Here is a 70304-nt window from a genome sequence, read left to right on the forward strand (position 1 = left end):
AAATGGGTTCTTATTAACAACACCCATTGAAACTACTAAAATGTTATTTAGTCTATCAAATTTGTTTATCCTCTAGTTTGATGGAAGTTTAAAAATGTTTTGGTTGATTGATCATCTAGATATTTTGTGTAAAGATGATTACTGTTATTATTGGCTACAAAAAATATGTGCTCACACATCATAATTTTGAATTTGTTGGAAAAAACAGAACCGATGTGTAAACATCATAGCTCGACTGTTCAATGCGCCACTCAATGAAACAGAGACCGCGGTGGGAGTAGGGACGGTTGGGTCTTCGGAAGCCATCATGTTAGCCGGATTGGCCTTCAAAAGGAATTGGCAGAACAAACGCAAAGCCGAGGGTAAACCCTATGACAAACCCAACATTGTCACTGGAGCCAATGTTCAAGTGAGTATATATCTTCTTCATCTCACTATATTAACCATTATAAGAAATAAATGGTGATCAACAGAATATTTATTAAAAAGTTAAAATAATACTTAAAATATTGAAAAAAAAATACTTAAAATATTGCAGAACACACTTTTTGTTAGGTACTACCGAGATTGTCATTTAATAAAAATCAGTTGTTTTACTTTGATTTTTATTCACTCATAGATTTGCATACATTTTTCGTTTAACCTGTTTATATTACTTAAAGATTTTACTATCTTTTTTTTTCTTTCTTCCTTATCTATATGATAAATTGATGAAATAAGGACACAAAAAGGTTTAGGAAGAATTATTACTAGAGTCTCATGGGAACTAAGTCATAAAATACAGAGCTATATAGAAACTGAAACATCTTAAGCAATGTTTTCAGACCCGGACCGGACCAGACGGTTCGACCGGTTAAATCACAACCCGGTAAGATTTCTGGTTTGGTTTTTGTTGAAAACCCAGAACGTTATTAAACCGCTTAAATCCAGAAAAACCCGCTTAAATCCGGTGAACCGGTAAAACCCGACCCGGATGGGTTTCTGGTTTGGAAAAAAAAAATAGTTTTATAACTTAATTTATGAATATATATGATATTTTTTAAAAAATATATATATATATATATATATAGTTTTGAAAAACAAAATTAGAACAAGATGCAGAGCACTTAGAGTAACAGAAGATGAAGAAAACGAGGCGATAGCAAAATTAAAAAATATTGCTAGAACTTTCTACATTACTTTTGGATTTTATGAGATAATTAATATACTTTTATTTTAATGTTTTTAGTAGTAATAACAGTTTGTTTTTCTATATTTTATTGAATGGTTTGTTACTTTCTCACCATTATACAATTGTAAGTTTTATAATATCAATTTTTTTAGTAAAAAATAAACAGTTTAAAAAAGAAAATAAATAGAAGGAAAAAGAATATATAATAAAATATATAATTATAAATGTTCAAAAATATAGTAAATATGATCACTATATTTAGTGTATATTTTATTTAAATTTTATTGAAAAAAATTATACAAAAAAGATATATGATAATTAATGCGATTTAGTGACAAAACTTTTTACCAAAATTTGTATTTTTTTACACAACAGAAAAAATGTAACAAAAGTGATAAAATTTATTAAAAAACATAACAAATATATATACTTAATAGATCCGCAGTTGACCCGGATTGATCCAGGTTAATCCAGTGACCCGGCAACCCGAAGAACACTTCGGATCGTTGTCCGGGTCGGGTTTAAAAACATTGATCTTAAGTTTCCTAATTAAATAAAAATAATACATTCATAAATAGATAACTGTTAATACTTTCAGGTGTGCTGGGAGAAATTTGCTCGGTACTTCGAGGTGGAGCTAAAAGAAGTGAAGCTAAGTGAAGGTTACTATGTGATGGATCCGGATAAAGCAGCAGAAATGGTAGACGAGAACACAATCTGTGTTGCTGCCATACTTGGGTCCACACTTAACGGTGAGTTCGAAGACGTCAAGCGTCTTAACGACTTGCTGGTTAAGAAGAATGAAGAGACTGGTTGGAACACACCGATCCACGTGGATGCAGCAAGTGGTGGCTTTATAGCTCCGTTTATCTATCCTGAATTGGAATGGGACTTTAGGCTTCCATTGGTGAAGAGTATCAATGTGAGTGGTCATAAGTATGGATTGGTCTATGCCGGTATTGGTTGGGTGGTGTGGAGGACATCAGAGGATCTGCCTGAGGAGCTCATCTTTCATATTAACTATCTTGGTGCTGACCAACCCACATTCACTCTCAATTTCTCCAAGGGTATGCATGTTAATTTCATTTTCTTGATTTAGAAATCTTTGAAGATATGATGTTATTTATGGATGGTTATGTACTGTGATGATTTTTTTTGGGTTTTTGTAGGATCGAGCCAAATTATTGCTCAATACTATCAGCTTATTCGTCTTGGGTTCGAGGTGAGTCTATTGAAACAAAAATATTGATTTTAGTGTTACTGTTATAGTGAACATATGTAGTCTTCGTTTCCCGATAAATATCGTTTCAATTTTTATCTAATCTTTTTAAGAAAATATATCGATTTACATTTTCAGTGTTGAATATATGCAATGTCTTAATTAGGAGTCTCCAATTAAAAAAAAAAAAAATATATATATATATATATATAAATATATCGATTTTTGTTTTGTGAAAGAAATGTTACTCATTCTTTGTTACACATATAGGCTTGATGTGTAATCGGATGTGTTTCATATGAATAGGGCTACAAGAATGTGATGGAGAATTGCATAGAGAACATGGTGGTTCTAAAAGAAGGGATTGACAAAACAGAGCGTTTCAACATAGTCTCAAAGGACGTAGGAGTGCCAGTCGTAGCCTTTTCTCTCAAGGACCATAGTTTCCACAACGAGTTCGAGATCTCTGAGATGCTACGACGCTTTGGCTGGATTGTCCCGGCTTACACTATGCCTGCAGATGCGCAACATATCACTGTTCTGCGTGTTGTCATTAGGGAAGATTTCTCAAGAACACTTGCGGAGAGACTTGTTTCAGATATTGTGAAGGTGCTTCATGAGCTAGATACCTTGCCTTCAAAGATATCTAGTAAGATGGGAGATGGGAAAGAGAAGAAAATGGAGAAGGAGAAGCTGATGGAAGTTATTGGTGGGTGGAGGAAGTTTGTGAAGGACAAGAAGAAGATTAATGGTGTATGTTAATGGAGGTGTGTTGTGTTATGTGTCTGGATGTGTTCTTGTCTATTAAAGATTTATGTGAGGGACTTGGGGTTTGATGAAAGAGTTGTGTCTTGGTATCTATTTGAGAGAGTAATTATGGATCCTATATATAAGCTTGAAACTCATTTTGAGCTTTTGGTTTCTGTGAATAAGTCTTAAATGCCTTTCTTTGATTTCAATAATAAGAATTATTTTTTTTTTCTTTTTTTTCAATTATTTTTTATAATAGTTGTGCTTATTCTTTGTTCAAAAGGCTTCTCCTCAATTTAAAGAGACCTTCTTTTGAGATATAAAAGTGTTGAATGGCTGTAGTTTATGTAGATTTTCTTAGAGTATATATATTTTTGTCTTAATTTTTTGTTTTTAGTTTCCAGTTTTTGGTGTCTTAGTTTGGTCTATATATATCATCTTCTATATGAAAAAAAATCTTGCGAATATTTGACAAATGAATGATACTAAAAAATCAAATGATTATTATTTGAATCTTACGAACATATAAATTTGTCTACTGCTAAGTGTTATGTATTTGTTAACTCCAATTCTACTAGTAATGACTTGACTGATCATATCAATTATGTATTGCATCTTATTATAAAAGTGTGATTTCTATTTTCTACATTTAGAAAATAATAAATTTTTTTTTTTTGGTTTTTGAAAGTAATTAAAAAGAAATACATCTAAAGTAATTATAGCAAAATTTATATATCCTAAAGTATACTCAATAAATTTATAAAATGAAAAAGTAGTAAATTATTATATATGTTCCGGTTAATGTTTCAATCAATGAATATCTATGTTAATTAACTTTATAAAATGATGAAAATATCTATTTTAATTAACTTTCTTCTGGGCTTTACGTAGGGTAGACTTTAGTTTCTTTAACACCTAAAAATGATACCCATTTTCCACTCTTTGTTTCCAAAATCAGTGTAGTTACTTGATGACCTTTTTATACTTGATGACCTTTCTACACTTTAAAAATAACATATGTCTTATGTGTTATTAACAAGTTTGTCATGCTGAAGTGTTAACTCCATAAAGTTTCTCAAAAAAGTTTTGAAAAAAAAAATATATTACTAGAATCATTACAATCAATGTCGCTCATATTAATTTGATTAGAGAATCAAATATATATTATTAAACTAATTATTAAAATAATTGTTTTAAAAAAATATTTATTTCTTTAATTTGACACGAAAATTAGTAAATAACTTCAAAATATATTTATTAGCCAATCAAATATGATAAAAAAAGATTTGAGATTTAATTATATCATATTAATTAGTTTCTTATATTCAATTTTAATTCAATTATATAATATAAATTATTTTTAAATCATTATATCACATCAAACATATAATAAATTTTTATTTTTATGCATATACATATGCAATAATTTGAATTTTGAAAAATAAAAAAACTAAATCACTAAATTATTTATTTAATAAGATATATCTAGTTTCAGTTAAACTATCAACTATACAATTAAATTCATGTTAAAAAAAAACAAGATGAAAATCAATAATAAAATCTTATAATCATATAATATATTTGTCACTGAAATACTAATACAAAATCATATTATTACTCATCATAATACTATTAACATACAATAAAATCAATTAAATTATTTATATTTTAAATAAATTAAATCATGTTTAGTAAAATATTTTATAAATCCTTCACGTGGCGCATGACAAAAAAAATATTTTCTTATAATAGAAAAATATTCAACTAAAACTGTACATTCAATATTTTTATCAATTATTTTCTGATTTTTATACTTTCGGAAATTTTTTTGTAGTTTAATCATTTAAAAAAACATTCAAGACAAAAACAAAAATCCTATTTTTTGCAAAAATATCAGTTAAAAAATTGTAAATATAATGAGATGGAACTTGGTTGTTACCTAATATAGTTATCAAACATATTTTGCATTTATTCTGTTTATTACTGATTATTTAAAAAAAAATCAAAATTTCAAAAATCTATATAACATAATTTGGAATCCCTATGATTAGCCTCTATATAAGAATAAATGTCTTCCATAATTTTTTTAAAAGTAGCATTTTTGACCTAGTTATAATATTTGATTCCCATAATTCCTTTTTTTTTCAATTCAATCTCTGATTTAAAACTTTTGAAGAATATTTGAAAAATAAAGGTGAATATCATAAGACTTTGCAAAAAAATACCAAGTTGTTGTTAGTCCAATAATCGAGAGTGTTGTAATCGACTTAAACGTTAGTTCTTTGTTTCATTTAGTTTTATCATTCCTATTATTTATGCTAAGGGTTATTCATGCATATTTTTTTTTTATCACTGTTAGAGTCAAATTAATTATTCAAATAGTAAAACATACTATATATAACATTATATATTACAATTTTATCTTTATATTGTTATCAAAATTGTTTTATTTCTATATAACAATATAGTTTATACCAATATAATATAACAATTTCAGAATTTTAAGTTTTTACTGTCTATATTTATATTTTAAACTTGGATATTATAAAAAATATAGATATCTCACTCCGCGCAAGGCGCAAGTTATTACCTAGTGTTTGAGAGTAATTATGGATCCTATATCTAAGGTTGAAACTCATTTTGAGCTTTTGATTTCTGTGAAATAGTATTAAATGATTTTCCTTGATTTCAATAATAATTTTTTTTCAGTTATCCTTATTTAATAATAGTTGTTCTTATTCTTTGTTCAAAATGCTTCTCCTTAATTTAAAGAGACCTTCTTTTGAGATATAAAAGTGTTGAATGGATGTAGTCATGTAGATTTTCTTAGAGTACATATATTTTTGTCTTAATTTTTTGTTGTTGGTTTCAACTTTTTGGTGTCTTAATTTGGTCTCTATATATATATATAATAGTTGTTCTTATTCTTTGTTCAAAAACTCAAGAATAAGTTTTAATATATATATATATATATATATATATATATATCATCTTCTATATGAAAAACAATCTTGCAGATATTTGAGAAATAAGTGACACTAAAAAATCAAATGCTTATTATTTGAATCTTATGAACATATAAATTCGTCTACTGTTAAGTGTTATGTATTTTTTTTAACTCAAATTCTACTAGTAATGACTGGACTGATGATATCATCTATGTATTGCATCTATGTTAATTAACTTTATAAAATGATGAAAATATCTATGTTAATTAACTTTCTTCTTGGCCTTACGTCGGGTAGACTCCAGTTTCTTAGAGCATGTTCATCAATGAACCTCTCATTTGAGTTTTTAGCAATTTTATAATGATAAATTTTGGATTTTTGAACAGTTAAGAACCCAATAATACTTTGATTCTCCAATGGTGAACTCCTTTATGGGGTTCTAAAAAAAATTGAATCATATATTGCTTACAGTTTTTACATTGTTTTTTTGAATCATAGAAGAGTATAAGATTGTATAACTGTACTAAGTGTTTCTCGATATTGCTTAATCAACTGATCCATGGCTGGAAGTATAACTGTACTAAGTGCTTCTCGAAGCATCAAAGCATGAGAAAGATTGTTGATGTCCTCAGACGTGAAAGCAAAATGGACAAACTCAAGAATATGTTTTGATCAAAAGAAGAGAAATTTAGTTACAGGGCATCAATGCAGAAGTATCTGAACAATAATAACTTGGAGCAAAAGAGAGATTCCTAATCTGAACAATAATAACATTAGCTGTGTTTTAGCCACCGATGTGTATGATTGGTCTATTAGCTGTCTTGGCAATATCAAGCATTCCAGCGTGTGTGGCTTTCTTCCTCTTTACCTGAAACCCCACTGTGAAAGCTTATGACTCAAACACAAACCAATCTTTGACGAAAACAAAGAAAACATTGTCGTGAATGTGAATGTATGTAAAAACAGATGAAGCAACTAAATACATATAGCTGTGCCTATAAATTCTGCATAAGGAACAAGTTTCTTTACATTCCAAACATTTCCATCAAAGGGCATAAACAGTTGCAAGAAGAGAAAACACATTGCTCACAAAGCAGAGTCTGATTATAGAAAGCAAGAAGAAGTACGATATGCCCTGAAGAAGAAGTCACAGAAGAAGCAAGAAACCATTACGGGTCAGTAACTTACGCTATGATCACAATGTCGTCTTCAGCCGATTGAGGGGCAGAGTCTGTTCCTTCACTTGAACCGCATGAAATCAGCGATTGAATTGGATTCCAAAAAGAGTGCAGCGTCGGAGGAATCATCATCTGCCGATTGATTCAGTGAGTAGGAGAAAAGCAGGTGAGGACAACGGGGATTTGATTGTTTCGATTTGGGTAGGTGTTAGACCCAAATTATTACAAAGCCCAAAGACTTTAAAATTTGGTCAAGTGTGAATAAAAATAAAGCCTTTCAAGGCAACTTAAAATGTAAGGAACATCATTTTATCTTACATTGGAGGATTGAAATTTTTTTGAGTCATATAAATATAGATACACACATGACATAGTTCAAAGTGTGTGAAGGAGAACCAAAGATCCCTCGCGCGCCGCCGCCGTGCCGAGCCGGGCCCGGACTCGGTCTTGGGTAATGTGGGCCTTCGGTCCACAAAAGATGTTCTTTTTGGGCCACGTTTTGGTCAACATTTCTGGCCCAAATTGCTAAAGTTTTCGGTTCAAATTCCTACAGAATCACGACATTAAACTGCAGTCAAATGTCTATCCCGAAAATCACGCCAAGATTAATGCCCAAGTCGCGTCATTAGCGCACAATTAATCACGTCATTAACACGCTGATTAAGTACGACGCTTTTCTCTCCTTCGCTATATATATTGACTTTTCCTCTTCTATTTTTAATCGCTTTCTACAAAAATTTTACAGAGAAAAATCGTTCACACTTTTCTTCAATCTCTCGCGTCTCTTTTCTTTTTTCAAGAGTAAGTGTCCGAGAGTATATCGTAGAATATTAGTTCGTCACATTCTATAATCGGGTGCTGCGATTATACGAATACTAGTGGTTGTATCCTGTGATTCATTATCTCATCCAACCGCCACACTGCGGGAGATATTTTGAATTAAGAAAAGAGATCATCTCGCATCCCCTTCTCGTTTTTCCTTAATCCACTTTTATAAAGCGTTTTTCTGTATCTCAAATCGTTTTGTTACATTGCAATATTTGTCTCCTCTAAATTTACTTCCTACAGTAGGTTCCAGAAGCGGACGAGCTTCGAAGATAAGTACGAAGAAGAAGATCTATCAATTAGTGAAACTATAATTAAGCAAAGGAGTGACGAAGAATGAGCTGGCCCCATGGTTTCTCTCTCCGACGAAACCAAACAGAAGCTGGATCAGAACTTGGAGCGACTTGGCGTGGCGGAGATGACGAAGGAAATTCGATCAAAAGAAGGAATTTGATCAGAGAAGGAAGACGATAGAGAGAGACATTAGATGGAGCAGTTGGATAAAAATATTTGTCCAACCCCAAGCCGCCACGTCGCCTTTAGAGACAGACTTATAATCCCCTTCGCTAAGGAGCGGTTCATCACTTATTTTCTCTTTCTGATTTATTTTTTAAACAATCCGCATAAGAAATGGGCCATGAACCTGGGCTAAACCCTTAATGTACATGGTCTTAACACCTAAGAATGGTACCCATTCCCACTCTTTCTTTCCAAAATCAGTGTAGCTATTTGATGACCTTTCTGCACTAGTAGTCACCAATATGATAAAACAACATAATCTTGGATTTCTGCAAGAGTGCCTTGGAATTCTCCATCTCTAGAGATGACCATAACATTTTAGGGGAAGATGATTATACTCTTTCTATTTTTTAATTCGCTCAAGAATTCAATTATCTCTAGCGCGGAGTACCTTTTCCTCTGAGAAAAAAAAGGAATGCTGAATATTCTAACGAAACATAAAACAACAAGTATTTACAGAAATAGGGATGTAAAAACTTACGTCCTAGAATACAATGATAATTGATGCTTGTGAGTACCGACCTATCAATGCCTTTCCCACCTGGCCCATAAACATTATGAGCAGACACAACATAGATGGTGAGAAGACTTGTGAAACTTTGATGGTTCAGAGCTGATTTTATTAATGCATAGATGTCACGAGCATCATTGCCGCGTGGAATCTTGACATTCTCCAAGTCCCACCAGACAATGATTGCAACCTCTGTCTCTGTACTCAGAAAAAGGACAAGAATACAGGTTTCTGGAAGGTAGCTCCTGTAAGTTCATCCTCCATATTCACTATCTATCCATCATTAAAAAAAAAATTGTAAAGAAAAAGGGCAATTTAGGACATTTTCTAACTTTTCATGGTGTCAACTTGCAAAAGTAGGCTTTAAAATGAAAAGATCAATGGGAGGGAGAAGGAAGCATTGGCAAACAAGTGTTGATACGACTCATGGTGCTACAATAACAATATTCAAGTGATTTTTTTTTTAATTTGTTTTTATCATTACAAAGTATTTCTAAAACCAAGAACCGCTTGAATGAGGGAATTGATATAACAAATGCCTCCATAATTCTTCAAGCCAACAAAAGTGTTGGTTTAAAGAAAGCTTGGATCACAGCAAAATGTCCAGAAACATGCCATCCAGAGATGATGACATGCTAAGACTCTTACAACCAACTTGGTTAAGTGTAATAAGGCCTTATTATTTTAAGCTCCAATGTAGCTACTCATCCATGAGCGCTTGGATTTCCTTTTACATAAAGAACCAAGGTAAAGAGTGACCAATCTTTTAACAAGGTCACTGCGTGTATTTGAATCCATGGCTATTTGGTGAATATACGGAGAAAGGAGATCGATTAGGGTAAAGAAGAGGAACTCAATTTTAGGGTTTTGGAGGTGGAGAAGCACCATACTTTTGTATTTTGGCTTTTCTCGGGTCGGTTCTGCCTCCCTAGATAATGTATAATTCAGATAAACCCAGATGTAACTTATTAACTTTTGTATACAGACCCGTTTTTATATTTTACTACCGCTTAGCTCTTGGGAGAGTGATGGGAACAGAAGGAATGATGGGAGATGGGAAAGGGAAGAAAATGGAGAAGGAGAAGCTGATGGAAGTTATTGGTGGGTGGAGGAAGTTTGTGAAGGACAGGAAGAAGATAAATGGTGTATGTTAATGGAGGTTTGTTGTGTTATGTGTGTGGATGTGTTGTTGTCTATACGTTAAGTGGATTTTTATTTTTTCAAATCATAGAACAGGAAATGTTAGGAAATATTAGATCTCAACTACTCACTTAAAAACTACTATCATTTTTCAGTGAGATTTTATTCCTGAAAAGACAACCAAACCTGGTGCAGAGCATAGACAAAGGAAGCTACAGCTTCGAGCCTCAGAATGAGAAACCGTCAAGACTCAGATTGGGTAGAAATATATTACGTACGTAAAATTTGTACTACAAATAAAGAAGTTTGGGTGATGCATGAACCAAATTTCTTTATTTATAATATAAATCTTACAAAAACTTATTTCAAATATTTATACCTTTACAATTTTTTCAACATATGAATATCTAACTTATTCAACATGGATAAGTATTGTTTTATTATGAATTCTCTTTATTATGATCTTTAAAATATTTCTTAAAAATTAGAAGCACAAAGGGTAAAGATTAATGTAAAATATTCTTCGACTATTTGACAAAATTAGCAAAAGAAAGAAGAAGTAAATATGCAATCAATTATATAGAAACGTATACGAAAAGGAAAGAAATATGGTAACTGAAGACAATGTTATATCAAAAAGAAAATATAAGAAAAGCAAAGGGAATTCGAAAACTCGACGCGCTGGGATACCACAGGAACACATACCAACTGATACAACAGGTACATGCCACTGAAAAAAAATTAAAAAGAAAGACTAACATTTATTGGTTAAAGTAATAGAGACTTGAACTCATGCTCTCAGGTCTTATATTTTTCTTAAAGAAAGACTAAGCACATTTTGCTAAAGCAGTATTAACTTTTAAGCAAGGCTAAATAAATATTGTATGCCCACGTAGGCACACTGGTCTTATTTTTTTTTAATTTGTTTAATTTTTTCTCTCCATTTTCTAACGCATAGTCATTTGTTTTCTCGTCGGCAGTCATTTTTTATATAAACGGCAACGTGTACGCGGATATTTCAGGTCACATCAACAGAATATTCCGATGAGAAAAACAAAATGGGTAGAAAGTATCGAGGGTGAAAGGACAATAATAATGAGTGGCTCTCTATACAAAATTAGATTTATTAATTATTGTTTAATTTGTTTTTATTAAATTTTAAATCAATTTGTTAACCTCTATATAACTACATATCATGTGTGCTTAAGCTTTCCACAACTACTAAAAATGGCTGAACAACAACAGAATTTAGGTTACAGCAGTGGTGGAAACATTATTCCCACTCCTGAAGAAGCTGCTAAGTTCCAGCCCCAAGTCGTTGCAGAAGGTTATTCATTTTTAAAATTAATGGAACTTTAGGTTTTAATATGGTCTATATATATGTTATATATCTCATGTTTTTTTTTATAGTAAAAGTTATATATCTCATGTTCTATATGAAAAATAAATCATTTCGAATATTTGACGAATGAATGACACTTAAAAAAACTAAATATTTATTATTTGAATCTTACGGACATATAAATTCGTTTATTGTTAAATGTTATGTATTTTTTAACTCAAATTTATTAGTAATGACTGGGCTGATCATATCATTTATGTATTGCATCTTATTGTAAAGGTGCGATTTCTATCTTTTACATTTAGAAAATAAATAATTTATTTTTGTTTTTAGGTTTTTGAAAATAACTAAAAAGAAATACATCTAAAATAATTATAGCAAAATTTCTATATCCTAATAATATACTCAATATATTAATAATTGAAGAATTAATAAATTATTATATATATATATATATTCCAGTTAATGAATATTTATGTTAATTAATTTTATAAAATGAAGAAAATATTATAATTCTGATTATTAAAATTATAAAAAATTACTGCAATATATATAAACGAATAGGTGGATGGGAAAAATGCTGGGAAGACGGTGTAACACCATGGGACCAAGGAAGAGCCACACCTCTCATTCGTCATCTTCTCGACTCTTCATCTCTCCCTCTTGGCCGTACTCTTGTCCCCGGCTGCGGTGGAGTTAGTCATCTCTCTATTTTCATTTGGTTTGGTTTAAATTTGAGTAGACCGAAGATAATCATGCATGTTCGCTTGTTATGAATTTCTCGACTTGATTTAGATGGAATCTACTTACTTTATGTTTAGTCGCTTAAAAATTATATGCGTGTTGATTTACTTTGTAAATATTTTGTTAGGGACACGATGTCATTGCGATGGCAAACCCTGAACGTTTCGTTGTTGGATTAGATATATCCGAAAAGGCCCTCAAGAAAGCTAATGAGGTACTTGATCATGCATGATCATTTTCTTTCTTTTTTTAGAACTATTCCTACGTTCGTCTTTAAATACTAAAAATTAGTACTATATATAGACTTATGGCTCCTCACCGAAGGCAGCGTACTTTAAGTTCGTGAAGGAAGATGTTTTCACTTGGCGTCCTAATGAACTATTCGACCTCATCTTCGATTATGTGTGAGTTAATTAGCTATGAAAACATAATTAATGTTAGAATAGGTAATTAAAATCAAATTAATTAACTAATATAATTACAGGTTCTTCTGTGCCATTGAACCGGAGATGAGAGCTGCATGGGCTAAATCCATGCATGAACTCTTAAAACCTGATGGTGAACTCATAACTCTCATGTATCCGGTAATTATTTTCATTTATTTTTCCTTGTGTATTTCATTGTTTAAGGATATAATCACATAGCATATGATTTATTTATTTTTTGCATTTTTAAATTTATTAGATTACCGATCATGATGGTGGACCTCCCTACAAAGTAGCTGTCTCTTCGTACGTAATTAACCCTTCAATTTGTCTTCTATTAGTTATACACATATAATTATGACTAATAACTAATTATAATCCATAATTTCCCTATATTTAATTAAGAGCTTCATTAGCTAAAATGTTAATTGTGCGTGTGTGTGCTTTTGAGGTTTAGCTACGAAGATGTGTTGATTCCCGTAGGATTTAAGGCAGTGTCCATTGAGGAGAACCCAGACTCCATTCCCACTCGTAAGGTATGGATACATTAAAATTGTGTGAGTTTACAACTTTACATATATGTTATATCAAAGTATAAATTGTTTTTTTTTATTAAAGTGGTGTATATACAGTGCATGTGATTAATATAAAATTTGACTTTTTCCGTTATGTAAGATAAATATATAAATTAATTCATTGCAGTATAGATCACATAGCTGAACATTCCTTCGATCTATCATGTATTAAAACAGGGCAAAGAGATGCTTGGAAGGTGGAAGAAGATCAACTGATCCAAGAGAGAGGATCTTACTGTGTTATATGTGTAATATTATAATCTATTAAGAATAAATTGAGTATCCTATTACTCCATATGTAAAATATGTGTGTTTGAATAATTGAATGTCATGATTATCAAACGGCGACCAGTGTGAAGACGATGTTCCTCACTTTCGTCCGTTGTTTTATATTGTGTTTCGATCTAATAAAGTTTTTCCTTTCCACTAAGAGGTTTTTAATATTTTGATTTGTGTGGAGTTTTGTTTCTTTATTAATTGGATAAGTGAAGCTCGGCAATGGCAATACATATTTGAAGAAACAAGGTTCAATTGGGCCAGAAGAATATGCAACAAACCAGCTAACACCAGATTTATCTTTTGGGATAAAAATTCCAAATCCGGGATAATAGACACTACAAAAAAATGCACATTAATAACATATCGTAATAGCACGAATTGCGAAACTGCTATTGAAGATACGTTTGTAAGTTCTGAAACTTATAATAGCACTTAAACAGTGCTGAAATAAAATTATAATAAGCGGGAACCAAATTTTGATAATCTGCCAACACTTAGGCAAAAAAAAAAACACTTATGCGCCATTTTCCCCTTTATCGAAAACTCTTAGACAGTTTCCCCCTTTTATCGGAATTTCCCTAAAACCTAACCATCGCTGGCGAAATCTTTGTCGACCCTCAAAATTCGAGAAATCCTTCGCTGCCGCAACCACTACTTCTTCGCCGACCCTAATTCATCCGTTTGGAGTGAACAGTGATCTGAAATCGAGCGAAGGCATGTATTTCTTATCCTGATTTCTTTCCTCCTCACTCTAATTTTCTAATTTCGCGCTTAAGTAGATTACTTTTGACCAATTTCTCTGTTTATTAGAATCGATAATCTGTCTTTTGTTTCTGGAAGTTTCGATTATAGCTAGGGTTTATTAGAATCGATAATATGTCTTTTGTACTTGTTCTATCGCTCTGCATGCCTCTGTTCCTCGAGTTGGTGGACAATGTACCATCTAATTTTGATGAAACTGGAGATTAAGAACGAAAATTTTGGTTTATAGATGTAACTCATAACTCTGAACCTGCGCTGTTAGTTGCAATTGATATATTACACTTTATAAAGCATGGAATTTTCAAATAACTCATCACTTTAGTTTCTGTGTAACTGCAGTTTAAGGAAGTTTCGATCTTACATAGGTTTTTCAGAATTGACAGTAAAAGATCTCTCTTTTATCTGCTTTGTTTGGTGTATCACCGTCTAGGAGTTTAGTCGTAGCTGTTTACGTTTAATTATCTCTATATCTCATAGCTGTTTCTGTTAAACTGCATGCATATTCTCTTTACTTATACAAATCATGTTATTCTTTTGCAAGTGCTGATCAATGCAAGATTTCTGGAATTTCAGCTTTATCTTTACCATAATCACAGGGTCACAGGTTAGCGCCGTATATCCAATTTGAAGTGTTATATGAGTTTAGTTATCTGGCTGTGTGCTTTTTTTTTGGTGTTTATGGTATTATTATGATAGATGTAAATGCGTTTGCGAGCTTTATATATTTGCTGTAAACGATCATTGCTGTCAAATATTGGATATACAGATAATTCACTATATTTTTTATTAATTGGTAATTGGTAATTGGTTAATTTTTCTGCAATTGAGTTACTTGTTTGATATTTTCCTGTTTGTTCATTGTTATGGTACTGAGTTACTGGTTATTGGTTACTGGTTTGATATTGATTAATATCTGTTATTGTTCTGTTTCTCGATTGTTTTGATAATGAGTTTTAAATTGGTGTATCACACTAAAGGTTTTACGTAACTTAGTACATATAATGGTGGAGAAAGCATGGGTACATCTTAGCAGGTATTAAAATTGATCAATATAAGTTAGGTTCTAAGGGAGTTTGTAGATTTTAAGTTTTTTCCCATTTATTTCTGTGTTTGAAGAGCGGATCCTGCTTATGAAAGTGGGGCTCGACATTTTGTACAATCTGTGGCTGCTGCATTAGGAGACTGCAGTGATCTGATGATATGTCCGTGTATTGATTGTCGAAATATAGTTCGTCAATCAGGTAGAGTTGTAGTAGAGCATCTTGTCACAAGGGGAATGGATGAGGCTTATAAGATTTCTAGGGATTGGTATCATCATGGGGAAGTTATTTCAGAGTCTGAAAGTGAAACCAACTTCAATCATCAATGGAATGATGAGATTTTTGGATTGTATAGAGCTGTTGAGTATTTCGAAGAAGAGAATGATATTAAGGATTACTTCTGTGAGGATGACGATGGTGAAGATAAGAGGGAAGATGAATTCTATGCAAAGCTAGCAGATGCTGCAACTCCTTTATACCCAAACTGTGTAGCCGATAGCAAGCTGTCAGCCATTGTCAAACTGTTTAGATTGAAGACCCAAAATGGCTGGTCCGACAAGAGCTTTAATGATCTGCTAGAGACATTAAAGGAGATGTTGCCCAAGGATAATGTGCTTCACACGTCATTGTATGATGTGAAAAAGTTTTTCAAATCTTTTGATATGGGTTATCAAAAGATACATGCTTGCGTAAATGATTGTTGTCTGTATAAAAAGAAGTACAAGACCTTAGATAGTTGTCCAAAATGCAAGGCTTCAAGGTGGAAGACTAATACCCAAACTGGTGAGGTCAAGATAGGTATTCCAGAAAAAGTACTACGGTATTTTCCGATAATTCCCCGGTTGAAAAGGATGTTCAGGTCTGAGGAGATGGCTAAAGAATTAAGATGGCATTTCACTAACAAGAGCAGTGATGGAAAACTGCGTCACCCGGTAGATTCTGCGACTTGGGATCAAATGAACCACAAATACCCATCCTTTGCAGCAGAAGAGAGGAATCTGAGGCTTGGACTTTCCACTGATGGATTCAATCTGTTTGACGTGAACAATAGTACTTATAGTTGCTGGCCTGTGCTGTTGGTAAATTATAATTTGCCTCCTAACCTATGCATGAAGGAGGATAATATCTTACTCACGTTGCTTATCCCTGGTCCACATCAGCCTGGTAATAGTATTGATGTTTATTTAGAGCCCCTCATAGAGGATCTAAACCATCTGTGGAACAATGGAGAGTTAGCATATGATGCTTACAGTAAAACTAGTTTTACTCTTAAGGCGATGCTTCTCTGGACTATTAGTGACTTTCCTGCCTTTGGAAATCTAGCAGGCTGCAAAGTAAAGGGCAAAATGGGCTGTCCTTTATGTGGGAAAAATACTGATAGTATGTGGTTAAATTTTAGCAAAAAACATGTGTATATGTGCCATAGAAAGGGTTTGCCACCAACTCACAGTTACCGGGGAAAAAAAGCTTGGTTTGATGGAAAGGTTGAATATGGGAAAAATGGAAGAATCTTAAGTGGTCGTGAGATTTATAAAATCCTTAAGAATTTCAAAAATGATTTTGGAAATCTGAAGGAATCTGCAAAAAAAAAAAAAAAGGAGATTACACGCTTAGAATCTGATGATGAAGATATCTCCAGTGAATCCGAGGAAGAGGAAGAAGTAGAAGTAGATCAAGATGAGTTATTGAGATGGAAGAAAAGGTCCATATTTTTCAAACTTTCTTACTGGGAGGTTCGTTTTTCTGTTTTTAATTGTTTCTTTTTATCAGATTTTATCATTTAATTAGTTCGACTTTGGTTTAGACTCAATTTTTTTTTTTTTTGATTAGGACCTCCCGGTAAGGCATAATTTGGATGTAATGCATGTAGAGAGAAATGTGGCAGCAAGCATTGTCTCCACATTATTGCATTGTGGGAAATCTAAAGATGGTCTTCAAGCTCGCAAGGACCTACAGGATCTTGGTATTAGGAAAGATTTGCACCCGACTATCTAAGAAAAAGAACTTACCTTCCAGCAGCACCATGGTCTTTGTCCAAGTTAGAGAAGAAAGTCTTTTGTAAGCGACTCTTTGATTTTAGAGGTCCAGATGGATATTGTTCAAATATATCAAGGGCAGTATCTTTAGAGGACTGTAAAGTAAGAGGACTTAAACCACACGACTACCACGTGTTGATGCAACAACTTCTGCCAGTTGCACTTAGAGGATTATTGCCTAAAGGTCCTAGGATAGCCATCATACGCTTGTGCGCATTCTTCAATCAACTGTGTCAGCGAGTTGTTTATGTATCTCAGATATCAGGAATGGAAGCTCAGTTAGTTGAAACTTTATGCATGTTTGAAAGATTTTTTCCACCGAGCTTCTTTGATATAATGGTCCACTTGACAGTACATCTAGGAAGGGAAGCCCGATTAGGTGGTCCTGTCCATTTTCGATAGATGTACCCATTTGAGAGGTAAACAATTTATTGAACATTGTTTATTGTCGTTTTCTTACTTTTCCTTCGTTTTTATTGCTACTGATTATTCTTATTTATCGTTCAGGTATATGAAAGTATTGAAAGATTATGTCAGAAACCCTGCAAGACCAGAGGGATGTATAGCCGAGTCTTATCTTGCAGAAGAATGTATCCAATTCTGTAATGAGTTCTTGAAAAAGACAACAAATGTGGAGGAAAAATTAGATAGGAATACTGATTATGAGAATAGTTCTACCTTGGAGGACCGTCCGATATCAGCAGGGAAGTCATTTATTCTCACCGAGACAGAGAAGAAATAGCTCACCTTGTTGTGATCCAAAATATGGCTGTCGTAGACCCATTTGTGGAGTAAGTTCCATCATAAATCCATTCATTTGTCATTTCCTCTATGTATAACTGACATAATTCTTTTTTTTTCGTCTTTTTGTTGTACAAGCGAGCACCTGCAGCATCTACAAAGCACAAATGTAAGATGCAACCGTGATGCATCAGTGTTATGGAGTATGCATACTCAGAACTTTGCTGGTTGGCTAAAAGAACAGGCAAGTTAAATTTGATTATGAGATTGAATTTTTCATCTTTTCGGTATCTGATTTTTTTTTTCTCTAAACTTGGTGGATACCTATGGATTCAGACAAATATGGAGAAACACTTAAGTGGTTAGCATATGGTCCTCGTAATAGCTCAAGGTCCTACACAGGTTATATAGTAAATGGGCAACGATTTCACACGACTTCAGTGCATAGGCAAAGTCAGAACAGTGGGGTTTATTATGAGGCAACTGCAATCTGTAGATCTAGATCAAAAGACATGTCACAAGTGACTGCAGTGGTGGAATACTATGGGCGAGTCACTGAGATTATATTGCTAGACTATAATGTCTTCTATGTTCCTTTATTCAAGTGTCAATGGGTAGTAAAGGGAAATGGGGTAAAGGTAGAATATGGATTCACTCTAGTTAATCTTAATCAGAGTCAAGTGTCTTTTATGAGGGATCCGTACATTTTAGCTTCTCAAGCTAATCAATTGTTTTACTCAAGGGAAGATGATTCATCAAATTGGTATGTTGTGATGAGAGGACCTTAAAGAAGATACAGTAAAGAAGATTTTGCGGATTCTAATGCAGACATTGGGCCACTGCCTTCGAATGTTGACATGGAAGTCGACATGGATGAGGCTGGAAATGCACGAATTGATTGTGAAGGAATTTATGTTTGAAATGTAGCTTCTTAAGTCTATTGATCTCTGTGCTGTGAGTAAAATTTGATTGCATATTGGGTGTTTATTGGTTGGTAGCTTCTTGTCGGTTTATTGATCTGTGTGATGTGAAACACTTAAGTTCTCTATGTCTTATAACTAAGTGTTCTGTCTTTTGTTGCAGGTGAATTAAGATGGGAAAGAAGAAAGTTACTGCAGTTATCGATGACGAGCCCGAATATGTAGGTCATGTGGAACCCAATCACGTCGAGTTAGAGCAACCTGGAGAAGAGGAGCATGTTTCACAGCATTTGGAAGACTCAACGCATTTGGAAGATACACAACCTGGAGAAGAGGAGCATGTTTCACATCATTTGGAAGACTCAACGCATTTGGAAGATACACAACCTGGACAAGATGAGCCCGGAAGGACATCTGCTGCAGATGGAGTGTTCAACGAGGAGCCTGAAGGTGAGATTGAAATTTCTGGAGATGATGTTCTTCCGAATGGATCAAAGCTGAAGAGAAAAAGAGGCCCAACTTTGATGAGAGACATCGCAAAGGATCCAAATGTCAGAGAATATGTTGACTTCACAGCCACAGGTGAACCTTGTGGTCCTGGTTCAGTCAAGCTATCATCATATTTAGGGCCCTTGGTACGAGAACACGTCCCTGTTACAGTTGAGAGTTGGTTGAAAATCAGCGAGGAAGTGAAAACTATCCTGTGGAGGTCTATCCAGGTACCTTACCCTATTCATTTACATCTTCGTGACTTATATATATGGTATATGTATTTTTTCCACCGAATTGTATATTTATTGAATTTTGGTAACTGATTGCAGGCGAGATTTGCACTTGATCAACCGTATCAGAAGAAAGTTGTTTTCAAGCAGATGGGATGTCTTTGGAGGTCATCCAAATCCCGATTAGTAACTAAGGTTAATAAAGCAACGACTAATCAACAAAGGATGTATTTGCGACCAATCAATGTCTCTCCCACAGATTGGAAAAAATTTGTCAAAGTCAAAACTAGCACAGCCTTTAAGGTATGTAAATTGGAACTAATTACTATGTGATTGATATATGTATATTTGATTATGTAGTACAATTCATCTGTCAGGTTGTGAGTGATTCATACAAAAAAAGAAGGGCCAGTCAGGTTCCACACACTTGTAGCCGCAAAGGAATGGTCAGATTGACAGAAGATCTGGTAAGTATATGTTGATATATTCTTATGCATCTATCAGTTTACTTAATATACTACATAGAAAATGTCGTATATAGTTAACCGTTTTTTGTGTTTTGTGATAGAAAAACATTAGTGAAGATCCGTCTGAAGTGGACAGGCTAAAAGTATGGATGAAGTCACGTACCAGAAAAGATGGTACGCCAGTGAATGACGTTGCTGCAGAGAAGTTTGTAAGTTGTAAAGGCTGATAAGTAAAGAGTTTCGTTTTTGGTCGTGAGTTTAAACTATGGGCAAGTCACTCAGATTCTTTGTTTTGCAGAAAAAGGCAGCTGAGTTGGTTGCTAGGAATGTTCCATCATCTGAAACAAATATCGGAGAAGATACACTAAGCCAGCTTTTAGGACCTGATAATCCAGGTAGGCTGAGAGCAATGGGTAGGTCTATGAGTAAAACTAAACTAGCATGTTTTCAAGTGAAGCAAACGTGTTTGGCTGAGATGGAAGTGAAGCAAGTGAATTTACAGAAAAAGGTTGAGGCGTTGCAAAATGAAGTGGATGTACTTAAGAAACAGGTCACAACCTCACTATTTCTTTAATAATCAGCCTCGTAATTAATACATCTATTTGACATTTTTTTCATGTTTCAGAAACAAGAACTTGAAGTCGGAGAAAACTCAGCTGTAAAAGTAAGTAATCTAGTTCAAAATAGTTTTACTGATCATTTGCAATATCTAATATATTACTCTCAAACCTGTTGTAGAGTGTGAACAAAGGATCACACCCAAAGTGTGTGGTGATTGATTGGGAGGGTACTGGTGAACACGTTGCTGAGGGGCGTATAATTCCTGCTTCTCCAACTGAATTAGTCAATGGTGCTCCATTAGGACTTACATATGTAAAAGTATTGATTGAGTTTGTAATCAAACCAGACGCTTTTCTTTGGAGACCTGCAACAAACATGTGTAGGGTTAAGGATGCTATTGGAGAGTTTGTTGCATGCTCTGCCAAGTACTATGTTCTTAAAGATCAGATGACAAAACCATCAGACGTTGTCCCTACGGTAAAATTTAATTTTCAGAATCATATATATTTCTTTAGCCCATTTTAAATGGTCTTTGATGAGAATAGTATTAACTTGCAGAGATGATTATTTGGTGAACATAATTGATAGATTGTTTATGCATATTTGACAGAATTTAAACAAGTGCTAACTACTGGATTTTTCCTCAGATGATGTTGTCGTTGCTGAAGGCTATTGGCATACAGATGAGAAAAAAGTATTGGTGAATGGATTTCCACTCGGATCTGGTGCTGTTAAAGTATTTGTGGAATCTATACTTCAACTTGGGACATTCATATGGCGGCCTTCGAATGATATCGCATACCTAGAAGACTGTTTAAATTCTTTTGTGTCATGGCCTGTCAGTAAAGTTGTTTTAAAAAAGACCACAGATGCAAGAGGTCACAAGCCACCTGTTCATAAATCTTAAGCATCTGAGAAAGGACCAGCTCAAAAAGCTGCAGCAAAATGTTCTACTTCACCTGCTGAGAAGTCTCCAGACTTGACAGGTCCAAAAGCTATAACAAAAGGTTCAACATCTCATATTGCGAAGGCTCCAGCTTCAAAATGTTCAAAATCTCCCAAGAAGCAAAAAGTACAAAATCCAGAGTCCCCCCTTCGAAGATCTCAGGTAATTTTATGGCTCCATAAGGTAATTAGTAATAAAGTTGCTTCTGGAAATTATGAATGTAATGACTGTTTTATAATGTTGACATGGCAGCGTAACAATAATCCCAACACAGTGTTCAAGGAAAATCAGCCGTGCAAGTTGGTGGATATTTCTAATGGAAAGCGGATTGTCGCTCAAGCAGAATGGATTTCAAATGACCCAGAACAAACTATCCACTGTGTTCGCTTGGGGATTAATGGAGTTAAGGTTCTGGTTAAGGCAGTGGACGTACCTGATGCAGCAGTTTGGAAGCCATCTTCTGCAATCGAGTGTATGGAAGATGCACTTGGTACATATATTGCATGGCCAGATGATAAAGTTATCATGGTTTGAGTTCAACAAACTAAGGTTAGTGTTGTGAGTAGAGCATGCTAGCTACTTTGGTTCTTAACTTTGCTAATCAAAACGATACTGATGTATACATGGTTGATTGTTGCAGGGAATGAAGGAAACTTGGTCCAGATTAGCTAGTTTTACTTAGTTTAAAACTAGGCTAACTTTGCGTTTAGACTTATTAAGTGTAGTATGGGTTCAGACCTTAACTTTAAGTCTACTTATGTAACTTGGATCCTGGGATTTAGACTTGTGTTATGTGTGTTGAATTTGGATGATTGATACTTATGTTATTAGTGGTCTTGATTTCTATTAAAGCAGGTGTATTTCGTCTGACGAAAGTGCTATTACTTATCGAAAGTACATATCATGACAAAACGAAGTTGTCATAATTTCAGAAAAGGTCATTTCATAGCATAATTTTAGTTACTTACCAAAACCTCATATAATAACAAAACGAATGTGCTATTATTGACCAGGACAGCACATATTATAGCGCAAAAATAAATGTGATTATTTGTTTCATGGCACGTAAATTTTGTTACTAAATTGTGTCTTACAGGAATTTACAATGCTGTAATAAACTTAAACATGGCGAGAATTCTGAATTGCAAAAAAAAAAAAAAGTTATGATTCGAAACAACAAAATATAGCATCTGAATATTGCAAATTATCTAAAAACATATTGTAGGATTTAAAACATGCTATTGTATAGTGAGTACTTTTCATACTGCTGATGTCATGGCATGACTGAAAATGCTATCAATAACATATAATAGCATTTTTTCCGTGCTAGTAATGTGCATCTTTGTTGTAGTGAGAACTCTGTGGAAAATTATATGCAATATCCTAAGTAAGGGTCTCCAATCACCACCCGTTTTTCTTTTCAGTTTTTTTTTTTTTGGTTTTATGAAATAAAGAAACCGAATTGAGACCTAAACAATTCATTTCAGTTTGAGAAGGTTTTAGTTTGGAATCATTACATTTTTAAAATATATATCTTTAGTCTGAAATATATTTTTGAAAAATATTACAATTTTTACTGGTTCATTCCGTTTTAAGTTTCAATTACTATTAGTTGGACAAAAAAAAATTGAATTGGTTTATTTGCCCTTTGGATTGTTCTTTTGGGTAAGATTTTGGACTGATTGGAATATGATAAATGGAGTTGAATACTCTAGTTCCAAATTTTCTCTCTATTATTTACTATATTAAATAGATGAGGTATGAATGTGTCAAAAAAATTATAAAACAACATTTATAATGTAATGGAGGGAATATTATGTGAATGTTTTAACACAAAAAGAAAATAACAATATTAGGTAAATTTTCTTTCATATCTTGCTAATCCTACTCATTCTTTGGTACTTTGGTAGATATATACATATAGGGTTGATGTGTAATCGGATGTGTTTTATATGAATAGGGCTACAAGAATTTTGGTATATAGAGAGAGCGCAACTTTAGAATTTATCATACAGGTTACAACTCTTTGATACAACTTGTAACATCTCTATCATGGACTCTTAAGAGGCGGAGAATCAGGTATGTTAGATCGACCATCGAACCGCGTCCGATAGAATGTCCGATTGGTGAGCACACAGGATTGTCAGGAAAACGCTCATATAACAATCAACAACATAAATTTAGGCTGATCTATCAACTATACCTGAAAAGACAAAGGGAAGAGGAGAGGTGAGTAATGGAGATTACTCGGTGAGAATGGGCTTTAAGAAGGTCCACAACATCATCAAACTAGCATAAATTAATTTTAAGAGGCCTAATCCTAAAACAAACCCAAACAACATATATATATGTATATATTTAATAAGACAGGTTCATTTCTAACGATCAATCACACATCATATAAGGGTAATACAACAAGCAACTACACAAGAAGCAGGTCTCTAGTCAACACCAGTAACAAGTGAGCAGTCCCGCGAGCCCCCATGCCTCCTCGGAAAGGCAAACCAGAATAACCCCAGCCAATGAATGGTTGGCCTATTACCATACCTATTATTCAGGTCTACTCTGCCAGTCACACAAACTGGAACACAGCGGTCACCTCAGATAGGCTGTTCTCAGCGGTCACACAGACAGGCTGTTCCCAGCGGTCACCCAGATAGGCTGTACCCAGCGGTCACACAGACAGGCTGTTAAATCAAATGGTGGATCGCTCTATTCACAGCCAGCGATGGCCCCTGTACGTTTACGACAGCCCAGCCAGCAAACAACTCTGACTTCAACCCATGAGCCAGGGGTCCTACCAAAAATCTACTATGCACAATTCATCCATTTCAACCAATCATTCAATCCAGTCTTTTCTTAAAAGGTCCTTCCATTATTAAGATGCACTTTCGATGATACCAAGTTGTAACAAAAAATGAGCATTAATCAGATTAACATCACACAATCAATTTTTTAAGGTCCCAATAAATTTAGATCTATATTCAGGTTAATTATATCATTCCACCAGCAATCAGCAATCATTAACAAACAGTCAACATGGATCCATGTCCTAAATAATTCTAACAACCCTAACAAGCAGATCTAAGCATGATCTAAGAAAAGACCTCTTAAAAGTCAATCATGCGTAAGAGATGAAGCCATAAAGTCCTCACCTTGGCATAGAAGGCTGAGAGACAGGAGGAGAAGAAGGCAGAGGAGATGGAGATCTAAGAGGAGATCCATCAGAATCAGATCCCGTTTCAAACAAAGGAGAAGGAGGTGGCGCAGACATCCAGGCTGGGCAAGGGAGCTTCGGCCGAGAGAGAGACTTGGAGGATGGTGGTGGCCAAGGCAAAGAGAGAGAGAGAGACATGGCCAGGAGAGAGAAAGAAGAAGAAGAAAATGCAGGGAGAGAGAGGAGGAGAGCAGCTCGGCGCAGAGAAGAGAGAAAGAGAAAGGGAAAAGGTGGCTAGGGTTTGTTTAGGTGGTTAATGAGGGTTTAGAGATTTAATTAGGTATTTATATCTAGGTACAAGAAATAGACTGTGTTTAATGGGTTTTTAAAAAGTAATTAGGAAATATCCAAATAAAAAAAAAATGAAATAAGATAATTTAATTTAATTAAACCGGGTTTAGGAAACTGATAACAACCGATCTTTGGTTAACCAAGAGTCGGGTTGTTACACAACTGGTTCGGCTTATATACAAGATCGTTCGAAATAGGATTTCGTCACTAAATTACTCTAAAGCCATAATATCCTCTTTACGCCAGTGCAGCACCGTAACATAATCTGGATATCATAAGAAATATGCGTTTGTCTTAGACGATAAAGAAGAAAATGATAAAAACTTGAGTTTAGATGTTATATGATGAGGTATATGTTTTGTATGTATATATATATATATATATATATATGTGTATTAAAGAAAGGAGGAGAGAATGAATGAAGTAGGAGAGAGACGATGAGAAGGAGAAAACAATCTCTTTGATTATTGATTCTTTTAAACACACGCACAGTTACTACAAGTGAGAGAGGGAGAGGTCTATTTATACACAGCATTAAGTCGGTAAAACTGTCGGTAAAAGTTTGGATAATTACAACATATTATAATACTCACTCTTGATTATCCATTATTGTTACCGTATTATGTACTATCTCGTTAAAAACTTTATCATGGAAAAATCTGTAGGGATAAAAACCATGACAAAGAAAAAAGAGTACAGTAACATAATCTCCCTCTACAAATTTCCTTTATAGATCTTGTATTCGGCGCATTCCAATGCTACGGACGTGTTTTCTAAATGATGTAGTAGGAAGCGCCTTTGTAAAGAGATCTGCTGCATTGTCACTTGAGCGAACATATTGGATATCTACTTCCTGATTTTTCTCGAGTTCTTGAGTGTAAGAGAAAAACCTTGGAAGAATATGTTTTGTTATGTCGCTCTTGATGAAACTTTCTTTGAGTTGAGCAACACATGCAGCATTATTTTCAAATACTTTTGTTGGTTCCGTATCGATGACTATTCCACTTGCACCTTGTATATGTTGAGTCATGGATCTGAGCCATATGCATTCTCTACATGCTTCATGAAGAGCAATGATTTCCGCATAATTTGAAGAAGTGGCGACCAAAGTCTGTTTTTGAGAACGCCATGAGATCGCCGTTCCACCAATTGTGAAAATATATCCAGTTTACGATCGAGCTTTATGCGGATCTGATAAATATCCTGCATCTGCAAAACCAACTATACCAACTTCGGGGTTTCTATGATAAAATAAACCTAGATCAATCGTACCTTGGAGATAACGAAAAATATGTTTTATCCCATTCCAATGCCTATGCGTAGGAGATGAGCTGTATCTTGCAAGTAGATTAGTAGCAAAAGCTATATCTGATTGGATACAATTTGCAAGATACATAAGCCCACCGATAGCATTCATATAAGGTACTTCAGAACCTAATATGTTTTCGTTATCTTCACAAGGTCGAAATGGATCCTTGTTAATATCAAGTGATCTATTGACCATTGGAGTACTCAAATGAGTTGCTTTATCCATTTTAAAACGTTTTAACACCTTTTTAGTGTAATTTGATTGATGCACAAATAACCCATCTTGGAAATGCTCAATCTGGAGTCCTAGACAAAATTTTGTCTTCCCAAGATCTTTCATTTCGAACTCTTCTTTCATGTGAGTTCTTGCATCATCAATCTCCTTTTGAGTTCCGATTATGTTCAGATCATCAACATATACAGCAATGATCACAAATCCGGACGAGGATTTCTTAATAAATACGCAAGGGCATATCGCATTGTTGATGTATCTTTTACTCAACAAATATTCACTTAAGCGATTATACCTCATGCGTCTGGACTGTTTTAATCCGTAAAGTGATCGCTGTAATTTGACTGAACATATGTCTTTAGATGCTTCAGACATCTTTGATCTTTCTGGGATCTTTACTTCCTCTGAGATTTTCATGTATATTTCACTATCAAGTGATCCATATAGTTATACAGTCACAACATCCATAAGGTACATGTCTAGATCTTTAGATGCCGTTAGGCTCATTAAGTACCTGAATGTGATTGCATCCATGGCCCGGGAATATGTATCTTCATAATCAATTCCCGGTCTTTGAGAAAAAACCTTGTGCCACAAGTCAGGCTTTATATCGTGTGATCTCGTTTTTCTCATTTCTTTTTCTCACAAAGACCCATTTGCACCCGACTGGCATTACATCTTTAGGTGTAATGATTATAGGTCCAAAGACATTTCTTTTATTCAGGGAGATTAATTCATTTCTCATGGCCGTCTGCCATTTCTCCCGGTCAGGTCTTTTCTGACATTCTGACATGGACCTTGGGTCCGGATCATCGTTTTCATTTTCAAATTCTTTGGATACCGAAAAGGAGAATATTCCATTTGTATCATTTATCTCGTTTCTAACCCATAATGTCCCACTTTGGGCAAAGTTAAAGAAAATCTCATACTTTTCAGTATCATGTTCGTCTTCTAGACGAACTTCTTTAACTGGTTCTTCTGGAACCTCTTCACCAATGTCTTCAAGACATTTTTCTTTATTCGGTTCTTCTGTAACCTTGTCTCCCAATTTTTTTTTCTTTCGAGGATTTTTATCCTTTGAGCCCATCGGCCTCCCGCGCTTAAATTGAAACCGCTGTTCATTTGCTTTATTTCCATCAATAACTAGTTCCGGAACATTTATTTTTGATGGAGCATTAGCAGCAGGAATATATGATTTTGTCACTTTTCTCGTATCTGTGAACGCATCAGGTAACTGGTTTCCCAACTTTTGCAAATGTATAATTTTTTGAACTTCCATTTCGCGTTGATGGGTAGGGGGATCGAGATTAGCCAAGGTTTGTGTACACCATGTGATATCCTTTGGTGATTCTCTTGATCCTCCCCCCAACGCTGGGAATTCATTTTCATTAAAGTGGCAATCAGCAAAATGTGCCGTAAACATATCTCCAGTTAAGATATCTAATTATACTTGGTGATGTATAGCCGATATATATTCCCAATCTTCTTTGTGGCCCCATTTTTGTTCTTTGCGGCGGGGCTATTAGGACATAGACCGCACATCCAAATATACGGAGATGGGATACATTTGGCTCTTTACCAGATGTTAACTGTATTGGGGAATATTCATTATATGCATTTGGCCTCATCTGGACCAATGCCCCAGCATGCAATATAGCATGTCCCCATACAGTAATTGGGAGTTTTGTTCTCAATATTAACGGTTTTGCTATCAATTGCAACCATTTTATTAAAGACTCAGCCATGCCATTTTGTGTATGAACATGTGGAACCAGATGTATAACACCGGATTTTGACCATTTTTATGGATCACTTTAATATCTTTTACAGGTGTTTTTACTCCATTTTCAAAGGTTTTCAAAGGATTTCTATGTTTCCGGATTTTAAAAGACTTTTCAGGTAATTTGGGATAAAGAGGCACAAAATAGAACAAAAGGACTCTTTTGGATAAATGCAGACCGTCAGAACTCTCATGGAGAGACGAAGACCTTCTCACCGTCTGATCACCCTCAAAATTGGACAACTTATAGAAGAATCAACCAGCTATCAAATGCACTTGGTTTGGAGACATTCCAACGGTTGGATCTCAAGATATTCCATTAGCCCCGGAGCCACTCGAAGTCGGCCAGCAAGTCACGCGACCGCGGTGATCAACCTATTTCCCGCGGTCAGAAGCTTCCCGACTGCGGCCAACCAGCCAATCCCCGCGGTCACGACACTCCCGACCGCGGCAATCAATCTCCGAATTAAAGCCCATGTATCTGAAGCCCAAAGTCATTCTCAGCCTCAATTCCGGAACCCTAGAGACCATGGAGTATTGGAGACTATAAATACATGTCATTTAGGTCGTTTTTTAGAGAGAGCCATTCATACTTTACAAAAACCCTTTTCCTTTAGCCGCTTTTATGAGATTTTTGTAGAAGATTGTTCAAGTTCGAGTTCTTCAATAGAGAAGCTTTCTTTATCTCTTTTCTTTACTGTTTTTCCTTACTTTTATTAAAACCAATGATGATGTCGACCTCAGCCATGTCTGAGTAGATCCCGAGTTGGGCTTAGGGTTCTCGAAAGGGGCTCTCATAATCGATTAAGACATCTAGGTTTATAGATCTGGGATTTTGACCTGTTCTCTGTTTATTCTTGTTCTTATTGCATGTATGCTTGATTGATCACCTAGTATCTGATCTAGATAGTTAGTGTTGCGAAAGTTTTCATTAAGTATCAGCCCTAGAATGAAACAGGCGATTTTTCCGTAGGAGTGGAAACCTACCTGCGGCGAGATCGTGAGTACTGACGAGTCTTGTGCAGCTCTTACGTTCTCTCCCTTCCAGGGCCAGAGTGGAAACCTACTGGTCAGGGTTGCGAGAAACAGTTGGTTATGATCACGACAGTGACGTAATCATACCGCCGTACTCTAGCTCTAGAACCCATATATCAATATCCGTCAATCCCAATCTATCTACCCTAGTGTTAAAACCGATTATGATCCCTTAGAGTTCCCAAAAGCTCAGCGTTTTTAGCCATAGTTTACAACTCCATCGATTTTTATTGCTTTCTTAGACCTGCATTTCAATTCCCTTAGTTCGATATTTTACTTGCTTAATTTACCTTTCATGCGATATTTCACTTGCCTTATTAGTCTTTCATTCGATATTTTGCTTATTCTAATTGCATTTCATTCGGTTTTCTTACTTGCTTTTTAGGATAGATTTATTTGCTTTCTTTGTTTTTAGTTTAATTCGCAAAACAAACAACCAACCTTTAAAACCAATTTAGTATAGACATAAAGTTAAAAACCATAGAGGAATACCAGGCACACAAATCTCTGTGCACACAAACCCTAAATACTACAACTGATTAGCTGTGCACTTGCGGCTTTCATTTGTTTTGTTAAGGGTAAAACTTGTTCCCTCACGCAGTTGATACGAACGAGACATCAATGTTCAACATCGATTCATAATGACATACAATAGTCATTAAAGGCTGCTGAAGTGAATTCACCAGCATTGTCAAGCCTGACTTTCTTTATGGCATAATCAGGAAATTGCGCTTTCAACCTGATTATTTGGGCATGAATCTTGCGAAAGCCATATTTCTTGTGGTCAATAAACACACATGTGACCATCTACTAGATGCGTCAATTAATACCATGAAATATCTAAATGGCCCGCACGGTGGGTGAATCGGCCCACATATATCACCATGTATTCTCTCTAAGAATACAAGAGATTCATTCCCAACTTTGGTTGGCGAGGATCTAGTTATGAGTTTTCCTTGAAAACATGCCTGACATGAAAACTCTCCCGATTGAAAAATCTTTTGGTTTTTTAATGGGTGGCCACTCGAATTTTGCACAATCCTTCTCATCATGACTGATCCAGGATGGCCACATATTTCATGCCATACTCTAAATGTACTAGTAAACCCCGGGTTTACTGTAACATAGGATTCAGTCATATTTATTTTTGTGCAATATAACCTAGAGGACATCATTGGTAATTCTTCCAATACGTGTTTCCTCTCAGATATAATGCAAAGATATTCAATGCCATTCTTATTTGTACTTGCTATATGATATCCATTTCCTCGGATATCTTTAAAACTTAGCAAGTTTCTACTAGATTCGGGGGAATATAATGCATCATTTATTTCAAAATTTGTCCCCTTTGGCATTGAAAAATTAGCTCTTCCGGAGCCAATTATAATATTTGCATTACCAGATATGGTATCCACGCTTCCGGCGGAGTCCTTTATTTTGAGACAGGAGAAATACTTTTTATCTTTAAGTATAGTATGTGTCGTAGCACTGTCGGCTAGACATGTATCTCCATCCTAAATCTCAAACGATGTCATAGTCTAGATTAAAATATGCAAGAAAATGCATTAATAAATCAAAAATATAATTTTAAAAGTTATTTTACATTAAAAAACCCTTTTTATGTTTAGAAAAATATATTACATTCTTATATAAGATTACATTAGTTTTTTCTATCTTCTTCATAAAGACATTATACTACATTGATCTTAATCGCTTTGTTTCCGTTGATTCATCAGGATCAACAAGGAAATCAGCGATATCAAGATGAGTATAATCATTTATGCCATCAAAGGAAGGTCCAGCTTCATCAGAGATGAAATTGGTTTCAAAATTCTTTCCTTTATCCTTTTCTTTGGCATCTTGTGATGCTTCGTACAGATCGGCTAAATGTCTTGGCGTACGACATGTTTTAGCCCAATGATTTTTCATGCAGCATCTGTAACAAGCAGTTTCTTTTTGCTTTCCTGCTTCCCGACCAACATCATTTTGTTTTCGTCGTCCACGACCTTGTCCGCGACCGCGGTTACGGCCTTGACCATGCCCGCGTCCGCGTTCAGTTCTATTATTTTGACTGGATGACCCAACATTCGCTTCTGGGAATTGCGATGATCCAGTTGGACGAGTTTGATAGTTTAACATCACGAGCTGATTATTTTGTTCAGCTACAAGGAGGACTTGCATCAACTCCGAGTACGTGGTGTAACCTTTTGCCCGGTATTGTTGTTGCAGGATTACATTTCCAAGATGAAATATGTGGAGAGTTTTTTCGATCATGTCGAAATCACTTACCTCCTGTCCACATAACATCATCCCGGAAGTAATTCCGAACATAGCGGAATTATATTCACCAACAGTTTTGTAATCCTGAAACCGGAGGTTCAGCCACTCATGTTTCGCTTTTGGTAAGATCACATATTTTTGGTGATCAAACCTATCTTTAAGAGATTGCCAAAGATCTGCAGGATCTTCTTTCGTGATGTATTCTTCTTTTAAACTATTATCGATGTGGTGGAGCAAAAATATCATGGCTTTCGCCTTATCTGATGTCGTTTCCGACTTATCGATGGTATCGAGAAGCCTGTTTCCTCTTAGATGCATTTTTGCACCTACTGCCCATGACATATAATTTTTTCCAGACACATCAAGGGCAGGGATTTCGAGCTTCGCCAAATTCGACATTATAACTGTATATAATTTTATCAAAAATAAATTTAGCAAACGTTCAGTATTAAATTTTGCTTAACGAGAAAAACATGATAAAAATTTAATTTTTACACATAATAAAACATAAAATTAAAATAATTCTGGAGGCAGAGCCTTCCATATATAATTTGAAGAGGCATAGCCTACCATATTTTTTAAGGAGGCAGAGCCTACCATATTTTTGAGGAAGCAGAGCCTACCATATAATTTTGAGGAGGCAGAGCTTTCTACTCCATAAACATAATATCAAGGAGGAGGTTTAACCTTCTACTCCATATATATGATCTGAGGAGACATAGTCTACCATATGATCATATGATCGTGAAGACATAGTCTATCATAATGATCGGTTCGAGGAAGGCAGAGTCTATCATCCCGTAAACTTAAAAAAAAAAGAAATAGAACATAAATTTAAATTAACGGTTCGGGGAAGGCCGAGCCTATCATCCCAAAATAATACATAAACTTGAAATAAACATAAATTTAAATCTTACCTTTTTGGGTATAAGAACGGATCAAGAAACGCCCGTGCTGATAACGTGATAAAAATTTGAATTTATATGTTATATGATGAGATATATAGTTTGTATGTATATATATATGTGTATTAAAGAAAGGAGGAGAGAATGAATGAAGTAGGAGAGAGATGATGAGAATGAGAAAACAATCTCTTTGATTATTGATTCTTTTTACACACACGCACAGTTACTACAAATGAGAGAGGGAGAGGTCTATTTATACACAGCATTAAGTCGGTAAAACTATGTCCGTAAAAGTTTGGATAATTACAACACATTATAATAGAAAAATATTTATAGTAGAATCTTGTGAAACGGATATCTCACAAAAAGTAGAAGGGCAAGTAAATAAGAAAAAAAAAAAAAAACATCTGAAAACTCTCGTAGCAGGCCTAACTTTTTGGTACGTATAATGAATTAGGCTTACGTTACGTGCTATGTCCATATCAGTCCAGACTAAAATGGAAAAAATTGGTATGAATCTACAGATGGATTACTCATTATATCTTTCATAAACCAACATAAAGAAGAAAAACAAATACTTTATTATTACCGCTTTATTATGCCAGCTTTATTGTCTGAAGGCTACAAGCAAACTACTTTTACATGCAGCGGTTTTACATGCACAAAAACAATCAAAAGAGACTGATAAATTTTCTTAGAGAGCCTTGAGGATCTCATCGGCGCTTGAAACAGTGAACTCGCCACCAGATTCAACATTGGCGACAGTCACCTTAAGGTTGTCCAACAACATAGCAAATCTCTTTGTCCTAACACCAAGACCCTTGTCCTTGAGGTCAAGCTCAAGTCCGAGTAGCTTTGTGTATTCTCCTGACCCGTCTGCTACAAACTTCACATGCTTGTTGTCTGGGTATGTCTTTCCCCAAGCCTTCATCACAAATGGATCATTCACTGCAACAAATCAATTGCAAATTATGTTTAACCAAACAGCTTTAATTATAAATTTTTGAATATACAAATTGATAGAGATCATGATATTCACCGCTAAAGCAAATGATCTCATCAACACCCTTTGATTTCAGCTCCTCTGCTTTGTCAATGAAACTAGGCACATGCTGCATGCTAATTCAAGAAAAGAAAACATAAATTGTCAAATATAAATCTAAGGATCCAGCTTAGCAACTACACCAATATACACAAAAGTTGAGTAACAAAACTACTTAAAGGATAAACCTGAAAACCTAATCTGATTGAGAACAAGAAAAAAAAAGTATCATATTTCATATCAAATTATGACAAAACTCCTCTATATATGGTACGCCTCACGAGTCAGGATCTAAGGCGATTTACAACTATATATACACTACAAAAAAAACAAGGCCATTACGGAAATTCTAATTAATTTAAATCCGTCTGAAATTCTCAACGATTTCCAATGAAACGGATGGAAAAAATGGCGTCATCGGAAATATATAAAAATGTCACATCCTGACCTCATTTTCGACAACAACTGAACATTTTATGACAAATAAGAAAAAGTTTGGAGGATTTTACCTGCAGGTCGGGGTAAAAGCACCAGGTACACCGAAGAGAACGACCTTCTTACCGGCGGCGAAAGAGTGAACGGAAACGGTTTGGACCTGATCATTCTCGTCGAAGAAGGAGATTGATCCGTCTGGTACAACATTGCCGACAGCAATTGGAGCCATGATCAGAAGCAAATGATTTGAACTTTAAAGTAAATGTGAAAATGGAAGAGGTTAAAGTGTGAAATGAAATGGATGGCTTTTCAGATAATTTATAGGACTTTTGGATAATTATCATTAATTGAGTTTCTTTTATTTTTTATGGTCAAAATAACTGATTTTTTTTCTTGATTACCTTTTTGTTTGGTGAAGATACGTTTCCGGAATGAAAAATCACTAATTCATTTTCTTTCCTTTTGTTCTTTTTACTATTTTTGATTTTCTTTCTTGATCACTACTTCTTCTTTGCTTGGTCAAAATTCATGATTACGATTCTTACCTGTAAATTTTGAATGATAAAAGATATATATTTTCCAAAATTACAGCAACTTGTTTTTAGAAACCTTAGTAAAAAATTTAGTAGTCAAATTTACAAAATCTTTTGAAAAACTTATTATGGTACATATGAAAATTCTTATGGTAATAAATCTTTTTTTTTTGGAATACCCAAAAATCAATATGATGGAAATAAGAAAATTATCTTGGTTAGGAATTTTACTTTTTTTGTTAGATTTATTTCTTTTCTGGCCAAAAATACTGTCTGTTTTTTTTTCAATATCAAAAAAAAAATAAACAAAAATACTATTTTCTATTATTATTTGAGAAGGACACTTAAAAAATAACCTTTATGTCATGTGTTATTAACAATTTTGTCATGCTAATGTTCAATCTCATAAAGCTTCTCAAAGATTTTTTGAAATTAGACTAAACTTACTAGATTAATTACATCATATGCCATTAACATTAATTTAGTTAAAGATTAGTTTATATCAAATATATATTTAATACTCAAACATTTAATTTGTAAATATATTCTCTCTCTTTCTATTTATTATCAACATATTTATAAAAATTTAATACATAATATTACTTATGTTACTAAACATTATTTTCTTATCTCATCTTTATTTAATTTTAATTTTGTTAAAAAATAATCATATTATCTATTTAATAATTAAATTTAAATTTTTTCATTCATATTATAATTCACATTTTTTATATCAAAGCAAAGTATCTTAGTCTGATGTTAGACCGGTTAGATAGAACATATTAATCTAATTTAGTATATTTAATGTATAATTTTATTCATCTAAAAAATATTATTAAAATTAATTATAAAATCAATAATTATCTAGTATTTATGCAATTGTATTATAAAATAAATATAACTTTGATCATTATTTATAACTAAATTTTGCGTCCACGCTACGCGTGGGTATTTTTTTGATAAAAATTATATGCAATCAATTATATTTATTAAGATATAAATTTTATATATTAGTGATTTAATAATATATTAAAAATATTATGGTGTTAATTATTATGTAAATTTAGAGGTTTTAAGGGTTTTGTTTTAAATCTATATACAGAATGTCATATTTCAAAAATGTATTAATTGGTCGAACATTTATAAGTTAATATACTCAAATCAACTAAAAAATTTACAAATTAATTAAATGATACTTTTTAAACATAGTATTGACATGATGATAAAATATTATACATTCACTTCTTTAAATCATGAAGATAATTTTTTTCATCATTTTCACTTTTCTTCCAATTATATATGTGATCTTTAAAAACAATAAAAAATAATACAATTTAAAATTTAATCTTTTTTCTTCTCTTGTTTAACTGATACAAATTTTTATTTTGTTATATTAATTTAAACAACAAATATTTGCTTTGAGATTAATAACAAATTTAAATTTGAAACCAAAATAATAGTTGAATATAAAATAAATAAAATCACACAAAATTTGTGAATTAAATATATTATCGTCAATTTGTTGTGCAAACGTTTGAAAATTTTTTCAATGATTATACGTCATCTCTTCTATTAAGAATACTTTTTTTCATCATGTTCATTTTTATTCTTGTTATATCTGTTTTTTCAACGATATATCATCTTTATTTATTTTAATGATTTTTGTATGATTATCTTCAGTTTCATCATATTCATTCTTATTTTTTGTAATTATAATTAAGTAGGCAAAGCTGGTACAATTTAATATATAGAGATCTAGAAAAATGAAATAACAAATTGAACAACTCAAAAATTCTACATTAATCATTGCAATTCCAAGTCGAATATACAAGATGTATTTTTTTGAGCATTTTCGCATAATATATTACATGAGATTATGTAGAAATATGTTTTGCATATGTAAAAAAAATAATTAATATAAATTATAATTATTAATTATTTAAATTTCTACGTGAAAAACCTTAAATCAAGTAACCTAAACTTGTATAAGTAGCATATATTTTTATAGATAATAAATTAAATTTATAACTTAAACATCAATAATGAAGATTTTAATATCATGTTTTTTTTGTTAATAGAGATTTCTTTATTCTTTAATATTTTTCTTAATAGATTTAGAATTTTTTTAAATTTACAATTTTGATATATACGAATAAAGTTTAATTTTTAAATACTGATATGAATGCTTTGAAAATAATAGCTTTAACTGTTATTAATAATAGAATAATTTTAATTAACAATTTTTCGTATATTTTTTGTATTAACAATGTAATTTAATAATTTAGAATTTTTTTAAATTTTAGTTATTGATGTACACTAATAAATTGAAATTTTAAATTTTTGTGGATGTTTTTAGAGGCATATAGCTACGATTTTATTTTTCTATAAATTTATTTTTTTGTTAACCATATAAATTTTAAATTTTGGAAATTTTTTTAACTTTAAATATTGATGTGGACCAATAAAATTGAACTTTTAAATCATATTTGGACATTCTTATAGGCATATAGCTTTTACTTTTTTAATAATAGATGTAAAAATCAAAGGTAGAAGATTCTACAAGAGGCAAGTGATTGTGGTCTCTCCTTGTTTTGAGGCTTACCGAATGTATTTGGATGCTGCTTGGTCTGCTAGTTGTTACCTTTTTGGTTAATGTTAGGTTGTTAAAACCCCATTAGATGCCATGTTATTTCAAAAAACTTCTTCGGATACCTCAATCTTCGTCTTAATGACGGAACTTCTTTCTCTATTTTCAAGTGCTTCGTTTTTCAAAAGTGTCATAATTTTGGTCTCGCCTTCTTGTTTTGAGGCTTACCGAATGTATTTAGATGTTGATTGGTCAGCTAATTGTTACCTTTGTGGTTAATGTTAGGTTACTAAAACCCCATCAGATTCCATGTTATTTCAAAAATCTTCCTCAGATACCTCAAACTTCTTTGTCTTAATGACGAACCTCTTTCTCTATTTTCAATGCTTCATTTTTCAAAAGTTTCGAGTATCAATCACTTGACATGTTTCTCGGATTGCTTGAAATTTATCATTCTTCTCAAATTCGGTGGCCAAGCTTTGTAGATTTTTCGGTCTCTTTTTCGATATTAAAGCGGTTTGTAATGGCTTTGTTTATATCTTTTTCATTATAGTTAAAAATATAATTTAGTCAAGTTGGTTCTTTTACGTTGTAATGACTTATTTTTTATTGAAACTTAACTCTATTTTTTTGTTTTGTATATTTGAAATGGTTGCACACACAAAAAAAAACTTAAAACTTATTATAGTTATGTGACAAAAAAATTGAATGCTAATGTAAGAGTCTCTAAATATGTGTTTATACCTCTAATTTAAATATTAAATTTCCTATTTTAATATTATTTATTTTAGTTGTTATTATTAATATAAATTGTATATATAATTTCTTTTTCTTTAATAATTTTTAAAAACAATAATATAATTTGAAAACTTTTTAATTTTCAATGTTGAGGTGGACAAATAAAAAAATTACAACAAAATATTTGTCCAGCAATAATATTAGAATTTGTAAAGTTTCTTAATTTCTTTATTCAGCAATAATATTAGAATTTGTAAATTTTTTTTAATTTTGAATGTTGATGTGGACTAATAAAATTATATTTTTTAATCTTATGTGGACACTTTTAATACATAATTCTTTATTCTTTTATATATATTTTATTAACAATAATATTAGAATTTGGAAATTTTCCTTAATTTTGAATGCTGATGTGGACCAATAAAATTACTCTTTTGAATCCTATATGGACGCCTTGAGAAGCCTATAGCTTCAACTTTTATTAGTATAAGATTGCATAATCATCATATATATTTGTAATTATAAATATCAGCTAATATTTTTATAGCTGTATTTATATATATTATATTTGCACATTTGAATAAAAGAATTATAATTAATATTTACCCTGCATATGGTGCGGGTAATCAACTAGTCTTTGATTATAGTAGAGATAGAAAGAGTGACAAAAGAAAAACAGAATGCTAAAGCCTAAACGGAGAAAAGGATTCTTATTGTGTGACAATTAACGTGCATGGAATTTCTTTCATTCATAATATGTCGAAATCTATAATCTGTTGGGCCTAAGAATTAGGCTATTAAGCCTATTATCAATCTTGACATAATGACATCTTGTAATTTGTAGATCTATTGGAAATTTATAAGTCAAGAAACGAATGATGAGTGATTGCCAATTTATTTTACGTACCCAATAGCTCATTCTAATATTACATACCCACAAATCCATAATGAACCCTATTGAACCTAAACTGAACCAAGAATCGAAATAAGCCCAAACATGAGATAAACTCAAAACTCAACAAAACCATCAAAGAGGAAATAGCATTGTTGATATGAGGAAGCTGAAGCGATGTTCAATCAAGCGAGTTGCAGAATCTGACTTTCCTGATAATTAAGCTCCAATGTGACAAACTCCTTTTTTGAGCTTATCTTCAACAGTTCAACGATACATTGGTATGAACCCTAGATCAAATCTAAGCACATCACTCCAGATCTTGGTCTCCGATAACAAACGCATATATAGTTTGTTAAACAATTCACAACACAGCATAAAGAATGAAGAACACCATACAACTTTGACTTATGCTAAAACTTTCTTAGTAACAGCAAAACCTCTGGCTTATTACCAAGGATTTATGTTCCTAAAATAGACCTTATTTGGTGCTTATCATTGCCTCATTCAGTTTGATATGTCTCATATCTTTCATAAATCAACACAAAGAAAAACACCAACACCAACACTTTGATATTACGACATAAGCAAGTCACTACCGCTTTATTATGCCTGCTTAGTGAAATCAGGCTTAGAGTCTTCACTTTCAAATGCAGCGGTTTTACATTCATAAATACAAAAGACAATGATAAAGTTTACTTAGAGAGCCTTGAGGATATCATCGGCGCTTGAAACAGTGAACTCGCCACCAGATTCAACGTTGGCGACAGTAACCTTGAGGTTGTCCAACAACAGAGCAAATCTCCTTGACCTAACACCAAGACCCTTGTCCTTGAGGTCAAGCTCGAGTCCAAGAAGATGTGTGTATTCTCCTGACCCGTCTGCTACAAACTTCACATGCTTGTTCTCTGGGTATGTTTTTCCCCATGCCTTCATCACAAATGGATCGTTCACTGCAACAAATCAATGCAAATAATGGCGTTTAACACTATGAAACCAAACAAGCTAATATACAAATGATTGATCCAAGTGTGTATCGATTTTCTTGCTCTGCATTTCTTCTAAAATCCCATAAGAGATCAGAGGTTCGATACGGAAGAATCATACTCACCGCTAAAGCAGATGATCTCATCAACACCCTTTGATTTAAGCTCCTCTGCTTTCTCAATGAATCCAGGAACATGCTTCATGCTAATTCAGGAAAAACAAAACACAAAACCAAAATCAAAAATTCTCAAATCGAATCTAAGAATTAATCAGACCAGCATGGAACATGCTTCATGCTAATTCAGGAAAAACAAACACACAGAACAAAGTCAAAATTCTCAAATCGAATCAAAGAAACAGTCAGACCAGCATCATGTGAATTCAGGAACATGCTTCATGCTAATTCATAAAAAAAAAAAAAAAAAATTCACACTCGATACTAAGTATCAATTAGCTAAGCATCAAATCCTAATCTGATTGAGAACAAGAAAAAATTATCAATTTTCGACAAAATTCCAATATAATTCGGTAAGCCTCCCGATATACAACTAAATTAAGTGAGCAAAGAAGGACAACTCGGTAAACAAAATCACAAATTCTCAAACAGAATCTAAGAATCAATCAATCCAGGAACATGCTGCATGCTAATTCAAGAAAAGAAAAGAAAATGTAAATTCTCAAACTCGAATCTAAGCATCTATTAGCTAAGCATCAAAACCCACATACAAAAACTCTAGTTAAACCATGTAAACCTAATCTGATTTGAGAATTAAAAAGTATAAAATTTCATAGCAAATTTCGACAAAACTTCGCAAAATCGGAAAGCTTAATCTGATCTATAACTAAATTAAGAGAGCGAAGAAAAAAAAAAATCAGAGGATTATACCTGCAGGTAGGTGTGAAAGCACCAGGGACACCAAAGAGGATGACTTTCTTACCGGCGGCGAGAGAGTGGACAGAGACGGTCTGGAGCTGATCATTCTCGTCGAAGAAGGAGATTGTTCCGTCTGGTACAACATCGCCGACAGCAATCGGAGCCATGGATGAGATCGGCGGCTGAGAAGCGAAAGAAAATTGAAGAAGATGAGAAAATGGTAAGAGTCTAAAAAGCGATGGACTTTGACTTGAGTTTGAGAGTGATAATGAGAAAATGTAGGGTTTCGGACAATTTATACGGCTTCTCGGGATTATTTATAAATCATTTACCTGGTTTTCTGAAATTTTGTATATTGATTGCGATTTTGTTAGCTGTAACGGTAAGTCAAAATTAATACTTAATTTTCAAATATCAGTTTCCAATGAGTGAATTTGAGGAGTCGATTTTCAAGTATCAGTTTCCAAGAATATTCTGAAGTCACTTAACTTGATTTTTTTCAAGAAGTACGTACAGTATGTTCCGGGAATACAAACGACATGTATTTTTAGTGGTCAATTTTACAAAAGCTTTTTCAAATTTTACGAAAATATCTAAATTAGTCTTCTTTTTTTTTAACACAATCTAAATTAGTTCATTAGTATTATGTGGTTAGTAAGTATTTAATATAAATGTAAGTAAGAAATTTATCTTAGTAAAACTTTTGTTACATAAAAAAAAAGATGATTTGCATGAATAATAGATTTTAGTAAACAAATTAGCTAATTATCATAAATTGATTATATAGCTGTAATCAACTGCAAAAAGTAGGTGGGAAAGACTGAATATCTCTTATACTATAATTCTGGATAAAACTTTTTCTGACACGATATGAGACCACAAAACCTTAAAAAGATGGAGACTTTACTTGCTTCTTTGTACGATAGCAACAAGAACTTTAACCAACATTAATATTTATTATTATTTTATAATATATGTGTAGTAGTAAGTTAATTATTATTTTCTCTCTCCACTAGCTTTCTCTTCCTCTCTGTTATTCTTCTAATCTTCTTCTTTTGTGTTTCTTTTTCTAAACAAAATATTCAGAATGAGTGAATTTTAGATAGTGCAGTGCTGATTTGAGTAATCTAATTTTGCCATTTAGCTTTATGGGTTGGATTTTTTCAAGAAATTATACACGATACTTTTTTGCTCAAACATTTGAAATCTGAGATAACTCTATAGCATAATTGACTATTTTCAAAAAAAAATATTTACTCAGAGTATGCGGTTATGTAGTAAAAGACTATTTTCATAAAAAAGTTGTATCCTCAGATGAACATCCTCTCACTCTAAAATTATGAGACATTATGGACGATATTTTCTATGGTTGCACCAAGTTGAAGGTAAATAAACATATATCAAATAGTCACATATCACTTTAGTATAGACGTTCTTTTCGATTCTAATGCTTTTGTTTGTAGTATTCATATATTTATAGTAGATGACTACTAATATGTGACTATGTTTAAAATGTAGGTGGTTGTTATCGACCATGATCAGTATGACAACATTGCATATGAGAATCTTATGGGAGAGGTGTACACAACCAGTTTTTGGAGACCCCTTTATGAAAGACCTTTCTACCCAGAACCAACATATGTATGTTTTGGTGACTCGGAACTACTTCCCCCATTAATGCGCTGACCACATGGTCGATAAAAGAAAATAAAAATTCCATCCCGAGGAGAAATGAAAGTAACGTAGTCAACTATTTAGTGTTTGTAATATAGTCAACTTTTTAGATTGAGTTGTAGTTGACTACTTTTTGGTAGAAATGTGGGTGATCTAATTCTTTGAATGACACATAGAAATTTGAAAAATGTGGCAAGGCTTTGCAGCAGGTGTCTTGGGAGGGGTCACAATGGTAACTCTATGGCCATAGTTCACTATTTTCATAGAAGATTATTTTCTCAGAGTATGTAGTTATGTAGTAGACAACTATTTTATAAAAAAGTTTCATCCCCCTCAGACAAACTGAAAGTGTGAGACATTATGGACGATAATTCCTATAGTTACACAAAATTGAAAGTAATTAGACATATACCAACTAGTCATCTATCACTTCAGTATAGATGACTACTAATAGGTGACTATGTTGAAAATTAAGGTTCGTTTGATTGACACATAGACGTTGACTACTTTGTAACGTATTTTGATTAGATAGCTAGTACTCAAAATCGATTATTAGTAGTTGTTTATTTTCTCCATACAACTCAAAGTTGATTCTAATATTAAGTAAGTATTAATAATTGTCTATTTCAATTATATAACTACTACTCAAAGTTGATTATTGGTAGTTGTCTATTTTCTCTGACTCAAATAATTCAGGGTAGCGTTTCATCAAGCTGGGTCATTTAATGAAGGCAGATAGGTTGAGCGCCCTGATGACAGATGGTTCCTTGAATGTTTGGTTTAAAATCTTTCATGAACTAGCAAATAAAAAAGCATCTTCTGAAGAGTCTCTAGCAACTCTTACAAAGACATCAATGAATGCATTGTGGATCTGGAGAAGCACATTATTTGTGAATGGTGTGGGTTCACATTGTTGAAGAGAACACATATCCCTACAAAGGAAAATGACAAAAGTTAGTTATTGTAAACTGATTACTATTGTAACGTAGTTAACTATGAATAATTGTAATTAGTAGTTGGTTATATGTGCATAGTAGTTATGTAAACTAAATATGGAGAAGTTGTTTATTGTATCTGTTATAGATGATAAAAATAGACGATTACTAATGACGATATTCAATGTAGTTATTATTTACTCAGTATGCATATAAAAATAGTTAACTACTCTAGAACTTCAAAATCAAGAGAATCATATATCGATAACAACGAAGAAGATGATGGAACCGGGTGAATACAGTGAACTAGAAATAAAGTTGATTATAGAGAACCAGAAATCGAAGAAGTGAGCAAAAAAAAAAATACTAGCTACTGACTAAATAAAACAGACAAATAGTTAGCTACTGGCTAAATAACTATTATTGTGATGTAAATAACTATCATTATTCAAATGAGTAATTGACTATTCATGTATAGTAGTTTTATAGACTAACTGAATACGCGCGTAGACATTTATTAACGTTGTAAACCAGATGTGGATAACAAACAAAAAGGCAACTGTACTGGGAAAATACAGAGTACAAATTGGCAGAAATCACAAGTAGACGATTACTAAAGACGGTGTAAATAGTTAACTACATAGAGAAAGATATGAAAATCCTAGATCTACAAAATCAAGAAACTCAGATGTGGAAAAAAATAGTGAACAAGGCCACAATACTGAAGTAAAACGAGAACAATAAACATAACAGAAGTAGTAGAAAGAAGCAGAAGAAAACCAGATATCAAAGCAAGGGATGTTAGAGCCTCGCCATAGATCCTCGCCTTAGAAAACAAGAGGAGCAATAAGATGGACGGACGAGATTTTGCCGTAAAAACAGAGAGTAGAGAATTATGTGGATGTCTGGAAATGAAATTGAGGTTCCGATAGTTGAGTTTGAGTTTTGAAATGAGATTTTCTGGGTAGGTTCTGAAAGAAAAAGAATCAATTCAAAATTTAAAAACAAAAGAGAGATAATGAGTTGAACTAAAAGTTTCCGAGCAAAAGTTATGGTGGTGTTGGAAATAGAAATTGTCAGAATATATAAAAGTTTTATTGATATGATTTAAATAGAACAGGTATGGTTTAACCTTGATGAGGGGGTTCGATGTCTTTGCTCAAGATTAAAAAAAATAGATTTTAATCGACCTAAATAAGACTCTGCAGAATGCTATCCCACCTAATTTCCCTAAAAAAAAGGTACTCCCTCCGTTTCACAAAGAGTGTCGTTTTAAGGTTTTATTTTTGTTTCACAAAGAGTGTTGTTTTATATTTTCAATGCAGAATTTTAAACAATATTCCAGTTTTGACCCTATTGATTTAATGTATTAATTAAAGAAAAAAGTTATTTAATGCATTAATAAATGGCAAAATAGTATTTTTAATAGTTTTCTTAATAAGTGTGAAAAATGTCAGAATGACACTCTTTGTGAAACGGAAGGAGTAAGAAACACTATTTTACCTCTCAGCTTCCATTACATGGTCCACTTTACATCCTCCTGATCCAGTTGTTCCTTGGGGAAAAGTCGGTTTGGTTCTCTCAGACAATTTCCTAAACACTCTGTCATCCATTAGGTTATAAACACGTAAATAAAACTCCCTGACTCAGGATAGACTTTTGAGATGGGTTTACAGATATCGCCGCTTTGTCTTCTTTGCAACTCTGCACCTGAAACTCAATCTCATTTGTTCTTTGATTGCAATTATGCATCGCAAGTGTGGTCTTCTTTTTTCACTTATCAACCTCTCAATCCTGCCTCATCTCTTTCAAGCATTGAAGGTTGGGTAAGGTCTGCTTCTTCTATACCCAAGTTAAATGTCATTTGCAAGCTCTTGTTGCAAGCTACAATCTATGACTTATGGAAGGAAAGGAATGTGAGATTCATTTAGCCGTGTCCAAGCCCTCGGCTTAGGTGATTCGCGAGATCCAAGGAACTCTGCATCGGAAGTTGGCAGGCCTCGATGGTTTTGGGAACAGTCAGCGACGCTCCACAGCCAGCTCCCAGTTTACTTATCTATCAGTTTGGTTCGGATATATTCATTTTAGTCTCAGTCCGACAACTTAGGCCTCTCATATATGGTGTGTGATCTTCGGTATTCTCTTTCTGTTATCTGGTAGTGTGGTTTCCTCTCTCACGGTTTAATATGCTATCTGTTTCTTAGTTTGCTCACCTGTTAGAGCTTATGGTTCCTATTGTAACTCATAAACAATGTCCCATTTGGGAAGTGGCAAAAGAGAAATAAAGTTTTTTTTTAGAAAATAAACTATTTTACTTATTTGTTTATTTATTTTTTTGTGGTAATTCTTATCTATATGCAATTGGATGAATATCACCTTTTAGTTTAATTTATGAAATCCCACGATCCCTAAATTGCACACATGTAATGCACATTCCCAAAATACAAAGTTCAAATTCAGTAGCAGACTACAGATAGCCCTCAGCAATGTGTATTACAATTAGAATCAGTCAGCTTTGATCCTTGGCAGAGCTATCTCTAATAATGTACTTATAACCCACAAAATCTTATATTTCCTGAAAGGATCAAAAGCTACTAAGAGATGCTATATGGCAGTGAAGACTGACATGAGCAAAGTTTATGATAGATTGGAGTGAGGTTTTATTAAATCTGTTTTTTAGAGGCTAGGTTTCCACGCGAAATGGATAATTAAGTACTGGATCATGCAATACATCTCTACCGTCTCATACACCTTTCTTGTAAATGGAGCAGTCCAAGGACATGTAACCCCATAAAGAACAGGCGTCCGTAAAGGGGACCCCAACTCCATTTATCTTTATCCTGTGTGGAGAAGTCTTTTCAGAGTTATGCAAAAAAACTCAGGAAAGTGGACACTTACCAGGTTTATATGTATCACGAGGTAGTCCAAAAATCAACATCCTCTTCGCAGATGATATTATATTTTGAGAAATTTACAAATTATATCACTTTCTGAGTTTAGTTTACACAAAATATCACTTTCTGCTACTATAACACTATCAGCTTTTAGATTGGCTAGATTATAATTATATCTTTGTCAATTACACATAATTACAAATAAAAATAAAAAATCACACTCTCTCTTTTGTCTTTCTTTCTCTGCGACTACAGTATATTTTTTTTCTTTATTTTTTTTTCTCTTTCCTCTCTTTCCTCAAACTTATATTTCTCATATTTTATTTTGTTTATTTTCTTTTTATAAAAAAATAATTTTGCATTATTTTCACACTATCAGTTATATCTATTTTATGTCTATATTTTGATACCCATTTTATAATAGTTTACATAATTATATAATTTATATATATTATATAAAAATACACATATATATATAGTGTGTACATGTATACCATATTATCGTGAAGCAGCATGTATGTTCATGTAATTGCATCCACGTATACCATATTATCGTGGAACAGCATGTACGTTCATGTAATTGCATCCACGTGTACCATATGTGCGTGAATACGTTTATATATCCATGTAACTTCGTCCACATGGACCACATGTTCGTGGATACGTCTAAATATGGACACATGTACGTATTCACGTGGACACAACTATATAATTGCACGTACGTTTTATCTAATTATACGTATTACATATACATATAAGTAAACTATTGAAAAATGGTACTCAAAATATAGATATAAAAGAGATATAACTGATAGTGTAAAAATAACTACGAAATTATTTTTTTTAAACACGAAAATAAACTAAATAAAATATAGAGAATATAAGTGTGAGAAAAAAAGAGGAAAGAGAAAAAAAAATGTCGTCAGAAAAGGGAGACAAGAGAGAGAATGTGATTTTTTATTTTTAATTTGATTTATCTTTAGCCCAAAAATTATAAAAAGTAAAAGAAAGATAAAATTGTAATATAGCCAATGTAAAAGCTGAAAAAGTGTTATAGTAGCAGAAAGTGATATTATGTGTAATAAAAAGACATAAAGTGATATAATTTGTAAATGTCTCTTATATTTTTCAGTAAAACAAGTCATTTGTGCGTGAAAGCCTTGTCTCTATCTTACGAATGTATGAAAAAGCATCAGGACAAGTCAGCAACGAGGCAAAGTCATCTATAACCTTCTCGAGCAGTACACCACCAGAAATCAAAAACAGAGTAAATTCCAATCTCAGGATCACAAAATAAGGTGGATAGGGGAAATACCTCGGTCTCCCTGAGATTTTTGGAAGAAAGAAGAAAGACCTCTTCAATCTGATTGTGGATCAAATCAGACAGAGAGCTTTAAGCTGGTCTTCACGATTCTTCTCTAGTGCAGGAAAGCTCACAATGATAAAATATGTTCTCTTCGTAATCCCTACCTACTCGATGATGTGATTTAAGCTGCCCTCTAATCTCTGCAAAAGAATCCAGTCAGCTATCACGAGGTTCTAGTGGGACTCAAATGTGGGAAAAAAATAAAATTTGCTACCTCTCTTGGAAAAAGCTGTCAAAGTCGAAACGAGAAGGAGGACTGGGCTTAGAGAATAGAAAGTTTCAATGACTCTCTCCTAGCAAAGCTAAGCTGGAGAATTATTCAAAAACCATCCTCTCTGTTAGCTCGAGTTCTCCTAAGCAAATACTGCAAGAATCAATCATTTCTCCAGGAAAAATCTCCTTCCTCAGCATCACACGAATGGAAAAGCGTTTTGATTGGAAGAGACCTCCTCAGAAGCCAACTTGGAAACGTAATCGGCAATGGTATGTCTACTTCCCTCTGTAATGATCCCTGGCTATCCCTTGAAAAGCCACTCCAGCCTCTGGGACCTCCTACAGAAACATCAATGAATCTCAAAGTCTCGATTTTCTCGCTAATAATGGTAAATCATGGTGTAAAGAAAAGATCAATGAGTACTTACCAGAATGAAAGGATGAAATTCTCGGACTCAAACCCAGTTGAACTGGAGCAGAGGCTGCTTATGTATGGCTCCCAACCAAATCAGGAATATACTCCTCCAAGTCAGGGTATCACACCTCAATGAAGCTTTGTGAACCCAGTGAAGAGAGCTCCCCAACTGCTTTCAACTGGTATTCTGAAATCTGGTCAAGAAAATTCTCTCTAAAGCTGAAGATCTTCCTCTGGAAATCAGCTCAAATTCCCACGGGTGAAAATCTCCTCATCTGAGGCATGCTAGAGAAATCCTCAAGTATCCATTATGGTGAACTTGAATCAGTATAACACTTGCTCTTTCACTTCCCTTTGGTCAAAAAGTCTGGAATCTGGCACCTTTCATGGAGCAAATCGACTCTCTCAACTTCTCGGATTTCAGTTCGGCTTTACAAACATCCAAAAGACATATTTTTCTTCCACCGACGTGGCTGGGGTCAGGACCATTATTTCCCTTGGCTTTGCTGGGCAGTATGGTCTACTTGGAACCACAAACTCTTTGAAAATCAAAGCTTCGCAGAGGAGAAAACCATCTCAAAGCCATTATTAATGCTCAGTAGTGGCAAGCAGCCCAGATCCTCCCTACAACCCCGAAGAATGACACCTCCATTGTCTAATTCGATCACCTGCAGTACCGATGCAGCCTGGAATGAAGAAACAAAAATGGCGGGCCTCGGATGGATTTTCTCTGACCAAATCGGCACTGAAGCCTGCAGAAGTTCCCTGACCGAGTATGATATTGGATCTCCCCTTATTGTAGAAGCTCTGGTGATCCGTGATAACACTTGATTTTGATCACTTTTATGGATCACTTTCAGTATCTTATGCAGGTGTTTTCACTCAGTTTTAAAAGTTTTATAATTATTTTCCATGTTTTGGAGTTTTAAAAGGCTTTTCAGGAAACTTGGGACTTTGGAGTGCATTTTGGAGCAAAAGTACATTTTTAGATAAATTCAGACCGTCAGAAGTTTGTCAACCAATGAAGACTTTCTCACCGTCTGATCATCCCCAAAGTTGGAGACATTATAGAGGAGACAACCAGATTTCCAACACAATTAGAATCAAAGCAATCCAACGGTTAGAACTCCAGATATCATCAATGCACTGAAGGCTGATCAACACAAGTTCAGTCAAGCACAAGTGTTTTCACCCGCGGCCAGCCTTCTTCCCACCGCGGCTCAAGAGGTTTCACCCCTGGTGGACCTATGTCCGAACCTCAGGAGCCCAACTAAGGCCCAAGACACTTCCTGCACCCAATTTACAAGCCCTAGACACCCAAGACTTGGAGAAACACTATAAATACTCATTTTTAGGTCTTTTGTAAGGGAGCTTCTTTCTTCTCCTCGAGAGAGAACTCATTTGTAGTTTTTAAGTTTTATTAGATTTTGCGTCCACGCTACGCGTGGATATTTTGTTGATAAAAATTGTCTACAATCAATCATATTTATTAAAATATATTTATATATTAGAATTTTAATAATATATTAAAAATATTATAATGTTAATATAATTTTTATATAAATTTTGAGGTTTCAACATTTTTTTTTAATCTATATACAATATGTCTTTTTTCAAAAACGTACTATTTGATCAAATACTTATAAGTTAATATACTCAAACCGATTAAAAATTTTACAAAATAATCAAATGCTACTATTTAAACATAGTATTGACATGACGATAAAATATTATGCATTCACTTCTTCAAATCAAGAAGATAATTGTTTTTCATCATTTTTACTTTCATTCCAGTTATATATGTACGTGATCTTAAAAAAATAATACAATTTTTTACTTTCATTCCAGTTTTTCATCATTTTTATATATGTTTTTCATCATTTAAATTTAATCTTTTTTATTTATTTAACCAATACAATTTTTTGATATATTAATTAAAAAATAAAGTAATAAATAAAAATTTTGCTTTGAGATTAATAACAACTTAAAATTCAAAACCAAAAATAGTTGAATATGAAATGATTAAAATCACACAAAATTTGTGAACTAAATTTATTTTTGTCAATTGGTTATGTTAACTTTTAAATAATTTTTCATGAATGCATGTCCACAGATTTGTAAACTGATTCTTACCTCATCCGTACTTCACATTCAATATTTTGGATACACTTCACACTTAAAAGTTTTAAAGTTAATTTTTAAAAATAAATAAATATTAACAAAAATAAATAAATATTTAACAAACGGATAACGGATAACGGATATCCTGTTTCAAAATGTTTTATTATCCGGATCCGTATCTGAAATAACCGAATACTTAATTTCACTATCCGGATCCGGATCCGAACTACACGAATATTCGGCTTTTACGGATCGGATAGGACCGGATACCAGATCGGAGACCGGATACTGGATAAGAATTCCAGGCCAAATTATACCTCATCTCTTTTAATAAGAATGAAAAATAATTTTCATCATGTTTATTTTGAAAAATAATTTTCATCATGTTCATTTTTTATTCTTGTTAAATCTGTATTTTTTTCAATAAATATATCATTTTTATTTATTTAATAATTTATTTTATGATTATATTCAGTTTCATCATATTCATTGTCACTTCTTCTAATTATAATCAAATAGACAAAATTGGTATAATTTAATAAATACAAATTTAGAAAAATGAATAGCAAAGTGAATAACTCAAAACTAATAACTTCTTCGTTAATCTATTGTAATTCCAAGTCGAATATAAAAATATATTTTTTTCCAATCATTTTTACATAATATATTATATAATATTATGTGGAAATATGTTTTGTATATGTGAAAAAAATTTAGATGTATATAAATCATAAATATTAATTATTTAAAATTTTACTTGAAAAGCCTTTAAATCAAGTAACTTAAACTTATATAAGAAGTATATTTTATTATATATAAAAAATAAATTTGTAACTAAAACAGTGATAATGGAGATTTTAATATCATGGTAGTTTATTTTTGTTGTTAATGGAGATTTTTTTAAAAAAATTTTTAACCATTATATTAGGATTTGGAAACTTTTTTAATTTTTAAATGTTGATATTGATGCCTTAAAAATAATATGGCTAAACTGTTATTAATAATATAATAGTTTAAATTACAAATTTTCCTATATTGTTTTGTATTACCAATGTAATTTTATAATTTAAATACTTTTTAAATTTTAATTATTGATGTGGACTAAAAACACTGACCTTTTAAATCTAATGAATGTCTTTGGAGGCATATAGCTTCAGCTTTTATTTTTCTATAAATATTTTTTTTGTAAACAATACAGTTTTAAAATTTTATTTTTTTTTAATTTTAAATATTGATATGAACCAATAGAATTGAAATTTTAAATCCTATGTAGACACTCTTAGAGGCATATAGCTTCAAGTTTTATTTGTAATATATTTAGATATTAACGCTGGAAGATCCCACAAGAGGCCAGTTGCGGCAAGTGATTTTGTTTTCTCCTCCACATTTTGAGGCTTACGGAATGTATTCTGATACTGCTTGGTTTAGCTAATTGTTATCTTTGTGGTTCAGGTTGGATTGCTAAACCCTTGTCAGATGCCATGTTATTCCAAAGATTTTCCTCGGATACCTCAGTCTCTTTTGCCTTAATGCGGAACCTCTTTCTCTATTTTTAATAGTTCGTTTTTCAAAATTTTTGGGTATCAATCACTTGACATGTTTCTCGGATTACTTGAAATTTATCATTCTTTTCAAATCTGGTAGCAAAACTTTAGAGATTTTACGGTCTCTTTTTCAATATTAAAGCAGCTTGTAGTGGCTTTGTTTTCATCATATTCTTTTTAATTTAGCTAATAGTTAAACATAGTTTAGTCAAGTTGGTTCTTAATTTTACATTGTAATGATTCATTCTTTAGTGAAACATAACTCTCTTTTTTTTTTGCTTTTTTTAATTGAAATGGTTGTACACACATAAAGAAAACTTAAAATTTATTATAGTTATGTGACAAAAATTTGGATGCTAATGTAGGAGTCTCTAAATATATGTGTATACATATATAAATAAATTTTAATATTTTATTTGTTCTTAGTTATTTATATAATTGAAACATCTAATTTAATTTTAAATTTTCTTATGTTAAAATTATTTATTTTATTTTATTATTATTAATATAAGTTGTATATATAATTTATTCATCTTTAATAATTTTTTAAACAATAATAGAATTTAGAAACTTTTTTATTTTTAATGTTGAGTTGGACCAATAAAAAATTTATACAAAATTTCTTTATTCAACAATAATATTAGAATTTATAAAAAAAATTTTAATTTTCTTATTTAACACTAATATTAAAATTTAAAAATTTTCTTATTTTTGAATGATGATGTGGACCAATAAAATTGTTAATTTTCTTATTTAACAATAATATTAAAATTTGGAAATTTCCTTAATTTTGAATGGTGATGTGGACCAATAGAATTGCCCTTTTAAATCCTATGTGGACGCCTTGAGAAGCTTATAGCTTCAACTTTTATTAGTATAAGATTTTATGCATTTGTAGAAGCTCTTCATCTCCATTCTGTCTTCAATAAGAGAAGGTTTTCTGTAACTTTTGTTTCTTTACTTTTCTTCTTTTCTTCTTTCTAGTTCTAAACCGATGACGATGTCTATCTCAGCCATGTCTGAGTAGTCACCTAGTTGGGTGAAAGGGTAATCCAAAGGGACCCCATATTCAAATGACATCTAGGTTTTTACGAAAAAGGATTTCGATTTTTAACATGATTCTCCCATTCATCCAAATCTCAAAGCGGTAATTCTGGATTGATCACCCAGAATCCGATCCTAGGTTAAATCCGAGCCACGAGAGTGTTGTATCTGGATTGTCTGAACTGGATCTTATGGACGTCACTGTCGTAGGAGACGAAAGATACCTACGGAGGATACGTAAGCCAAGATGGATTCCGATCTACAAAGCATGATCTTGTTCTGGCATGAGAGCGAGAGTTAATTGCCATGAACAAGTGATTAGATGATTAGGGTGACGAAAGTTGGCTAATCTTACATGTGTCTATCCTAGTTTCAGAGTCATAGAAAATCATTGCCTAAATTCCTTGTGTTTTATTACATGAACCCTAAAGATGAACCTTAAATCCAGCGCCGTTTTTTATATAGTTTTCAACCGATTTTTATTTCCAGCTTTTAATTCTCTGCATAATTAGATTTAGTGACAAACCAAAACCCGTTTTTATTAGATTAGGTTTACGATTGTTTTTAGCATCAGTTAGAAGTCCTCAACACACAAATCCATGTGGATTCGATCCCTAAGTACTACTGTGTTTGTTTTGCACTTGCAACTTGTCTAGGGTAAAACTGGTGTTGCCCACTGCACCCACATCAATCCGATCAGCTCTCCTCCATGTGCGTGATCTCGGTCCCTCAAATCTCGTCATTAAATGGAGCCATGCCTTGCATATATCAAAAAAGGCAATTGCCTTACACCACCAAAATTTTTTCTAGTTTTAAGGACCACATTTTCTTATAACTTTAACCAAATATGTAAGATACATGATTTTGTTTGTTATATATAGTAGAAGAACATTATGTAGTTATATATGAATGTTTGAGACACAACTACAATAAAAGTATTATGATGTTTAAAAGTTCGTTTTGTTTTAAGAAACTATAATAGTATTAACATCAAATAAACGATAAATAAAAATACATATTTAAACATATAAAACAATAATATATTTTATGATTCGCTTTAGGCCTTCATAAGGCTAGGCACGGCACTGAACTCATATCCGATGCTCAGATCCTTGTCCAAGCTCTGTTAACCGGTGATCAGATCAAGGAGCTCTACGGTCTCCTCTCCGACATCAATTGCTTGATGTCTCTGTTTACCTCTATATTGTTTTTTTTCGTTCGTCGTTTAAACAATATGTCGGCCGATGCTTTAGCTAAATCGGCCCTCCGTGAGTTACTACCTACCTGCTTTAATGTGTAACCGTATTTAGTTTAAATGAAAGTGTTGTTCAAAAAAAAATATATATTTAGATAAATCTTTTTAGTTTGAATATTTTGCTCTTCATGAAAAAAAAATAAAAAAAAAACACATATAATTTTTACTTATTATTTTTACCGTTTAAAGTTTTATTATGATATATCCAAACATAATACAAACAGAATAAACTGAATACTTAGAGGGGGTTATTGGTTCTTGCATTTTAATGGATTTGGAAATTCTTCTCAGATTTGGAATTCCATAATGAATCCAAGGATTTAGAAATCCTTCTCGAATTATACAAGTGAATTTGAGTTGATTTCAAAATCAAATAAGTTGATTACTGTAAATCAATCAAATGGATTTACAATAATTTTAGTCTTATAATAATATAAAAAAATCAAAAACAAAAACAAAAACAGACTTTTTCATCCTTTTTCTTTCACTTGTCATCTATTAATTTCTTAAACTATAGTATCTGTCCACATCTTTGTTGCAATCGTCGCTCTCAGTTGATTGACATATTCTCTTGTGATTGCACGTCGAATTGGACGTTCAATTTGCAGTTGAAGTTCTCGTTGTAGTCTTTTCCTCAAACATATCATTCGACAGAAAATTAAGAACACCAATAAAATTATATCGGCATCTAATTCTCTTTCTTCAAGAAGTATTGGATTCATATTTGATAAAATATAACGTTGACAAAACAGAAAACACATCCCATTAAAAAGTAAAAACCAGCAAAAACATAGTTAAATTTGACAAACACATCTGAAGATAATTCTATAATCACTATGTGTTAATAAAAATGAACTTCCTTGAAGAGTAGTAAAGCCAAGTGTAAAGAGCAAGAGACAAGAAATACCTACAAGTGCATGAATTCTTTATTATTTTTTTTTGGTGGTGTGTAGGTGTCTTTCTCTTCGTCTTCAGAGCAATTCAATTAACCAAAATTATTGTTTATGTAAATTGTACATTTTTTTATTATGGTACGAAAGTAAAGTTGTTTTTGGAAAACGCAGAAGATTGTCATGGGATATGCAAGTTCAGACATTGGCTCGATTCTTGAGTTTCACAGCTTAGAGACTTAGATTAGGCATTCATTGGTCAATAATGGCACAACACCATATCTTTCACCGAATCTGTAATAGTCTTTAACCAAATGTTGTCAACATTGTATGGCTACAAAACATTCTTTAAATCACTTGTCAGTTATCCCTTTTTTTATTGTTTTTGTACACCTTCTTCTTTACTTTTTTTTCTCAATAATACAAATCCAACCAAATACGAGGTTCTACTAAATATTTTCTCCTTTGTATTTTACTCTAAAACACTTGTAAATCCATTCAAATCCAAATTAAAATCAAATCCTTATGCAAATCCTTACCATTGAATAACACTTGATTTTAAAATCTATTTTAAAATCAGAGAACCAGTAACACAAGATTTGATTAAATCATAGAACCAATAACACTGAAGTTAGTTTGAATTTGCAAATTCATTAAAATGCAAGAACCAATAACACCCTCTTAGTTTGAAATTTACAGAAGACAAAGCCGGTGCAAAAATATTATATCCCCAGAGACAGACCATTATTACTTATCCAATAAATATATGATTTTGATTGGGGAATAAAAGTTTGGGTTCCATATCTCAAATATGATGATTATTTTGTTTCATACTAATATTTGTAATAATCATTTTAGGCTCCACGACTGGAGTAGAGCATTTAACGCGGCATGAGACGAACCGGTTTCGGTCAAGGCTGATTCGGCTGCGTTCTTCATCGCTTTGGTTTTTTCTCTAACCGGACCATCCTGCATTATCTCCCGAACTCGTTTCTCCACCTCCGTAGAGCTCACAAAACCCGTCTCCAATTCATTCATCGGAATTGCAATTTTGATCTCATCAACAATCACTACTCTGTTAAACCTCTGCTCAGCGTACAAAGGCCAAGCCACCATCGGTACGCCTATTTTTTTGTAAACCAATTGAATTAATTATAACCGCTCACTCTACACATATATCATTGAAATGTGTATATAAATATTCAAACCGAACCAAATTCCAAAACTGAATCCAAACATAGTTATAAAATTATCCGAATGGAAATATGGAATAAAAATGTCTATACCGAATTATCCAATTTTAAACCAAACTTAACCTAAATTGTATGAAACCAAATGAAATTAACCAAATTAACCGACTAACTGAAATTCAAAAAAAAAATAATACTTTTAATTAAATATATAAATATCATTGAAGATTAATTTAGCTAATTATATTTTTGTTATAATAGTTTCTCCAAAACAGAACATAACTCGAACCGGCACCAAACCAAATTATTAAAAACCGAACCACTGCTATAAAAGTTAATCTCAAATATGACTTATTTTCTACAATCAAAAAAATCCAAAAACCAAACCCAAATCGAACCGAATCAAATAACCGAATGGCCTAAATTTTTAACTCACCTGCACAAACCGATTCGAGAATAGAATTCCAGCCACAATGAGTGACGAATCCACCGATAGATTTGTGATTCAGAACCGGAACTTGCGGAGCCCATGATTTAACGACCATTCCTCTATTTCCGGTTCGGTTTAAGAATCCTTCCGGTAAAAGAGTTTTCAAGTCCGGTTCAGCCATGCTATCTATCTCCGGTGGATTACGAACCACCCACAAGAATCTCTCCTCACTTCTCTCTAAACCAATAGCAATCTCATTCACCTGTTCCTTTGAAAACAAACCCAAGCTCCCAAAACAGAGGAACGCAACACTCTGTTCCGGCAGCGAATCAAGCCAATCCAAACAAGAACTTGCATTGTCTCCATGGTTATCACCGGTTCTTCCTCGAACAATGAGCGGTCCGATCGGATAAATATTGCGAAAACAGAGCTCCTCTGTTATTGCCTTGATAGCTCTGTTCTCTAAAGCATCAAAAGTATTGACGATGATCCCTGAAGACTTAGAGAGCTGTTTGCAGAACATTATAAAAGCATCGTAGACCTCGTCGTCGCGCTCGAGCACGGCCTTAGGCATATCGGAGCCTTTCATCGGAGGAACGCCGGGAATATGGAGTGTTTCAATATCTATGAGGTTTTTTCCTTCGGTTGTCTCGTGGAGGATCGGGAGATAGAAGGAACCGGTTAGATATGCGGCTCCGGAGGCTAAAAAGTAGTAAACCGGGAAGGTGAAATCGGCGGTCACGTCTAAAACGGCGGTGCAGAAAAAGTCGATGATCATTGCGTGGAGATTGAAGTTTTGAGAGAGCGAGAAAAGGGTTTTGTGGACGTTTGGGTTGCTGAAACAGAGGATTTCTAAGAGGAGTGACTCGTGGTGGTGGCGTGAGGTGGAGGTGGAGGAGTAGGGTGTGACGGCGGGGAGGTGGTGGAAGGTGATTGAAGGGAAGGAGGAGGAGACGGTGGAGATGTAAGTGGCGGTTGATTCCGGCTGATAAGGCGGTGGAGCTAAGAGGATGTGGATGGAGAGAGATGGGTTTTGGGAGAGTATGAGTTTGCCTAACTCAACCATGGACACTAAGTGACCTATTGGTGGTGCTGGATACAGAACTATAGCTTCTTGTTTTCCCATGGCCTTGTTTTTTGTGAGTTTTGTTGCAAGAATGAAAAACAAGAACGTGATTAAGTAGAAGGATGAACATGATGAAATGGTTTATTCTCATACAGCTCTCTGATTGAGATTTTTCATCAACTCTTTTGGAAGAAAAGTAATAAAAGATGGACGAAGTTCCAAAAAAAAAGTCATAAAAATGGACCAATTAGAAGAATCAGTACATTGGATCAGTACAATGGATTCCAACTCTTTCGAAATATAATTTGCGATTTTGCCATAATGATGCCGTTATTGGCGGTTCAGAATGGTGATAGCTAATGACCAAAATGCAATTTCTTTGTTGTATGACAATATACATACACTCGTTGAAAATTGATGATTACAGTCTTAATTTCTATGGAAAGAATCAGTATATTAGATTTCTAACCGTATAACATATTTACACCTTACTCGGGAATTGTACCAATATTGTACAACAAAGAAAACATGTGTTTATGTTGCAACGTATTATTTGGTGTTTCATCTAACATGACGATCAAGAAAAGAAACTAACAATATTGATATTTTGTTAGTAAGTAACACCTCTCAGAATAAAGTATCTTCAAAATTTACCTTTTTGGTTTTTTGTTATCTCATAACTTTTGTAATCTGTACTCGATAAGACTTTGTTCGGCCGGATTTCGTTTTTTCTTTATTGTACCAACCTTCGTTCAAGAGTGTTTCTTTGAAGATTTTCTTGCAAGTAGTCTACTTTCAGGGATTGTGTTTGCGTGTTTGTATTTTTCGTGTGTATTACTTGATTGTTTACATTTTTTAAAGGTTTTTTTCCCTTTTTTTGTTGATCATAATTTGTTAGCGAATAAAATTTATCTACGGAAAATATCGTTAAATTAATATTTTCTTTTGTATTTTTTTATTATATAACTGTTTATGTAATAATTTGTATTCCAAAAGTTATGTATAACTTTGTCATCATAATTTGAAATTAATAAAATTGTTTGCTGTAAAAAAAAATCTCTTTATTCATGTAATCATGTAACTCATCATTTAATTGATTCAAGCAAATCCTTTATAAAAAAAAATAGCTTTGTAATTGGTTGTATTTTAATTATTTTAAGCACTTTTTAATTTTTATATAACTTTCGATAAGATAGATTAGGCCTGGGCATTCGGATATTCAGTTCGGTTTCGGTTCGGAACCAATCGGTTCCGGATATTTCGGGTAGAGGAAGTTAGGATCCATCAGATATTTTTATAAATTTCGGTTCGGGTTCGGTACCTTTATTTCGGTTCGGTTCCGGTTCGGATAATCGGATCCGGATCTTTTGCCTCAAATTTTTAATTCGACTCACACTTTTTTAATAAAAAAAATTCAAAAATATATATATCAAAACTTAAAAATATACCCAAAAGTCCCAAAAATAAAGAAAATATGTCTGTAAAACCAGAAATATATACCAAATATCAAAAATATCAAAAAAAAAACTAATATTTAGAAGGATATATAATTATACTTTGGATAATTCGGGTACCCAATCGGTTCTCGGTTCGGTACTAGTTCGGTTCCGGTTCTTCGGGTATAAGAGTTTAAGATCCATCGGATATTTTTAAAAATTTCGGTTCGAATTCGGTACCTCTATTTCGGATCCGATTCGGATATTCGGATCCGGGTTTTTTGCCCAGGCCTAAGATAGATGTTTAAAACAAAAAATCAATCTAGTCATGGATTGGGCCAATGGGTCTACTCTAACCCACCAAAATAAAATACCTACGGCCCAATTTGGGTATCAAAATTAGCAATGATCGTCATAAGATCCAGACCGTCCAAAATAGGGATCTCAAAAACCCCACTAAACCTCAATAGATTTTGTGTTTGCCTCTTGAAGTAACGAAATTCTTAAAACCATAAACTTTTTCACCTTTCTTCGTCGTTATTAACTGGTACGCTTCTGCGAATTCCACGGATTGGGTCTACTTTTTGGAAGCTAATACATGTTTTTTCTTAATCTAATTGCTCAGTCGAGTGATATGGAGAAAGATTTTGGGTTTAATTGTTTGTGTGATGAGTTTATCTTTGGATACAATTTGGGTGAAGCTGCTTAATTTTGTGATTAAGAACTTCCTTTAGAGCCATTAAATTTCTGAATAAATGTCTCTAATTTAGACTTTTTTTATGTGGTAAAAGAATTAAACTTTGTTCTAAAATCAGAAAATTTCAGAGGATCGAGTTGGTTATTATTCAATATTTTGGTATATAACTTAGATTTTGATGCTAATGAAACTTATGCTTAAACTCAGTATTTGTTTATTCTATGGAAGCTTTAAACTTTTCTTGTTAACAGTTTAGGAATTTGTTGGAAATTCGATTTATGTGTACATTAACATTTTTTCAGTGTCTCAATCGAAATCGAAGAAACCAATTCAAGAACCTTAACGTTGTGCAAAAGATTCATCGAAAATGTCAGATATAGTAACACCAGGAGATGTACTCGGGAATGCGACTGAGTTCAAAGCCGGGAAAGGAGCTTATGTCAACGACAATACCATCTACGCTTCCCTTACAGGATCACGCCGGATTGTTTCTCCTCTTCCGGATTCACCTGACCAGGTCTCTGCATTTTTTCAAGTGATTTCACTGATTGGTTGTGTAGAAATCGTCGATGTAAATGGTCATTTATTGATCCTTGTGTGTTTGTGATTATATATATGCAGAGAGCTATTGTGGAAGTTACAGGTCACAAGGCACATGGACTTATCCCGGAGACTGGTTCTGTTGTCACAGGAAGGGTAAAGTCTGCATTTTTTATATCATTTGGATTTGATGTCAATTACTTTCAAAAAGTTTGATCCTTTATTCTCTGTTATCTTCTTGATAGGTTACTAAAGTTACAGCTCGGATGGCTTCTGTTGATATCTTGTGTGTTGGTCCAAAGGCTGTTCATGAAAAATTCGCTGGCATAATCAAGTGATTTCTCCTGCTCCTTATTTTCGAAGTTTTAGTGTTTGTAATGTGTAAATCTAACTTGTGTTTGCTTCTTTACATAGGCAACACGATGTTAGAGCAACGGAGGTCGACAAAGTTGATATGCTTCTGTCTTTCCGTCCTGGTGACATTGTTAGAGCTATGGTTGTATCCTTAATTGCGTATAGATGAAATTTGGAACGATATTTATAAGATTTGTTACATTATGACGTCCATTTTCTCTTTTTTTTTTCACTTGTACATCGTATATAGTTTAATTTGGATGTAGATTAGTTGTAGTCTAATGATAGCATCTGAAGTTGCCTTAACTTGTACACTCTTAAAGCTGTCTCTTGGTGATGCAAGGGCTTACTACCTGTCTACTGCTAAGAATGAGCTTGGTGTGGTCTCAGCAGAAAGTGCAGCAGGTAAATTTATAGTATAGAGTCTGTAACCTATCTGTAACATTCAGCTTCCAACTTGTACTTCCCGTTTTGGAATTACAGGAATCGAATATGTTGTAAATGCATGTACTTCTTTTGGTAGTCTTTCGAGATAATGTCTATATCCTTTCTGAGTAATGAAAAGTTACTGTTGTTTGGTGATTGTGCAGGTGAAACAATGGTTCCGATTAGTTGGACAGAGATGCAGTGCCCATTGTCGGGCCAAACCGAGCAGAGAAAAGTTGCCAAGGTCGGTTAGTTGAATTCAAAGGCGATATTTGGCTTCTCTTATAGAATGATGTGTGGTCTCTGCAACCTGTGAGGTTATTACAATGTTGAGCTCTTGTGACTTTCTTTTAGCGTACACTTATGTGGAAACGGTAGGTTTAGCCTGGAACAACTTGAATTACACTGATTGTTGCAATTACTTGAAGATGCAATATACAGTTCCTTTATAACATTGTCACTGTCGATGAAAGGGTTGAGAGATAATGGAGTTTATGTGAAGCCGTTGATTTTTATATTGCATTGATAAATGGTGACAACGATTGGCATAATCAGGGACGTTGAATTTTAAATGTTTGTTTCCCAAGAAACAAAATGTTAGTTTTAGTTTCATGGATCAATTGATTGTCGTTTTGGGACTAATCATGAGTAAATTTAAAAGCATTATCTATCATAAATTGAGACTACATCAAAAGCATAAAGGTAACATGAACATTTTTGTTTACAAGAAGAACAGTGATAGAAGGGTTCATTATCATTCTCTCCTCCGCAAAAGACGACATTTTCCATCAGAATACTCCGGTGCTTCACCTTTAAGGAGTGGTAGAGTGATTTCTCTCTGGCGGGAGGTTTCTCTGACGGATGTGATTCTGTGCCAGTCTCTCAGCTTATCTTTACCATTTGAAGCATTAGGGCGTGTAAATTCTGATTTAAAAAGCTTGGATTCCAAGTAACGTAGTGTTTACATATCTTGTTGTCAACTCAAGTTTTTCTCAATCTCAGTTCTTTAAGTTTGGCAAACGTGTACGAAGGTTCGTATTCGACTTTGTTTCACCGGAAAGCATCATAATGTGTTTGTGCTTGACAAAGAAGTTCAAAATCACCAGAATATGTGTAATATGAAGCAATCACCAAACGTATTACTACACATTCAAAATCAAAATTTCAAACAGAGTATAATATCCAGAAAATTTTCAGACATTATAGTACCTATAACAGAAACTGTTCGAGCTTACAACAAAAACAAAAACTTGGACAAAACTAAAGGGCAAGTGAGACAAAACAGCAGAACCATGCCAAAACCTTTTGTGATCAAACCTCGAGTGTCGAATTGAACGCAAATCACTCAGCCATGTCCTCTTCATCGTCGTCTTCTTCTTCCTCAGCACTGAGGTCAAGCTCAGCAAGCAACTCTTCGATAGGCACAGAAGGTGCGCCTTCTCCATCAGTCATCGAAGCAGTCTCGGACTCTTGATAATCCTTGTTCCTGTACAAGGAAATGTTGAACCTTAACTCAGGGTTCTCTTCAAGATCCCTCAAAAACTCTTCATACTCCTTCTCATTCTTCTCTGGATCAACCCTGCCTCTTGAATCATCCACTTCCATCGGAAGCTTCTTAACCTTCCACGAACGTGTTTTCTTCTGCTTCCTCTCTCTATGCTCGTCGTAGCATTTCTTGATCAGAATCGCTTCAGGAAGACCATTCTTCACACTCAGACGGTATTTCTCCATTTCATTGTCGTTCACATTTGCTCCGTAAATGTCATAGCCTAGAGCTTGATCACCTGGCTTAAGAATGTGTCCTAGATGAGTTTGGACATAAAACATCTTACCAATGTCTGATTCACGTGCGATTTGGACATAAGATAGAGCATACTTTTGTCCGCCGACAGTAGCTTCACCAACAGGTGGTTCCACATCAAACACAAAGTACTTCACGAGCTGTCTACTTGTTAACGCGGATCGAAACCCTGATCTCCAGTACTGCCTCGCGTCCAAGAACGCACACCTTAAGGTTCTAGGATCAAGCAGAGTGATGTTATCAGATACTTTCGTGCACACCACAAGCGGACCAAGGTTTCCTAAACCGCTAGCAACTTTCTGAGGCAAGCAAACAAGATCCTCACGGCAAATGGGACAGATTTTAACAGAGTAAGTGTACTTGTAGTTGTACAAGCTGCTCTTGACATCATGAGACACAAGCTGCTGGTCCTGACGATACTCAATCGGGACAACTTTCCGTAGAAACTCCACAAAGCTATTAGCATGACTCTTATTCCCAAAGAAGAAATCAATCCCTTGATCAACCTGCTGAATCCTGATGGCTCGTGAAGCTGCATCATGCCTAAGAATCAACTGTTCAAGGTAAAAGAAAGTCCTCCTGTGAGATACATGCTGCCTAAGCTGCACAGACGCAACCCACTGATCAGGGTTAGCCTGAAACCTCGAGCAAGACTCACAAAGATTGTCTCTCACAGTGTACTCAACAGGGTAAGACTGCTCAAGCACAGCTCCGTTAAGAACCTCGGCTTGAACAGTCAGCTTCACTTTGATCCTCTTGGAGTGAGGCTCGGTCCAGACGAACTCAGCGTTCTTCAGCTTCACTTTGTTGAGATTCTTGAGCCTCTTGATGCAGAAAGTCAAGAGCTCTTTCGATTCCCATTGAGCTTTGATCCATGTTTTTGGTGGCTGCAAGTAGCAACCGCACTCAGGGCAGTAGAAGATTTGGATGCTTTTCTGCAAACCTTCGGTGATGTCGACTTCTGAACGGAGACAGTTTACACACATGTTTGCTGCGTTTGGTGGCATGGGAACACCACACTTGCAACACAGAACGCTTCCTATGGTTTGTTGAACCTTGAACATCCCTGATTGTTGATCCATTACTGACATCTGTAACATTCATACACAGATACTGAAATCAAATTAAAATGAAGAAGAAGCAATTACAAGATCGATAACACAAACACACCGAGAAAAACCTAGCAATAGCCACAGAAAGCAACAACAAGATCGATGACAAAACACCATTTCCAGAAATCGAGAGCTCACGAAATTAGGGATTCTGTATCGCAGTGACCGATTCGACGGAAAAAATATAGATTCCGACTAGTGCCGATTAGATTTTGATTTGTCTAGGTTAAAATATTCTGCAAGAGAACGGGAACGCCTATGGAAGATTGATACGAGCCTTAAAGGATCGAGAAATGTAAAGGACGATGAAAATCGAAGAAGCTTTCCCTTACCTGAGCGAGTTTGAGAAAGGGAGAAGGCGGCGCGATGCAGAGGGAAGGAGAAGAGCCAAAAAGAGCGGCGAAGATTTTTTTTTCTTTCTTAAAACTTTGGTATGAGGCTTTCTTTTTTTTAGGGTTGGGCTGAAAGAAAACGAAGTGTAAATTATGTATTTTTGTTAAAATAAAAAAAGATTTCAGCAACACACATTTGATTTGAATATTGCTTCTAAGACATCGACCGACATCAAGAGGGCTCAATCTAGAATGGTTTGTATTACACGAAACAAATAATATGTTATTGTTATGAATTATTAATTAGATGCCCTAAAGCCTATAACTATTATTGTATTTGTCCAACATCGGAAATTTGTAGTGGTGACTAGATCTTTGTAATATTATATATACCTCTCATTCTTCCTGGAATAAGATACACCAATTTCCTCTTTCTCTCGATAACTGATTTACAACACGTTATCAGCGTGATCGTCTCTTGATCTGTTCTCACACCGAAAAGGTGAGAGATAGTTTAAAATTTTACTCCGGGATAATAAGTTATTATTTCCCCAAAGAAGGAAGACTATACCTCCTTCTCTATGTTTAGGGTTTATGATTTTTGTCATACAAATTGTCTTATCCTAAATTTACACGATTTTATAATCTGCTCTATTTATGATCCGTTTTTGCACGGCAAAATTATAAGAACATTTGTATATGCCCTATCTTTGCACGGCGGCGAGATTATAAGAGCATAATATATGCCCTATCTAAAAACGAATTTTGCACAAAAAAATTATATTATGCTTTATTACAAAATTTGCACATTCATATCATATGAAATTGTTTGATGACTTGATTAATTAATTGTTCGATCTTTATACCTCATTGTTCAAAGAGTTTTATTAAAATTCATTAAACTGTGATTTTGATTTTTAAAAGCAAATATGATTTTTAAGTTAATTAAGGTTTTGATTTAAACTTGATTTATCTAACCTAATTACTTTACAAAACCGTGGAGAATTGTTTTGATTCCCACATGATTTTAATTGTATAGTTTAATTCACCGAAAAAATCAATTCACATGCTTAGATATTACTCAATCTCATACATGAATTGAAATGTATTAATTGAAAGTGAAGATACAATCGTTGGTTTGGTATTGATATTACTTGGTTAGTTTGGAAATTACGTCTTAGATTGAGAATTTTATTTTCTTTATTTGGTTTGGTTTGGTACACCATGGTTATTTTATAACCTTGTGCACATGTTATTATTATAAGTTAACGTGTATGTGTGGCATGATTAATAATTGGTTTTGATTCAAGCAATCCGTGAATATGTGCATAGATAATTACAATAAGAATAGAATATGTATATGCCAAGAATGATGTTAAACTTGAGTTAAAAATATTATATCAAATAAATTCTGAATTTTCTGTGGTATCTCTTATTTATGTTAAAAGAAAATACTATTTTGTTATTTTGATTGAATGATCATTATCTTTTGTTCACATAATTTGATATATTCTTATGATTAAATTATATTTGTGTGTTATTGCCTCTTGAATGATGTAAGATCAAGTACTTGACCGAAAAAGATCTACAAGAAATTTAGAGCAATTAAAAGAAAATGTATAATCACTAGAATGTGATATTACACTCATTATGATTGGTTGAATCTAAAATTACATGACTTGAAGTCTGTAAGTGAGTTTGACTCAGCTATGTTCAGATATTATGTGAAGATAATATTGTTGATGCAGAGATGTTAAAAGACATACTCTACCATTTTGAGAATGATATGTTGTCCTGGAGACACAATACTCTACACTTTGAGAAGTGTTATAAACTTGTATATGTGTCTAAAAGAGGCTGAGCAACATAATGAGTTAGAAAGAAAAAAAAAATCAGGATACGTTTCTGATTTTAGATAGTCCATTTCCTGAAGTAAATGTGACATCCTATATTGAGAAAGAAAAGACCACATGGTTGATAAAGGCCAAATAAATGGCTATGGAAGTGGTTGCAGACATTAATGTGGATATGGATGTGGATATAGTCAAGGTCAAGCTTGAGGCCAAAGAGATTCTTTTAAGAACTCAGATACTCACTAGAAGTGAAAAAATATAGATGGTAACATACAAGAGATCTATCATATGATGATAAAATAAACTAGTGTGAGTACAAGATGAGATTGTATAAAATATTGAAAGCTCCAGAAGAGCAGGTATAATTGCATATGGAAATGATTTGGAATCATTAATGGATTGTACTCCCCCAAGTCTCGAAAGATTAAGAGAATCTAAGATATACTACAAAACCCAAGTTGGGTATGTTGTTGATCCTAGAGTGGATTCAATTCGAGATGGATAGACCTGAAGTGTCATCATCTCGAGGGGGAGAATTAAAGAATTCCACAATTCATAGTAAGTGGAACATCCAGAAATCATGTTCACACTCATGTTCGATAAATCAGGTGTAAAGAAAATCCAAAAGATTTTAAGATTTATCAGGTTGAGACAATGAGTGAAGGAAATATTTAATATCTTCACATCATGAGTATTATCCAAGGCAGTAAAAGTAATTTAGAGAAACTACTTGTATTCTCTATTGAATTGTACTACACTAGTATATGAGATATAAATGGGTCTAGTAAACAAGAAGTTTACTGAAAATCTCACTGTTTTGGCGTAACTGGTTAAGCCATTCCAATTAAATAACAATGCGAAAAAGATCCAGAGATTCTTATGTGTTTGGATATTTTCTGGTACATACACAAAGAGATATTTTGGACTGATCACCCACTATGTATCTTTGTGAAAGTATTTGGTTAATTGATTAAGAGTGAAACCACATTGATTCACATTATGCCAACGAATATTTTGAGTTCTCCCCATTGTTGGTTTTGGTCAGAAACCAGATGTTTCCCATCTAAAAATTTTGGATAATGTTGCTCCACCACATTGATCTAAGATGGGACCTCAAAGAGGAATATATGTTGGATATGAATCTCCCTTGATGAGTAAATGTATTAAGCCATCAAATAAGGGTAATATTAGCATTACAGACTGTAATTTCAGTGAGCCAGTCTTTCCAACAATTAAGAAAGGGGGGAGAAAATAGCAGCTGGAATATCAGTGAAAGAAATTATCTTGATCCTCAGAAAGAATGTGCACTAAAAGTTTGAAATATAATTTATTTGTAAAATTAAGCAAATTTGAAGCTAGAGGCATTATCTGACCCTGATTAAGTTATACCAGCTGTGCTCCAATTAATATTGATGTCCTGGGGGGACAATATCAACTGCGATAGAGGCTAAAGATCGCATGAAGCGTGATAGACCTACTGATTCCAAAGATAAGAATCCTCGAAAAGAAAAAGGAGCATATTATAAAATGGCAAGGTCGAGGAAGGATTCTCTAGAAGAGATATAGACATGAGAGAGAGAGAAATCTAGGTACCTAGTAATGATAAGAGATTTCAACTAATTGAGACATGTCTGGAATGAATGGAATCAAAAGCAAATCGACGTCGATAATATTTTTGCATGCAATGAAGCAGTTGATGATGAAAAATGAGGATCAGTGATATGATCGTGACCAGCTCAGAGGAGGAGGAACCAGAGGTAGCTGGCAGGATCACTCGTTCCAGAGCTAGAGAGATGGCTAAGGAGGCTCACGCACTCATTGCCACAGAGGACAGCGATCACCAGGAGGCTGGAGCTCACATCTTCAACATCTCTATCTTGAAGAATGAAGAACCCAGTAACAATGACTAGGTAACTTAGGTGATGATTCTGTACTCTTTTCCTTGGTGAGGATTTTGGAAGGCAAGGAGGTTCTTCTCCAAGGTTTTTAACGAGGCAGAAATCATTGCTACGTCGAGTTACTTAGAAGTTGTTACTAATGGGTAATAATGTGCAAAGTCACAATGACTTGTGCACTTAGTATTTTGGCGCACCACTTAGGATTTTAGGGACGCCTCGCTGTTTTTATTTTAAATCAAACTTCCTGTTGTTTTTATTTAAACTTCATGTAGTTTTGTTTCTTTAGGGCTGCGATTTCTCTAAGTCTATATAATAGAGAAATCGCCTAAGTCATTAGGAGCTTGGAATTTTTAACGTAAAAGAGAGAGCAAAGTTTGCTTTGATTCCTTGACTCAAAAAGTTCATTGAATTCGATTTTCTTACAAGTGATTCTTACAAGAAAATCTGCTACCTATCATCTACTCGATTTCATCATCTTCTCTTCTCATCCTTCACCATATCCATCGAATTCATCCCTCCACCATCACTCGCCATCGATCCGCCAAGCCACCATCATCAAACCATCTTCGACTCGATCCTCAAGCCATCATCACCATCGCATCGGCCATCACCACCCCATCACTTCATCGTTGTGATCTGTCCATAAAATCGCAGCATCTACAGCCTTTTCCTCAGAGTAGATCACCTTGGATCGTATCACGTGGTATCAGAGCCAACTCTGAACCAAAGGCTGAGCAATCTCTAACCCTAATCGCGATTTTTGATTTGAATTCGTGTTTTGATTGTTAGGGCTTAGCGAGTTTGATTTGTGTGCATCGATCTGTTCCCTTTTGAATATTGTATCGTTATTGCTTCGTATCGTGAGTTCGTTTGCTATTGTTAGGGTTAGTCGGTTTGCTATCGTGTTTGTCTCAAGTTGTTCAGGTCGAGTCTAGGGTTTCGTCTTTTTTTGATTTCGATAGGCTTGATAATTTGTTATTTCGTTTTCGTTTAGATTTGCTAAGAGACTTCATATTTTCGTTTTTTTTTAGGGTAGAAAAAAAAAAAAAAAAAAAGAGTACACAAAAAAAAAGAGTACACAAAAAAAAAAAAAAAATTTTCGTTAAATTTCATTAGTTTCTTTGAGTTTGTTTTTAGATTTCGTGGAGATCGGTTAATTTTTTTATGATGAGTTTAGTTTTGCTGTTTTGTGATTTCTTCTAGAACAAGTTACTGCGAGTTTTTTTTTTTTTTTTATAAATTTTTTCAGGTACCATGGAGCTTTCGGCTGAGACAATAGAAGCTCTGAACCGAGCAATGTCTCAACAAATCAAAGAAGCGAATCAAGCCATAACAACTCAGCTCACCCAACAAATCGAACAACTCAACGACAAGTTCGAGACCAAGATGAGTGATCTGCTCAAAGATCTCAGTGCAAGTGGAGAAGAGTCGTCTCAAACCCCAACTCCTTCGGAAGCAATGCGACTAGCAAAGGGTAAAGGGCACATAGGATCTTCCCGGAAACTTCCACGCCACCCAACACCTTCCGAAGCCAGGACTAAAGCTAAGTCCAACCGAAGCCAAATTGGGGGCAAAGAGACTGCTTTTAATCCGAGGAGGAATCCTACTGGTGCAGAACAAGATGGCCCAAGGGTAGATCGTCAGCACCGCCGAGAGGAATATATTGCTGGGCATCGAGTTACCCTGGAATCAGACCTAGAATACTATGAGGAGGACGAAGCTTCTGATCATAGCAGAGAAACTGTGAGACGAGATCGAGGCCGAGGACATGGTCGAGATTATGATCCTCTACGACAGCAGCTGCGTCATATCAAAATCCAGTATCCTCCTTTCCATGGAACTAATGATCCCGAAGCTTATT

At 33.7% G+C, this 70304-nt stretch overlaps 9 protein-coding genes across 13 annotated transcripts in view; 4 read left to right on the plus strand and 5 right to left on the minus strand.

Moving 5' to 3' along the window:
• Nucleotides 1-3367, plus strand: part of LOC18008701 (glutamate decarboxylase 2) — a 5534-nt gene extending 2167 nt beyond the window's left edge. For both annotated transcript variants that reach the window (XM_006391270.2, XM_024155407.1), the window contains exons 3-6: nt 209-409; nt 1770-2238; nt 2341-2393; nt 2697-3367. In XM_006391270.2, the coding sequence (XP_006391332.1) occupies nt 209-409; nt 1770-2238; nt 2341-2393; nt 2697-3152 (1179 nt within the window). In that variant the 3' untranslated portion in view covers nt 3153-3367. The remainder of the gene's footprint in view (nt 1-208; nt 410-1769; nt 2239-2340; nt 2394-2696) is intronic.
• Nucleotides 3368-11488: 8121 nt separating this feature from the next.
• LOC18008446 (probable thiol methyltransferase 1) lies at nt 11489-13689 on the plus strand. Of its 3 annotated transcripts, XM_024153008.1 has the most exons (8): nt 11489-11588; nt 12168-12298; nt 12475-12561; nt 12651-12751; nt 12832-12931; nt 13032-13082; nt 13230-13308; nt 13525-13689. In XM_024153008.1, exons 1-7 carry the CDS (start codon nt 11489-11491, stop codon nt 13260-13262), a joined length of 603 nt encoding a protein of 200 aa, XP_024008776.1. In that variant the 3' UTR covers nt 13263-13308; nt 13525-13689. The 3 variants fall into 3 exon arrangements, with proteins under 3 accessions (XP_024008776.1, XP_024008783.1, XP_024008779.1); XM_024153015.1 differs by lacking the exon at nt 11489-11588 and having other exon boundaries at nt 12282-12324; nt 13032-13078; XM_024153011.1 differs by lacking the exon at nt 11489-11588 and having other exon boundaries at nt 12290-12364; nt 13032-13078.
• A 1700-nt stretch (nt 13690-15389) lies between these two features.
• Nucleotides 15390-17423, plus strand: LOC112085141. Its single transcript, XM_024154168.1, has 3 exons — nt 15390-15421; nt 15505-16762; nt 17259-17423. The coding sequence occupies exons 1-3, from the start codon at nt 15390-15392 to the stop codon at nt 17421-17423; spliced, it is 1455 nt and encodes a 484-aa protein (XP_024009936.1).
• A 13956-nt stretch (nt 17424-31379) lies between these two features.
• On the minus strand, nt 31380-32363 carry LOC112085146. Its single transcript, XM_024154173.1, has one exon. It carries the CDS (start codon nt 32361-32363, stop codon nt 31380-31382), a length of 984 nt encoding a protein of 327 aa, XP_024009941.1.
• A 1099-nt stretch (nt 32364-33462) lies between these two features.
• Nucleotides 33463-34635, minus strand: LOC18008422 (peroxiredoxin-2B). The gene is made up of 3 exons (XM_006391272.2): nt 34421-34635; nt 33909-33988; nt 33463-33817 (listed from the first exon to the last, which is right to left on the minus strand). Exons 1-3 carry the CDS (start codon nt 34573-34575, stop codon nt 33564-33566), a joined length of 489 nt encoding a protein of 162 aa, XP_006391334.1. The 5' UTR covers nt 34576-34635; the 3' UTR covers nt 33463-33563.
• Nucleotides 34636-39556: 4921 nt separating this feature from the next.
• Nucleotides 39557-41287, minus strand: LOC18009335 (peroxiredoxin-2B). Its single transcript, XM_006391273.2, has 3 exons — nt 40970-41287; nt 40208-40287; nt 39557-40049 (listed from the first exon to the last, which is right to left on the minus strand). Exons 1-3 carry the CDS (start codon nt 41122-41124, stop codon nt 39796-39798), a joined length of 489 nt encoding a protein of 162 aa, XP_006391335.1. The 5' UTR covers nt 41125-41287; the 3' UTR covers nt 39557-39795.
• Nucleotides 41288-55990: 14703 nt separating this feature from the next.
• LOC18008703 (UDP-glycosyltransferase 88A1) lies at nt 55991-58061 on the minus strand. The gene is made up of 2 exons (XM_006391274.2): nt 56935-58061; nt 55991-56432 (listed from the first exon to the last, which is right to left on the minus strand). The coding sequence occupies exons 1-2, from the start codon at nt 58052-58054 to the stop codon at nt 56158-56160; spliced, it is 1395 nt and encodes a 464-aa protein (XP_006391336.1). The 5' UTR covers nt 58055-58061; the 3' UTR covers nt 55991-56157.
• Nucleotides 58062-59853: 1792 nt separating this feature from the next.
• Nucleotides 59854-62357, plus strand: LOC18009237 (exosome complex component CSL4). Of its 2 annotated transcripts, XM_024153044.1 has the most exons (8): nt 59854-59977; nt 60430-60644; nt 60749-60823; nt 60913-61001; nt 61082-61166; nt 61345-61426; nt 61612-61691; nt 62184-62357. In XM_024153044.1, the coding sequence occupies exons 2-8, from the start codon at nt 60495-60497 to the stop codon at nt 62184-62186; spliced, it is 564 nt and encodes a 187-aa protein (XP_024008812.1). In that variant the 5' UTR covers nt 59854-59977; nt 60430-60494; the 3' UTR covers nt 62187-62357. The 2 variants fall into 2 exon arrangements, with proteins under 2 accessions (XP_024008812.1, XP_006391337.1); XM_006391275.2 differs by lacking the exon at nt 62184-62357 and having other exon boundaries at nt 61612-61948.
• Nucleotides 62358-62572: 215 nt separating this feature from the next.
• Nucleotides 62573-64816, minus strand: LOC18008532 (60S ribosomal export protein NMD3). The gene is made up of 2 exons (XM_006391276.2): nt 64693-64816; nt 62573-64339 (listed from the first exon to the last, which is right to left on the minus strand). Exon 2 carries the CDS (start codon nt 64337-64339, stop codon nt 62789-62791), a length of 1551 nt encoding a protein of 516 aa, XP_006391338.1. The 5' UTR covers nt 64693-64816; the 3' UTR covers nt 62573-62788.
• Nucleotides 64817-70304: the final 5488 nt, after the last annotated feature.

Source organism: Eutrema salsugineum, unplaced genomic scaffold (assembly GCF_000478725.1).
Source record: "Eutrema salsugineum unplaced genomic scaffold, Eutsalg1_0 scaffold_9, whole genome shotgun sequence".
In the NCBI taxonomy this organism is placed as follows: Eukaryota; Viridiplantae; Streptophyta; class Magnoliopsida; order Brassicales; family Brassicaceae; genus Eutrema; species Eutrema salsugineum.

What these genes read in the sequence shown, in the direction of transcription:
- LOC18008532 (XM_006391276.2), bottom strand. Translation starts at nt 64,339, where the DNA reads ATGTCAGTAATGGATCAACAATCAGGGATGTTCAAGGTTCAACAAACC.
- LOC18009335 (XM_006391273.2), bottom strand. Translation starts at nt 41,124, where the DNA reads ATGGCTCCGATTGCTGTCGGCGATGTTGTACCAGACGGAACAATCTCC. An exon ending in GCTTTCACACCTACCTGCAG is followed by an intron (nt 40,288 to 40,969) that starts GTATAATCCTCT and finishes TTCCTGAATTAG; the next exon opens with CATGAAGCATGTTCCTGGAT. An exon ending in TGAGATCATCTGCTTTAGCG is followed by an intron (nt 40,050 to 40,207) that starts GTGAGTATGATT and finishes GATTTGTTGCAG; the next exon opens with TGAACGATCCATTTGTGATG.
- LOC18008703 (XM_006391274.2), bottom strand. Translation starts at nt 58,054, where the DNA reads ATGGGAAAACAAGAAGCTATAGTTCTGTATCCAGCACCACCAATAGGT. An exon ending in TCTCGAATCGGTTTGTGCAG is followed by an intron (nt 56,433 to 56,934) that starts GTGAGTTAAAAA and finishes ACAAAAAAATAG; the next exon opens with GCGTACCGATGGTGGCTTGG.
- LOC18008422 (XM_006391272.2), bottom strand. Translation starts at nt 34,575, where the DNA reads ATGGCTCCAATTGCTGTCGGCAATGTTGTACCAGACGGATCAATCTCC. An exon ending in GCTTTTACCCCGACCTGCAG is followed by an intron (nt 33,989 to 34,420) that starts GTAAAATCCTCC and finishes TTCTTGAATTAG; the next exon opens with CATGCAGCATGTGCCTAGTT. An exon ending in TGAGATCATTTGCTTTAGCG is followed by an intron (nt 33,818 to 33,908) that starts GTGAATATCATG and finishes GATTTGTTGCAG; the next exon opens with TGAATGATCCATTTGTGATG.
- LOC18009237 (XM_006391275.2), top strand. Translation starts at nt 60,495, where the DNA reads ATGTCAGATATAGTAACACCAGGAGATGTACTCGGGAATGCGACTGAG. An exon ending in TTCCGGATTCACCTGACCAG is followed by an intron (nt 60,645 to 60,748) that starts GTCTCTGCATTT and finishes ATATATATGCAG; the next exon opens with AGAGCTATTGTGGAAGTTAC. An exon ending in GTTCTGTTGTCACAGGAAGG is followed by an intron (nt 60,824 to 60,912) that starts GTAAAGTCTGCA and finishes TCTTCTTGATAG; the next exon opens with GTTACTAAAGTTACAGCTCG.
- LOC112085141 (XM_024154168.1), top strand. Translation starts at nt 15,390, where the DNA reads ATGGTGGAGAAAGCATGGGTACATCTTAGCAG. An exon ending in GCATGGGTACATCTTAGCAG is followed by an intron (nt 15,422 to 15,504) that starts GTATTAAAATTG and finishes CTGTGTTTGAAG; the next exon opens with AGCGGATCCTGCTTATGAAA. An exon ending in GAAATCTAGCAGGCTGCAAA is followed by an intron (nt 16,763 to 17,258) that starts GTAAAGGGCAAA and finishes TTTTTTGATTAG; the next exon opens with GACCTCCCGGTAAGGCATAA.
- LOC112085146 (XM_024154173.1), bottom strand. Translation starts at nt 32,363, where the DNA reads ATGTCGAATTTGGCGAAGCTCGAAATCCCTGCCCTTGATGTGTCTGGA.
- LOC18008446 (XM_024153008.1), top strand. Translation starts at nt 11,489, where the DNA reads ATGGCTGAACAACAACAGAATTTAGGTTACAGCAGTGGTGGAAACATT. An exon ending in TTGTCCCCGGCTGCGGTGGA is followed by an intron (nt 12,299 to 12,474) that starts GTTAGTCATCTC and finishes ATATTTTGTTAG; the next exon opens with GGACACGATGTCATTGCGAT. An exon ending in GACCTCATCTTCGATTATGT is followed by an intron (nt 12,752 to 12,831) that starts GTGAGTTAATTA and finishes ATATAATTACAG; the next exon opens with GTTCTTCTGTGCCATTGAAC.